This window comes from Anomalospiza imberbis, chromosome 3 (assembly GCF_031753505.1).
Source record: "Anomalospiza imberbis isolate Cuckoo-Finch-1a 21T00152 chromosome 3, ASM3175350v1, whole genome shotgun sequence".
NCBI classification, from domain to species: domain Eukaryota; kingdom Metazoa; phylum Chordata; class Aves; order Passeriformes; family Viduidae; genus Anomalospiza; species Anomalospiza imberbis.
The window spans coordinates 4,579,166-4,647,760 of record NC_089683.1 but is presented as its reverse complement, the minus strand read 5'-3'; the positions used below and the strand labels follow the sequence as shown (position 1 = coordinate 4,647,760).

At 39.1% G+C, this 68,595-nt stretch overlaps 1 long non-coding RNA gene across 1 annotated transcript; it reads left to right on the top strand.

Annotated features, from left to right (window-relative positions):
• Positions 1 to 27,674: 27,674 nt before the first annotated feature.
• LOC137470165 (uncharacterized) lies at positions 27,675 to 39,484 on the top strand. The gene is made up of 3 exons (XR_010996922.1): positions 27,675 to 28,167; positions 36,046 to 36,106; positions 39,345 to 39,484. It is a non-coding gene; the product is annotated as an uncharacterized lncRNA (long non-coding RNA).
• Positions 39,485 to 68,595: the final 29,111 nt, after the last annotated feature.

The window sequence follows — 68,595 nt, the reverse complement described above, 5'->3', positions numbered from 1 at the left end:
AGAAGTTTAATATCAAATCTGAAACTTGGACCCTAGAAGAGAAACAGAGTAGTTTTGCAGTTCGACTTCTGTCCTCACTGTTAAGAAGGATAAGATCTTTTTGGAGAAATTTATCATAAGACCATAAGTATTTTTTAAGTAAAAATGGACATGGGAACTAAAGGATCCTTTATGAAAGTATCTTTCTATCTCTGTGCAGCTGTGTGCCAACTTTTAGCCCCATTCCCTCTTTTCAATATGATTTAGCTGGAATTTTCTGAGTTGATAAGGTGAATATGGGACTCATTTCAGCTAGAGCTGGACTCCTAAAGGTGTTTCATATAAGCTGCTCTCAGGCTACCTTTATTTGAAAAACGTATCTACAGACCAACTTCTCCCATTTTAAGTGAGATAAGAAGTTTTTTGATGAAGCTTAGCTAGTGAAAAAAGCAGACTAGGTCATGTACTTCTAGATGGTAATAACTATGTGAGATCAATTCCAGTTATATGTTTACCACCATGGAATGCTGGGCTCACCAGGAGCCTGTAAGTGTGATTGCAATGTAATTTACTTCCCAGCACAAATGTTGTTTTGCTTTTCATGTTCAAAAAATATAAATATTCTAAATAATGAAACCATTTCTGATGTGAAAAACAGTTTTACATTGTTTTTGTAATCTATAATCCAGACAGTTATAAATAGATTCTGTTGCATAGCAAGTTCTTTGCTAGATCATGTTGACATCAAACTTATATTTTTCCCTCTAGTAAAGCTGATTCAAACTGTAACAAAGATATGTGAAGCCAAGCCACCAGCTGAGGCAAAGGGGCTTGATTGTTTAAAGTGAAGGAGTCAAGTTGATTTGCACCACCTAAGGTTTAGACTTTTGTGGTATAATGTTTGATTCTTCTCTTCTATGGTTCATAGGAAAAATCAAGCAATGTCAAAATGATTAACTGTAAATGGTCTTTCATTTGATCATTTTTGTGCTTCATTATAATTACAGAGTCAAGCCTAACAATAGTCTCTCTATAATTTCTTTATTGGCATGCAAAGTTTGCACAGTAAATATTTCTTCTCATCACATTTTTCCCCCTTTTCCAACAAGCTCTCAAAGCAACCATTCCAAACTAAATAGCAATTGAACTGGACTATTATTATGCTGTACATACTAATTCTGCTCCCAGCTATTTTTTTTTTTCTTTTTTTTAAAGCATGAAATTCCCAGATTACAAAGCCTGCTGCATCATGTGAGCTCATCTTTGAAATAAGTCCGAACTGTAGATTTCAAAGCCCAAACTGACTTGAAACTGCACTTCCTCATCAAAGATAAATGTTTAGGGCTAGTGTTCTTGTTTGATCCAAGAAATAAGTCCTAGGTCTTAGTCTTCTAGAGTAAAATCTTGATTTAATTCAAGCCAGTAGCAAAATTCCTGTTGTTTGTTAACAAGGTCAGGACTCCAGCACCAGATTTCAGCTCCCTGAAGTTCAGGTGCAGAGGGAGTTCTGAATCCACATTCGGAATTCTGATTGCTGTGTTTGTCAAAAAAAAAAAAAAAAAAAAAAAAAAAAAAAAAAAAAAAAAAAAAAAGAAAAGAAAAGAAAAAAAAGAATAAAGCAAGTTCATAAAAAACACTTTTCCAAGTAGGGCTTGCACAACCTTTGGTGCCAAATGATATGTCTGAAAATTGGAGCTACTGGAAAGAGCCCTGTGGAATGCAAGAGGCTTTGGATTAGATCCTGTTACTACAGAGCTACAAATTGCAAAAGAAAATTAATCACACACAACACATTCAATTCCATCATTTAGACCATCCTTTTGCAGCTTTAATTTAATAATTAATTTTTTTCTTAATATAGTTTCCTGTGTGCATCAGCAAACTCTTTTTCTAGCCCTGTTGAAGAGACTCACATCCACAGAGAAGTAGAAATCTGTCTGCTACTTTGAGATCTGTCACTGAACATGTTTTTCAATCATTCTTTCCCTGGAGAGTCTGGAATTCTAAACCTAACCTAGAAGTCTCAAGAATATTGAGATTTTATTTCTTTTGTAGGAAAAAAAAAATAAAAGCAAAAAAGCAGAGGGAGATTTGTTTCCTCACCATCCCCAAAGTTTTTGAAATTACTGATATGACAGCAATTGCTAATTTATTTTTCTTTTGAGGCTTCAAACTTGGGAAGACCTTTTTTTCCATGTAGTTTTCCATGTAGTTATTAGAAACAAATGATGATGATGATGATGAATATTATTATTTCTCTTTTCTTAAATCCCTTTATCCTATCACATGGAAGTTCTTAGATATTGCCACAATGAGTTTTGAAATGTTGTTGATGAGATCTGAAGGAAATGATAATGATAAAATGTCACCAGCATGGTTTCACAGAACTTTCACCTATTTGATAATGCATAAAAGGTCATGTAAAGAGAAATCCCTGATGATCAGCTTTAATTATTCTTTCTTTGGTAAAGTCAAAAATTATACAGTAAAATTCACAAGTGTACTAGGCCAAAAGGGAAAAAAAAATAGAACTAACCACAGAAAGTGTGATGTGGCAGATGTGGAATGACCTGTTACAGTCTCAAAATACAATCCATTCTTTATATCTCATTTAATGTTACAGAGCACTGTGCCAAGGAAGTCATGGAAGAGTTGTGGTTTCAGGTCTGTGCTCTACTGATTGATTCATTGAGTCTCCTTCTTCAAATGCCAGTTGCTACATCACTCAGATCAAGGCAACTATACTTTGAAGAGAAAAGGTAATAAACATACCTGTGGAACACATGGCATTCAAATTGGTGGGTAAAATACATCTAGCTTTATGTATTAAAGGAACTTCCTCCAATGAAATGGGAAAACTAGTCTGACACTCCAATGAAAGCAATGGCAGCAAATTTGATACTCAAAGAGAAATGGTAACTGTAAGGTGTGTGTGTTTTCTTCCCTTTCTCATCTATCCAAAATAGCTAATAAAAGATGCAAAGTCTGATTTTCATCATGGCTCAGCCTCACAACCAAAATATTACACAGTAGTAGGCTGTGTAATATTTTCTTCTGCAGTTAGTGAAAAGAAATAGGTAAGTAATCCCATAATTTTAGCTATTTCTCTCATGAGGCTGTGCAGTGGAAAAGGGACTTGGGAACAGAGGTGCTTTTAATAATTATTTCCACAAAGAATTCTTTCATTTTGTCTTGCAGACACAGAGTTCCTATAGACACAACCAGTAAGGCGAGGAAAAGATATTAAACTATTACAGACTGGACAGGGTTATGGGTCATCCTATTAAATATCACCTTTTATATCAAAGAAATCTTCAGAGAACAAAATAAAACTGCCCAAGATAGTGTTTGGAGCTGGCGACCTGTGTGTCTCAAGTGAAATTGCTTGTTCAGTTATGCAGCTAAACAGTGGACTTAAATTAAGAAGAATTTAACAATCACAGGAGTTGCCTGTAAGGTAAGGACTATTAGAGGTAGTTTCCATAACAAGGTGAGAACTGTGTGCCCCAACTCCGGAATCTGAGTGAATTGGCCCGGTTTTGTCAATAAACACAAAGCCTGAGAAGAGGAAAGCAAACACCTTGAATCCAGCCTAGAGGAGCTTTGGGGGTCCCTTCCATCTCAGGACAGTCTCTGATCCTCTTTAGTCTAAAATATAAACTCTCACTGATATATGGGAAATGCTAAAGCAATTGGGGTTGGGATAAAATCATGCTCTGTAGGGATTTAGATACAACAGACGTAGAAATCTTTACTGTTTTTAAGGGTTTCTTTTCTTATTTTGCTCTTATGCTGTGGTTTTATTTTGTGTTAAAATAAGAAATGAATTTCTTCTAAGGGCATTGCTTTTGAACCAGTCATCTTTTAGATTATAAACTCAAACTCAATGACTACAATTTCAGTGGATGCATTAGCTGAGGTAATTCTTTGTCTTTCTGTCTAAATCAGGTGGGATAAATCTCCTTTCAGATTTGTCTGCCTGTTTCTCAGGACACCCTTGTAGATGGTACTAAAATGATTGAATGTTAGACACCTAAACCAAGAAAAGATAAATCCCAATCCAAAATACTCTAACATGAGTCAGAGATAAATTCTGCTTCCTTTCCCATATCAGCCTTAATAAATGTGGAAAAATTTGCTCCTTCTCAAAACAAGGAAAGCTTTGAATCACATGTCATGAATTACACATGAATTATTGCTTGAATCTGGGAGGAGAGAAGTTTGGAGCAACACAGGCATGAATTGATGTCCATGGAGAGTCCTTGGCGGATGAAGGCTACATAATTTTTGGTGATCAATAAGAAACTACAATTTTGTCTCAGGTATTCTTTAAAACTGTGTTTTCATGACCATGTTCACCCGTTTTCTCTTATTTTTTGCTAGTGTGGATAAGGACCAAATTGCATTTTTCCTGTATTGCATTTGTGCAGCCTCAATCTGAGTCCTTTCCCTTAAAATCCTATGTGACACCATGGTAGAAATTAAGAAATAACATAAACAAAAAAAACCCCATGAAATTTCTGTGTCTAAGCTGGATTCTCTTCTGTCCGTAAGGACAAAACCACTGATATAAGGATTTGCAAGGTTTGGCCACTATACATATATAGATATATATAACATCTAGAAAACAGAGTTTAATGTAAATATCTCTTAATGCACATGGTTACATTGCCCTTGGCTTTACATATAATCAATATAATTTGACAGGTATATCTAGGTCCTATTCCATTCTAAGATAAAATACTAAAGATAAATGAATCAGACTTACAGACAACTATTTCTTTTAATTGAATAATAAGAGAGATCCAGGTGAATTTAGGCTTCATATGAAGACCATCATATCTTCATTTGACCAGAAAAATTCCACTTTTCTCTTTAGAGGAATATTTCTAATCATCTAAAGTTTAAGCTTTGGAAACACCTCTTACTAAGAATAATACTTTATGAATAACATAATATCATATAGAAGTCATGCAGTAGAAGGCATATAATTTCAATGGTCTTTCATAAACATATTCATAAATCATCAACAGATGTATAAGAATAACTTTACTAAAGATTTCTGCCATTGATTTATTTTTCCTTTATGTGTTTTTGAAGAGTTTTAGCACAGCTGAAAATTGTGTCTCTTTCTTTTGGATCCACTCTATTTAGAACACACTAACAATGGTTCAAGTTGCACCTTGATAATAGTTTGAGACAACCCATTTTAAGCTGAGAATGCTCTTGGAAATTCTGCATGAAACCTATTTATTCTAGACTGAGAATTAGGAAACACTTTTTTTTCAGAGTGTGTTCTTGCACAGAATGGGGAGTCCAAGGGCTGAACAAACCTAAACCTTCACAATGAAATTAAATTAAAAGCATAGTCCCACCAGGTTTCAAATCAAGATGATGCTAATTCACATGTTCTGGAGAACTTCCATGAACTGTTATGTCTTTAATAATGATTTGATTCAAAGATCTGTCCAGAATGGTTCTAAAAAGCCCTCCCCACAACAACAGCAACAAAACAAACAAAAAAACCCCAACAATAAATACACCATCAAAAAAATCTAACCAATGAACCAGAAAACCTCCCCAAAAAACTCCAACAAAAACCCACATATTTTTGATTTTTATCTGACTTAGAAGTGGTAGCAGTTCTGAAATAGTTGGGGAAAGACTGGTAAAGTACGCTAAGGCTGTAAAGTATAATGACATTCAAAATCTTTAAGATGGAGTTTTATGTTTTGAGGGTTAGAGCACCACATTAACTATGGATGAAGTAACAAGAAAACTTCCCCTTCCAGTTTTCAGAATGAAGGCACGTGTTCAGTTGGATGACAAGAGGACTAAGGTTAGCATTTGTTCTAGAAACACATTGCTAAACACTAACAACAATGGACCTAAAATTAATCTCTTTATTTTGTTTTGTTCATATTCTTTATTTTAGTCATATTAGAATCATAGAATGATAAACTATCCTCTGTTCAAAGGGATTGCTAGCACTAACAATAATAGCAATAAAGACAAAACAGAACTCCAAATTTCATAGAAACTTGACCATGTAATCCATGATCCATCCTATACAGAGGCTGCATAATAAGGTATTTGTATGCAGTTCCTCTAAGTGAGAGTTTCTACTAGATTCAGTAAATCAGTTTGTAGGAGAGATGTAAATTGACAAAGTTGATGTTAACTCTACTCATTCAGTGCAACCTTGGTGTAGAAAAGAGCAGTGTGGTGTAAGCTCAGACATAGATGAGTGCTCAGCAACAAGACCTCAAAAGGTGTTTCCATCCTAGTCTTGGATCTATGTGAAAGACGGGCATGAAATAAACTTTTACACTGGACTAAATCACAGGGACTTAGTGGAATAACACCTGGGTGTAGTCTCATGATCCAAGAACAGAGAGAAAATACTTTTGCTGAAATTATTCCAGAAGACAGTTTGATTCACACAGAAATTAAATATAAGATGTAAAACCAAATAAACATTTTATTATTGCCATCTATAGAAATCATTGGATAAAGGACACTGCATCAACTCAAAATAAAGTTTGTGCTATGACTAAAATTGCTCCCACACGGATCTTCGCATGAGCAAGAGATGAAAACATAAGTGAACACTAATGGGGGTTATTTTGATAATATCTAAATTTATACAATTATACCATGCTAGATCTTACTTATACACTTGCATGTGCAGTTGTAAATAGACATGAGTGGGTGTGTTGTTGACTACAGATGGAATAACTTAAAAACGTCCAAGGTAATTTTATTTTAAAAAACAGTAAAAAAATAAAATCACTTCCATTGCTGGTCCCAGCCTGAAGCACATTTTTACAGCTGAAAATAGGGACTTATAATAAAAATGCTGACACAACCTTAACTATCGAGGTGCTAGCAGGCAATGCTATAATAAATAATGTGGGAAATATTTTACACTTCAAGGCAATTACATGTTCAGCCATCTTTAGGATTTCTATGCCATGAAGGGTAGGGATTAGGTGTACTTGACAAGTGTAAAAGACCCATGACTCATGACTGCTGGAAGGCACAAATGAATTACAAAAGCTGAGAGAATGCTTTGTAATCAGTAAGCACAGGTAAAATATTTTTTATTTAGGGGTAGATAAGGATCAGGTAGATGTAAAGATACACAGTCCAGATTTCATTCAGTGTGTTTTTTCAAGATATGGTAAAAGTTGAATTAAATCTATTGTCCTAACTCACCTTTATGTATTTTTTGACTTGCATTTATGCATTTATGCTACACAAATATGACTCTGAAATGGAAGTTCATACCTGTAGGAGAACAGGACCAAATAGGACCAGTTAGGTCATTGAGTAGACTGTTTCAGAAAGAGCCTGGAGGAGATTTTGGTAGAGTTTAGATTCACAAAAACCTTTAACAGCCTTGTCAACCTTCACCCACCAGAAATACCCTCAACAGCCTCTTTGTACACAAAGTAAAAGATTAATGTTGCAGGTCAGAAAATAGCTGAAGTGGCAAACATAGAAGCATAGAACAATTAGGGCTGGAAAAGACCTCCAAGATCATCAAGACCAAACTTCTGCACTGGTTGGGTGCTGCATTCTCTCCAGTCCTGGACTTTAAAGAAGTTATGAGTTTCAATAGGCATACAGACTGGGAATATTGGAACTGCTAATTAAGGACACCTTAAAAGTGAACATCCAAGTCAGAGCAAGACAGAATCAATTTTTGGTCGCTGGGGAAAGGTAGCACACCATGACCTCTGAGAAATAGCTTTGACTTTAGATGTTATTTTCCAGTGAGAAGAAGTTACTTTGGGGAGGTATTTTCCTGTTTCTCTCTGCTTGTTAGGAAGGAAGGTAGAGGCCACACTTCAGACTTGTACATGCCAAGGTTCGGTGGGTGACCCACTCACCTGGTCCCTTGGTTTATCTTAATTGGCCAATTGCAGTAGAGTGATCAAATCATTTTTATGGCTTCTCTCAAACAGGCTCAGGCTCCACAGTCTAAAATCCCACACAAACAGTTCTCACCTGTGTAGCCATTGGGGTGGCAAACCCACAAGTAGGCCAGACTGTCCTGATCTGTCGCTTAGAGCACCTCTACAAACTTTCCAGAAGTCTTGAAATGCTGAATATTATGGTTTCCAAGAATCTGGCAGAGGAGTGTATTTTTTCAGAGCTGTTAAGCAAAACACAAAACAAAGCACCACCCTCCTGCCTATTTTGCCTCAAACTGGTAACAGATCTTCAAAACTTGTCTGAATCTTAGGCCAAGCATGCCTAAGGTTCTGTTTGGGTTCATGAGCTTTATTTCTTATATATACCACACCAAGTCTGGTAGAATATTAATTTTTAATAGTTTTCCCCCTCTATTTATCTGTTTCACTCTCATATTTCTGATTTTCATCAGTCTTGGCTATAAGATATGCAGTAGATCATGAGGATCAAACATGAAGCAAGCAAGAGATTTCTAAAGAAAGTTAAGTTTGGCTGTTTTTACTGCAAAAAAATAAGGAGACTAAATTAACAGCCTGTAATTTAGAGAACTCCCACAATGAAGGAGGACCAGGTGTTGGACTGGAGATTCTGGTCTGTGAAGGTCAACAGGAACTGTGTAACTGAAGATAAAGTGTTCAAAATTTTACTCAAGTGTTCAATTCTCTCAAATTTTGCTATTTAGGGAATCCTGCCACCATTCAATATTTTTGCCTTACTCCTTTTAACTCCAAGTAATTTAATGCTCCTTCACCCTCACAATAGAACAGCTACAGTGAAAAATGATGAATATTCAACTTCCAGATCAGAACTTGGTGTGAATACCAAGATAGATATACACTTTATATATATCAAGGTTGGGTAGCAGCACGATAGCTTAAGACACTTAAAATAACGTGACACCAATTTATTACCATTAGAAATAAAGCCTTCGGAAAAGACCCTAAGCATTATGTTAGCATTGATATGTCAATCCTGTATTTGAAGGATGGCAAGTCTGAATCCCAGCACAGCCTTAATTAACAGAAAATAATTAGCATCATTTTCCCAGCTGTGAATTTGAGAATTTTTCTCCAACAGAATCCATTGATTGATAATTAAGGAGGAGTTAGTTGTAATAAAACTCCCAGTATTGCAATTTCTAATTGGCCTTTAAGGACATTTTACAGTTACAGTTACTTTGTTCCAGGCATTTTCTGGCTTTTTTTTTTTTTTTCAACCAGCTTTAATAAGGGATCCTTTCTCAGCAAGGTAAAAAAGATGCAGATGAATAGAAAAAAAACACTGTACTGTTACATTTATGAATTTAAAACCTCTAATATAATACAGTCCATTTGATTTGTTTGGGTAATAATTGGTGCTAAGTGAACATAAAAAGCTTTGAAGTTTACTTTGAATAACCTAAGATTTATCCAAGCACTTGAGTCTTTGATTAAACTGCATTATCCCAGAGATTTATGTAAATACTTAACTTGATGAAGAGTGAATGCTCCTGTTGGCTTCAGTGGGATGGAGCATCATATGTATAGTTAAGCAGATATATGTATATCCTTCAAGGAATGCTGCCCTAGGCTGGAAATCTTACAGGAATGGATTCAGCTCAGGACATGTCTGCTTGTTTCATATTTCCAGCCAGTCCACAAATACTGCTCATACAGTGTCCCCCAAGGCACTCAGATTTTAATCCTACGAGTAGAATTGATTTAAAAGCATCCATTTAATGATTTTTGTAATATCTGTACATTGACATAATTTTGAATTATTTTCCTGAGCTATCTGAAAATTTCAAATGTTGGATGAAAGCAATCTGAAGCCTTTCAGTGTTTTCTCCGTTTCATTTTTCTCTCTCATTTCTGTTATTCTCCCACTTGCAAAGAAATCTTGAACAACTGACAGAGGAAAAAAAATTAAAATAAAAAAATAGATCATCTTGTATATCTAAATACAATAATAGAAAAAATATTTTAGTTAAATATCTTTATATACAAAGGCGATTTTTTAGGGACAATCTTTGTAAAGAAGAAGTGTCAGATTTTTACATAGTAGAAAATCAAGGTCATCTGAACATGCAAACACAATGTTTCCTGACCAGAAACTTTCATATGTGAAACCAAAGTGGAGATCCAAACTGGTCCTTAATGTTGTGAAAGTGGATATGAATTATCAGACTTGGATCTGCGTTGGTATAATTTGTGGCCAGTACACAATGACTTAAGCTTGCTTAATTCAGACAAATAATTAATGCTTCATTAATGCATGTTACTACTGGCAGAAAAAGAGCCATATGATAAGGTCTTTTGGTGTTGTTTCCACTGGTTATTCCTGTCTCTTTCTTGCCCTGTAATTTTTTTTAATATGTCTATGCCAGTGAAAAAACATTTCTGTATGATCAGAGTGTCCTGACTATTTTTAGAATCCAGATCAGCTCAGTTTCTCCATCTTGGGAATGCAATCAGGCTGCCTTTCTGCCTCTCTGAGGAGGATGTCAGATCACTTTGCTGTGGCTGCCTTACATCTTGGCTGGACTAATGCAGCTTTCTCTCTTTGGAGATCATCCAGCAAAGATTTACAGTGCTTACAAATTTATTCCAAGTGCATCTGCTGCATTTTGTTAACATGGGCTGGAATGTCCTCCTTCATTTCAGTCACAGAGACCACTGGGATGATTTTCAGTTTAAAGGAACCAGCAGAGCTGGACATTCTTACTGCTGCTGTTCAAGAGCCCTTGGTTCTTCCTCTCTCACAGTATATAAGCATCACTTCAGCCACCGGAAGCACAAGAGTTACGGAAAATTCATATGGTATTCATGGTACTTGAGCTGCTGGACTGGTTGACATCAGATCAGAGAGGCAAGAATGAATTTGATCAGAAGGGACCTTAAAGACCATCTGCAACCCCCCTGCCATGAACAGGGCCATGTTCAACTAGATCAAATTGCTCCAAGATCCATTCAACCTGGCCTTGAACACTTCCAGGGATGGGGCAGCCACAGCTTCTCTGGGCAATCTGTGCCAAGGCCTCCCCACCTATTCAGGGAAGAATTTTTTCCTAATATCCAATCTAAACCTGTTGTATGCCAGTTTGAAGACATTCCTCCTGTCACTGCATGCCCTTGTCAAAAATCTGTCTCAAATAATTCAAAGTGACACCACATAGAGATGTAAAAGCCCCAACTTTGATTTACAGATTATCTACACATAAAAATAGGGACAATTATTCCCACCACCTCTACTATTTCCTAAAACTAGAAGCATCATATCTGTTTGGTTTTGTCTCTTACTGACAGAAATGCTCTGTATTTGCCTAGGCCAGCAGGCTGCTGGAAACAGCAAACCCCAGACTCCACATCCCACTTTGGCCAGCCTGGAAAGCTGCTGCCACCACAGAGGTAGGGGTGAGGGAGAAGAAGGTTGCAGCTCCTGCTTATAGAGAGGGCTGACACCGGGACAGCAGTCTCCACCTTCCTTTCCCACCTCCCTGGAGGCAACTGGGGCATCAGCTGAAGGAACACGTGTGTCTGCATCCACAAGGATGCCTGGTCTGGCACACAGCTGGGACAACCCTGCATATCAGGGGCCATGCTAACAGAACGTGGCTGTCCTTTGCTGCTGAAGAGAGGGATCTGTAAACATCACACAGGGATTTCTCGTGGGTGTTTCAGGAGACAAATTATCCCAGTTCACCTCAGCCTTCTAAGAGAGGGCTGCCAGGTCCAAGTTAGCCAAAGAGGGGGCTGAGCATGCTGGAGAGCTATTTGTTGTTCTTATTTTAAAGCTATTTTAAGACAAAATCAATACTGACTGCCTTAACAATTTGAACGACACATTTTGAAACATTATCTTAATTTTCTGATGTTATTTCCCACCCTGCCCCCCATATATGGAAATAATTTGAAAATAATTTCAATCCTGACTCAGAATTGCTTTCTTCAGTGGATTTAACGTTCTATTAGAGAACTTACTGTTTCCTAAACACGTTTATCCTTTTGGAAACCTTAGCCAAAACACCATTAACCTCCCATCAAATCCTTCTTTAACTAAAAGGTCATATTAAATCCTGGGGTGTGGGAAGGTTAGACCTGCTTGCCAACAGCACTAAGAATCACATTTATCAGCTTGTCAGTGATTCCTTTCTAGTGGAGAAAGTCTTTCTTCTTAAAATATGTAATTTCAGAGAAATCAAGGTAGGAGGAAATTTCATCACCTTTCTTAGATCATTCTCTTGCCCCCAAACAGGATCAGCTACAGTTAAGTGATTCCTGTTAGATGCTTATCTGACTTGTTCTTAAAAACTTGTTAAGCTTCAACAACCCCTCAGGACAATCTGTTTCAGGTCTGCAGTCAGCATATTTTATCTGAGACCTCTCATGAATCTCCCTGGCTTGGCTTTAAGTTTCTTAATTTTTCACTCCTCAGAAAATATCATAGAATCATGGAATGGTTTGAGTTGGAATGGACGTTAAAGATCTGGTTCCAACCACCTGCTATATAAAGAACAGTTCATTTCTGTCCTTTGCAGCAATCCTTTTACCTCTTCAAAGACAGCTGTTGTGTCTCTGCATAAATATTTAGCCCATTTTAGACTAAATAAATCCAATTAAAAATTTCTTAAAGAACAGCACTGTTTGAGATGGAGATATTGATAAGGCTTGAACAAGCAGCAGCGTGTTCAAGGTGCTGCATACCAACCCAGAAGAGGCATTTGGGATCCAGAACACATGCTGGCTGGGATGACCTTACTGATTTAGAACAGCAGCTTCAGGTTTCACAGGAAGCAGCTCAGAAAAGAGGAGTAAAAACTTGGATACTTTGGATACAATGTTTGGAAAATGTCCATATAAATATATTGCATTTTCACATGTTATAAATTCCAATAGGTTTTACATTGAAGTGAACAGAGGGAGGAAATTATAAAAATATGCAACAGGAAAACTGGTATATTACCATGAGGTATAATTAAATGCTGAAGCTGTAATCTAAAGGACATTTCACAAAACATGGATCGAGGTTTTCAAGTACAGGTGCCAAAAATCCAGCTCCAATACTAATATTTAGACTATAAATATTATTAATATAAAGGAGGTCTGACTTCTGAAAGAGGCAATATTTTTGTCAGTTCCATGTAAATTGGGTGAGCATAATTTCTAAAACTGTCCATAGGTTGGGGAAGACAAATATGGATGGAAATGCTAAATTCTGCTTCTGAGAATCTTACCTTAAAGCAGTAGAACATTTGCTGCCTAGATGGAAGTATGAGATCTGTGCTGCCAGCACCCTTACAAGGGATTTAAGTACCAAGTTTTAAGAAGCATCAAGGTTTTTTTTTCTTACCTAAATTGTACTAGAAAAATGTTGTGCAAGTAGGTATATCAAGGAATTTCTTCTTTTTATTTCCATATAATATTTTCCCCATTTTTCAATGGAAACGTCAGGGTCTTACAGGTATGTGCAGTGTCCCACTCTTCCAGCATGTTCTTCAATTTCCATGCCATTGGTGGTGAACCCAGGACAAGATGTTGAGTGTGAGCTCAGAGCCATTTCACTTCACCATGAAGTGATGTAGCACATGCATTTCTACAAAAGCTGTCATTGGGAATCTCCAGGAATCTGCAAATAAGGAACTTCAGCTCTGTAGGATGAGGGAGCAATGAATCTGTCCTCAGATTATTGCTCTGCAGGAACCCAGACCAAGTTCAAACCACGACTGATCAGCATGAACCAAAGGACAGCACAGACAAGGGAAAGAGCAACAGGATTTTGCCAATTATGACTTTCTCACAGAATCAGTTGGAAACTCAAAGCTTGATTAAAAGTTGTCCATTTTCTTATTCTATGATTTTTAGTTTGTAGAGGAAAATTTACTAACTAAACCACTAAAATGAAGGATGGGCTATAAACTTCTCATCTCTTTTCCATCCATGCCTGGAGACCCTGACTGTCACAACCCTGACTGTCAAAATTAAACTTTCTGTTGACCTCACTTTCTGATTTTTTAAAATAGATTTTTTTTCCCTTACAGAAAATACTTACTGTGTACTGTCCAGCCATACAGGAGATCAGGATTTAAAATCCTACTTGGCCACAGAATCCTTTTGTAAGTCAAGGTACTTTTGTCTTTCAGATAATTTCTTCCCCTTTTAAAGGTTAATCATGAAGATATGTAGTTTGTGAACCCTTCAGCTACTGCCAAGATGAGGTCAATGCAGGAAGATCAAGCTCTTTTGACCAAGAAAAATGTTGCTGAGGAGAAAATAAGTTGATTTATTTATCTTTATTGCTGCATGGTGGCTCTGATGCAGTAATGATGCTGTGGAATGCAAAGATGGGAAGCTAAGGTTAATGGGTTATGAAAATCCATAAGAACCAAAGCACAAAATTTTGTCTTCAGCAAATAGGGTGTTTTATAACCACCAAGCAATCTTTTAAACCTAAAAAAAAAATATTCATCATGTGAACCTAAATAAATAATATTTATTAAAAAAGGCAGTAAACTTAACATGCTGGACTTATGGACACTGATTGACTATAATGATGAAATCTGACGCTATTGCCAAAGTAAAAGTGTTTAGATGTGATTTTAGAGGAGTTTAGAAGATTTTTATTAATGGTCCCCTCACTGCTTACCCTTTTGGTTTCCAACAGCAATTTCTTTTAATCACTGGACTTAATATACTCCAAGGTGCTGAATTCCATGTCAGCTGTAAACAGGCAGCAAAACATTTACATGTTGGCTTCCTTCAGTGCCTCATATTCAATTCAAGGAGTGAACAATGAAGCAGCACTGCTGTGCAAGATCCAAATTGTGCTGCTGGCAAGAAGATTCTCAAATAACTGTGGATCTCTCGGGAGAAGGAATATTATACTATGGAATAGAGAGTATTTGCCATAGAGCAAGCTGGTCTATAAGCTTTTTTTTTTCTCTTCTTTCATTGTGTTTATTTATTTGTTTGTTCTGTCATGGATGTCATGTGAAGCCAAGAAATGCAATAAGGTTAAATCCATCTCAGGGAATTATTTTGATCTGCTGATTAAATGAACCACTTCACCTTGCCTATGGTATGCCATCATACATTGGTATGAACATTTGGTGCAATCAATCTATTACACTTCAATTTTATGGCTGTATAATGAGGTTTAATTGCTGCTTTATTAGTCTGACTAATATTAAGTGCTGGTAATTGCTTTGCATTCAACTTGACTCTCTCATTTAAATTACACATCCAATATTTAACCATGAATGTAGACCACCTTTTTATCTAATGATTTTTTGCTTTCCTCCTCGTGCTACAAGAAAAGCCCATTTGGGGTGATTTTCCTCCTTTGTGCAAGTTTTCTGGCCCTGAGGAGCAGAGGCTAGAAAAGCTAAATGTTGTTCTTGGTAAATGCGCAGGCCTTTGGCATTTGAAAAGTGAACTTCAAATTGCCTTTTGACAGAAATATAATACGTTTTTTGTGCGCTAATGAGGGAACTGCTAAGGTGTGTAAACACATTTGCATTCCCACTGAAATCCATGGGACTACTCACACACTTTAAGTTATGCATGGCCTTGGGGGAATGGTAGAGCCAGTGCTTGGTGTCCTGGGGCACACATGGAAAACAAGTCCAGCAGGATGCAGGATGCATTTTGACTGACAAGCCACAGTTCCTGCCAGACAAGATGTTACTGCACTGCTACAGTCACAGGCTCAGATACTCAGACCTGGGTCTTTGGAAGGCAATGACTGAGCTTCAATAAAATCCTTGGTACAAGAGATGAGAAAATCTTTTGCAGACCCAGCCTTGTTCTGTGGCTTCCTCGCATTCACAAGGACCTCATTGAGGTGATGAATTGCTGGATTGTTCAAGTTGGCAGCAGTTTTGTTATTTCACTTGGCTTCTCCTGATTTCCTTTTTTTGTTTGAAATAAACTCCATCTGATTTTGCAGGGATGAGCTCAGCTCGCTGAATAGACATGCCAGTTGCCATTAATATCATCTGATCCTCCAGTGACAGCTGGCTGATACCACCCTGCAAGCACCTCATGAGATAAAAATCAGTCTGTATTTTGGGAAAAGAGGCCTTGTGCTGTGCAGTGCTGCAAAATTTTACATAGTTCTGGGGTGAGTCACGTGTCTGGTTTGTAAGTCTTTGGACCTGAAAATGCAGCAATTGAATCAGTAATAATTTATTGCATTTTATTGCAATTATCTTCTTGGATCCATTAAGTAGTTAATATAGGTAGAGACCTTGTGAGTGTCCAATATCCACCACTGGATATCTATAGGGTTAAATATACCAAATTGCTGAAAAAACCAAACAAATTGCTGAAAAAATCTTAGAATAACAGAATGGTTTGGGTTGGAAAGGACCTTTAAGATCGTCAGCAAACACCCGGAGTTTTCACCTCCAGCGCAGAAATTGTTTCTGTTTCTTATCCAAGAATTGATCTAAGATAAAACATTTCAGAGAGCAGGTAGTACCTTGTGTATGAGGTCTTGTAGTTGAAACAACTCCAGCCTCAGGTGGACCCAGCACTTTGGTCTTTTGCCAAGAAGAGTTTACCAAGTGCCAGGTTGTGGTGCTAAAGTGAAACTTCTAACACAATCTTTTTTCTTTTCTTTAGTTTTGTTTTAAGCAACCCATTCTTTCACATTAAACATGTTTCCAACAAGTCTGTATTGACAGCCAGGCTGGATGGGGCTTGGAGTGACCTGATGTAGAGGAAGGTGTCCCTGCCCATGACAGGGTGAGATGAACTCTAAGGTCCCCTTCAAGACAAACCATTCTATGGTTTCACAATTCTGGGATCTTGAGCAACCATTGGCACCTCTTCACTTCTACTGGCTTCCTGCAGAGTCACCCCAGACTGTCTTGAGTCACCATGGTTATCTTGAGAAGCCTTGAAGTTTTCCAAGTTTTCAGTGGCATTATCCTTTTCTCCACTGAATTAACGAGAAAGCACAGACACTTAGGCTTGCATTCCCTTCCTTCCCCTCTCCCTCCCACCCATGAGTATAAATTGAAATCTCTGCAGCCTGGATTTCATATTGTGGTCCCTGACACCAACTGCCTTGACAGCAACACCTGAGAAGCCAGGTGGGAACATCTGCTCCTTTTTGGGCTCCCCTACCTGCATTGAAAAACTTCACTGTAGTAATGAGGAACTTCAGTATACACTCGACCTGAAAGTAGAAGAATGGTATTTCAATGGGGCTGGCACAAATAAATCTCCCTTCTGGGTGCTTCTTATTGTTTCTGAATTCTGGGGCAGCAATAAGGCCCAAGGAGCTGCTATGCTGAGTGAGAAAAGGCCATTTTTACACATTGGGTCTGAACTGCATTTGTACCCAGGGCTCTCAGTCATCCACTGTCACGTTGAATCCTCACCCGTGCTGATTCCTTCTCATCCACACCAACTGTCAATGTGGAGGTCAGGAGTGAGCTCGTCCCTCCCCATAGCAAATTTGCCAGGGCCTTTCCATGTGATGGACTAACCCACCTTCTTTGGGAGCATTGATCTGAGGTTCTCAGTTAGGAGCAAAAGGCCAGAACAAAGGTCTGACATTACAGATGGACCAACATTTGCAGCCCTCTGTTGCTTCTTGTGGCTGTTTTAATTTTCTTTGACAGTCATTGCCAGACTGTTGCTACTCAGCCCAGCCCAGATCTGTTTTTGACAGGCAGGAGAGGAGCAGTAGGAATCTCTTGGGAACAGGTAGGAACCAGCATCCACCTCAGCTGTACCTTGGACTTTGTACCTTGGACCTCAATAATATTCATCAGGGTTAAGCTCTGCTCACAAATCCTCCCCAGATTACACAGAATGATTTTTCTCTTTCCCAAATACAGATGATTATCTCTTCAGAAAACCCCAGACTTCAGTAAACAAGCCCTTGATTAAGAAGAATCCATCAGCTCCCCTGGAAAGATCCCTCCCATTACAATCCTCTGCAATGAGCAACAAAAAGTTTAAAGACTTGGAAAAAGTTGTGTTAGGGTCAGCCTTCCAGATCGTGCTGGAGACTATGTCAAAACCTGAATTTTTCAGAGACTAAGGAAAATCTTTCTCAAATCTAAAACCATTCTATTTTACTTTGAGTTTGATTTTATGATTCTATTGTTCTGTTGTCTCTAAAGGCCCATTCAAAGCCAAAACATTTTATGTTTCCATGATTTAGTAGAGTTAAAGGTCCTGGTCTACTTAGACATGAAGGACCCATGCTGTCAGTATATAAATTTTTATTTCTAGATTTTAGGCAATGCCTAAATTTGGGAATTCCTAGAGCCAGAGTCAGGCCACAGAACTTGGCTTTGGAGCTCATTCTTCCAAATTTCTCCATTCATAGCCGAGCCTTTAGCCCAGACAAAGTAGTTCCCAGACATGTTCTGAGAGGTAGCAAGAGCCAGGGACCTTTCCCATGTATGAATTTGGATGTGAACAGCTTATTTTGGGAACTACGAGAACTACTTAAGTGGTAAACCAAGTCAGGTTGATTCCATGCCAGACAACAGGCCCCTGTTGTGATGATTCTGGCAACAAAGACAAGGTTATTGCATAGAGGATTTATTAATTATTTTTGAAATCCAGAAAGGAAAAGCTTCCCAGGGCCAGATATCAGGTGGTATAAATCAGTATCAGAGCTGTGCTCTGGCTTACACAAACTGAGCAGTTACCTTGCACCCTTAAAAACAAACAACTGGACAAACAGATCTTATTGTTTTCTTCAAGAGTCATTTCACCCCTCCTTTTCTTCCTTCCCTTCATGTTTGAAAGTCTTTACTGCTGCAGAGTGAAAGCAAATAAACAAGGAAGGTTAAAATCTAAAAGCACTCATCCAAGTTAATTAAGTTCAGCCAGCCTCAACTACATCATCTGGTAAGATCTGGCAAGTGTGTGTGTGTGTACATGCTTGCCTGTGTATCTGTTCCTCTCTTCAGGAAGAATCCTCCAAAAGTGCACCCACTTTAAAATACATTATTTCCATGCCTGGCTGTGAGGGATTTTGATTCTTTTTTCTATTTTTTTTTTCCCTTTTCCCCTTGTCTGTTTCAGTTCTTACAGCTGCTTTCATATTTTTCTCCAACTACCCATTATTACATTTTTCTCCTTTTATTTATGATGCCCGATTCCCAGCGTACATTATTGTTGCTCTGTTGGTACTTTATTAAATACAATACAGATACTGGAGTGAGAGTGAGGTTTTATGTCCCACACATGGTGTGTTGTAATTGTAGCATTTTTACTTTCCATTAAGAAGGATCTCCAGGAGGGGAGGATGGGGGACTCGCTTCATTACTTCTATAAACCAAAGAAGAAACCCCAGACAAGCTTGATGAGTTGTTAAGTAGTCTTTAAAGGAGTCTTTAAATCAGGATTAGATGTCTTTCCTAAAGAGACTCCCTAGTTCAGCCTCGAGTTAGAGGCCTGATAGAAGGATCACTGCTTAAATCCTGTCTCTTGCAGGAGGGGAAAACCCAAACTATACTGAAATAATGGCTCTTCTGGCCTTCAAATTTATGGGAGTGTGATAAAAAGACAGTAGTTTTAGCTAGGGAGGCAAAGACAGTATAAAGCTGTTAATATACTCATGATGAAAATATAAATTGTTGATTTGAACCTTGGTCTGAAGGAAAGGACAATGAACTAAGGACAAAGTGAGCACTGGCTGAGCATTAAAAATATGGCCCTGTAGTGCCTTTCTTCCTGGAATCTATCTCAGATATTTCCAAGAGTCCTATTTTCTATGTCACTTTTGAATATTTTGGAATTTAAATTTTTTTAATGTGATCGTTCCCCTGTCAGTGAAGGATTGTTCCTATCCCACCTCTAAATTTCATTATGGACATTTCTCTGCAGAGTTGCTCTGTTCAGCCTCTCAGAGTTCAAGCACTGAGCCGGGCTTTCAGCTGCATCAGAGCTGGAATCCTGGCATTGGCAGAGAACAGGGAATGATAATAAATTGGGGTGAATTTTGTGTATTCCTTTTTCCCTGATGAGCACCAGCCCTGATCCAAGGCAGATGGGGGCCAGGAGAGCAGACCGCTTCAGGCCATGGAATGGCCAGAGCCACGATTGTCTCATTGCCAGGGCCCTGACAAGGCAGAACTTCTGCTGGGAGCCAGGTCCTCACTGCATTTCGGCCACTGCCCCTGCTTGCCTTTGCTCAGGAACAGTTTGCATCTGAGGACTTTTCCCATGGTCTCTCCCAACTCTGTATTTCCCTCCAGCTTTGGCTTGATCACAGTTCTTGTGTTTTCTGCCTAAAATTCTGAGAAGGCTTCACTGCTGATTGCATTCACAGAGGGATCAATACTTTGGTTGTCTTGGCATGGTGGGACAAATTTCTCCCATAAGTCCAAACCACAACTCCAGAGATATATTAGATGTTAATATGAAGCTTGGCATGCACACTTAAAACCAAAATTAAATAGGCAATAAAAATACCAACTGAGCAATCAGAAGTGACTTAATACAGTGACTTGAAATGAAGCCGCAATGAGAAAAGAAGCAGTATTAATTGAAAAATTTGCTTTATTTCTCTATTTTTCTTCCACATTTATAAACCTTTCCTGGTAGAATTATTGTCTGTGTGAGCCAAAGAAGACAGGAAAGAGCAAGTAATGACAATCTTATATTTATATGCTGCCCCTTTTGTTCACACTTTGCTTTGTTGCACCTCTTCATTTAGAGAAGGACAGGTGTACATGTAAGGAATGCAATATTGGAGGAAAAAATAGCAAGAACACACAAAAAAGATCAGAAGTAAGGACTCAGAACATGGATCTCTGAGATCAGCTTAGTCTTTTGAGGAGTATCCAAAAATAGTTAAGGTTGATTGATGGGAATCTGTGTTTGTGGGTGTAGACTTGATTTGCTTGAAACAACTGAGCAGTGTTGAAGTTCTTAGTCATTATTGTTGAACAGAGTGACTTTGTACCTTGATTTCATGATGGATCAACAAGAGTGGATTTTCTACTTTCTTGGAAGAAATGGTAATTTTGATTGGTTTATAGGTGTCCTCAAATTCTCTCCACATGGAAAGAATATCCATAAAATTTTTTCCTTTCAAAGGAAAGAATGAAGGAGACATAACCTTGGTATTCCCCCCCAAAAAACTTTAGAATGATAGAGGGATGTCCACATTGCATTGACAAGGGTGAGAAACTACAAACCAATATGCAATTGCTAAGTCAAATTGATTTCAGCCCCCAAATTCCTTTGAAAATCTCCACTGGCTCCCATTTCTATGGGCTAGAATGCAATTTCAAACATTTTCAACCATAATTAGCCTATCAAATTCAGTCATTTTCTTCTGAATCATTTCAGTCATCTTCGTGTAATGTTGTACAACTGACTGGAGAATCTATCTTCTCTACTTCCTTTCCTTTTTATCTCTTTCAGTTTCCCCTCTCCCCACATATTCATTCACCTCACATGGGATTCAACATTTAAACACTTAAAGCCTCTGAGAAGGTCTATTTCTAAAAGCTGTATCCTAACAAAAGACCTCTAGGAATCAGCAGAGGGTAACTGGAGCAGAGAAGGCCAACACCACCACAATTCCAGTGAAAAAAAACATCTCCACTATTTGACAGCTCTTATCTTCTTGCATCTTGGGTGCTTTCAAGAGAGAAGCTTCTGTGTTTGATGTATTCCCGAAGTGTGGGTCTCACAACTCACTCTTTTTACCAAAGATATGAGCAGGTGTTTGCTCAAATAAGCCAAAAATCATAAAATAATAGATTAACCTGATTTGGAAGGGAGCCACAAGGATCATCCAGTCCAAATCCTGGCCCTGCACTGAACAACCTCGAGCATCCCACCATGTGCCTGAAATGTTCCAGAAATTCTTCTGGAAATCTGTCAGGCTTTGTGCTGTGACCACTTCCTGGGGAGCCTGTTCCAGTGCCCAACCACCCTCTGGGTGAAGAATCTTTTTCCTAATATTCAATCTAAATGTCCCACGATGAAACTTCAGGCCACTCCCCTGGGTCCTGTCACTGGGAACCAGAGAGGAGATCAGTTCCTGCCCCATCTCTCCCCCTTGTGAGGAAGCTGTAGATTACGAACAAAAAGGAAGTTTAACAATGCTCAAGAGTTAAGTTTTTGGTTTGTGCAAAAATCCACTGAGGAACCCAAAGCAGACAGCAATAAGAGCTCCAGATCCCACTGAAATGATGGAGAATTAATCCCAACAAACTGTACAAACTACTCAGAGGAGGAGGTAATATTCTCTGTGTTGTTGTCAGCCCCTTTCCCAGTTATCAGCAGCAGAACCGATGCTGTCTGCTGAATAACACATTTGTTTATACAGTAGATTGAGAATGTTTGTGTGCGCAGCAAACTCCTTGGGGGTATGAACAATGTGTTTCTGAAGAGTTCCAGTGCCATTAGAATAATCAAGACTTGTAGTATGATAAACAGAGCCACAAACACAAAGCACTACACAGGCTCTCGAGCGCGGCGCCGCATTTGGTGTCAAGTCCCCAGGACGATCTGTTCAAACAGCTTTTCCTGTGGTGCAGACACAGGTTGCTACACGTGTTACAGAGGAACAGAGGGTGAGACGTGGTCATGGTGCATTTTGGATGAGCCCTCATCAGCAGCATGCTGGCGTGCAGCAGAAATCTCCTTTTCATTTCAAAAGGCCCAAATCCTTTCATTTATGCAAACCGTGTGAAATCTATCAAAGTGGAAAGATGTCCATTTGGTTTATCAAGGAGGCCAGACCAAAGCCAAATTCTTATTTTCGTATTTTTATATTTTCCTTGTAGTCTGTATCAAGGATATTCTCCCCTCTCATCTAAATTACTTCAGAGAGTCAGAGAATATTCTAAGTTCGAAGGATCACAAGGATCATCAAAATCCAGCTCCTGGTCCTGCACAGGATGTCCCAGCAATCCTACCATGTGCCTGAGAGCTTTGTCCAAACATTTCTTAATCTCTGGCAGGCTTGAGGCTGTGACCACTCCTCTGTCCAGTGTCCAAGCACTCTCTGGGTTAAGAAAATCTTCCTAAAACCCACCCTAAACCTCCCCTGACACAGCTTCATTGTGTCTACAGCACTCTAAACATTTCATGTGGACCAGCATTTGGCCTGGAAATTTCAGCATCCCAAATGCTGTTTCTGTGGTCCTGTGACAGCTTTAATTTTGTGGCACTCATTTGAGCACAAAGGGTGACAAATAGCAAGAGGGATGTGCACATCTCTGGTAGTGTTCAAGGCTGGGCGGGACAGGGCTTGGAGCACCCTGGGATAGCGGGGGATGTCCCTGCTCATGGCAGAGTTTGGAACAAGATGAGCTTTAAGGGTCCTTCCAACTCAAACATTCTGTGATCCTGTGATTCTGTGAAATAAGGTACGCCTCCAGGGATGGCTAAATGTGATTTAATCCTGGCTTCCCTGTCTCATGAAAAGTAGAAAATGTATAGAAATACAAATGAAAAAATGGACTACTTTAAGGAAAGTGCATAGAACCTGAAATTGGCTCATGAGTAAAAAGAGAGAAACAATGAGACAAGGAAAGTTATATTGATGAGGAGTTAACAGAGTTCTGGTAGGAGAACAGAGACAAACAGAATCTGTACTTTGGTGACAGCCACAAAGATAAGGAGTTCACCAATTTGAGTCCTAGTCCTTTGATATTACAAAGCAAATATTGTCTCCTACTTCACAAGTTATATCAAGTGAAATTTATTGTTCCCTTACTGTCACGAAGTAGTTGCTATGAGAACAATGAACTGAAGAAGTTCATTATGACATTGTCATTTCAATATTTTTTTTGGAATAGTAAGACCCCAAGTATTCAGCATAACCAAAACTTTCCTTTTACACATACATTTCTTTGGTGCCAATAACTTGTTGAGCTGATTCATGCAGCCATAATGAGCTGGTCAAGAAAGAAGAAAGGAAGATAAGGAGACAAAATTAGTAAACACCTGCCTAAGGCTTTTGACTTCTTGACTTCAGTCTCCTTCTCACAGCACTGTGGTGAGTGACAGAAGTCCTCTGAAGCCTGTTAATTTAGTTTTCTTCCTTCTGTCCTGTTTTTCCACTTCACTTAATGCAGGTTCTTGCTCTGAAGGTTAAAGATCTCTCTTTAACTATATTGCATCTGTTCACTTGTAGAAACCCCATGTTCTCAAAATTCATGTGCAGCTAATGGAGATTTCTCAGTCTCCTGCTCCTAGTCTCTCATTCTTTTCCTTTGTCCCTCTCCCATCCTTCCCATTGTCCATCTAGAAAACAACCAAAAGGCAGCAGTCAAAAAAATTTTGTCAGGAAAGTATTCAGGTGAATGGGATAGCTGTTCTGCTATCTTCAGGAAATGTATCTCTAAAAAAAAAAAAAAAAGAAAACTTCATCTAATCCAGGGCTCTTTCTTCAACACCTTCCATGAATTAACATCTGGATAAAAGACACAAAATCCAGAGTAATTGTTCAGTTTGGTTTGGGATCTTTTTTTGTTTGGTTGTTGTTTTTTTTACCTCCAAACCTATATTGCCCAAATTGCATTTGATTTCTCTTCCATTTTTCCAATACTCAGCATACTTCATACCTGTTCTCCTTCCTTGATATCATTTAGAATCATAGAATGGTTTGGGTTGGAAAGGACTTTAAATATAATTTAATCTTTATACTCCTTATATCTGTACCATATAACCCTTGTGATTCAAACTCTTCCCACGAGTTCACCTCCCTGAGCCTTCCCATTTCACATTTCAGGAAAGTGCTTCTGCCTTCTCTGTGGCTGAAATATTGTGAGTATGTTGTCTCTCCCAGCCTTTTTGCAGTGTGTGTCTGCAAGAGCAGAGGCCAACAGGTAAAAATAATCTTGCAATTTTGAGATGTTGTCCTACCGATCTTCCTTTTCACCTGTTTGTACTTGGGCCGTGTCAGCTTTGAGCCCACACCAGCTGGATGTGGAAGCTGAGCAGAATGGAACCAGCTCCTGTCTCAACTTTAACTACAGCTGGATGCCAATATACCTCTTTAGGATGCTCTGGCTGTCATTAAAGTGAACTAAAGAAGTCCAGAGTACATTTCTGACTCTCAGTCATAGGCACTGCTAAACTACTAACACATTCCCTGCTGTGATTTTGACTTCTGCTAATTCAGATGAATGAAATTGTTTCCTGCTCTTCAAATCTTCAGGCACATGCAAACCAACAGTAACCACCTAATTTGACTTTCCCAAATATGTAGCCTGTGGGATTTCACCCAGAGGAATGCATCTTGTCAGAAGATGTTTCATTTGAATCTTTGCACTGCCTGGCTGATGCTGTTGGTCAAAATAATGGATAAAATAAGAGTTAATGTGAAGGCATGAGAGGTTTGGGATTTTTTTTTCCATATTATATATATCAGCAAGTTTTGTTCTGGACAAAATATATCATCCTATGCCTTAGATTCCACTTCTGTCAGAAAGATACAAAATTCATTGGGTGTAAAACACTCATATCCTTCCCATATTCCTGCTATTTATGTAAAGAGTAGGAAACACATGTGAGCAAACTCCTGTAAGAAATAAACAACAAAAAAGAGAGTTTCAGTGTGGAGAATGGGGAAAAGGAGGAAAGTTTGACTCCCTGATGTTCACTTTGGTGAGTGGAAAAATGACTGCACATTTCAATTAGCTGCTGAACCAGCTCCTGTGCACAAAGCTGTAGAGCCAAAGAAGTTTGTGCTGACCTAAATTCCCCCTGTGCCACCAGCTCCCTGCATTATTGACACAAGATGGTTCTTTATGCTTTCTCTGACTTCTGCCTTTCTATCCCTCCACTACTGGTAGTATGGCATTTGCTGCACAGATGTTTCTCCCAAGCCATTGCAAGGTTATTTTTCAAGTGACTTCTTCCAGCAGATGTTCCCCAGTCCCCAGGTGTGTGTTGTCCTCTCCACTGAGCCGAAACTCAGCGGTGCCCTTGACATATTGTGGTGCCTCTGCCCCTTGGAGCTGCAGGGTCCATGGCAAGGCACAGCACTGACAGCTCAGCTCCTGCCAGGCTGCTTGGTGACACTTCCCCTCAGCAACAGGCCTGCCTGCTCCTCTCCTGGCTGGTTACAAACCCACTACCTGTGCTGCACAAAGCAGCTTTCTGTGCCGCCTGAAATGAACATGTATAATTGCTGTGGAGCGTGTGCCCAAAAAGAAGAATTAATTTCACCTATTATTCAGACAGCCAGGTTCTATTTCCCTGTAGAACCAGAGAGGAAAGCCAGATGCAATAGCTAAAGGACATTTATAAACAATGCTTTGAATACAAAACCTTCTTCTTCTTGGTATCTGGGGAGTCAGGGTCATGTAACCAGGTATTGCAGGAAAGCTGGATAAACCACGGAGCTCTTTCCCTCAGAGCCCATAATCGAAGTCCACCTTAGCAGATGACTAAATACATGTATTTGTCCCTCTTCCTCTGCAATCCCTGTTTTCCTGTACAGTTTAGATGCTTTCCTAGTGTTCATCTCTTGGCATTAATTTAACTTTTTTTTTTTTTTTTTTTTTTTTTTTTTTTTTTAACATCGCAGGGGTGCAGACTGGCTTACAATGACAGCCCTGTTTGGTTCAGCTAATATCTGGGCTAGCTTTAGCCTCAGGCTATAGAACAACTCCTCGTGAGCCTTCTGTGAGATAAAATGATAAGTAGAATCTTTAATTATTATTATTTTTAAATGGATACTATATCTTGAACTTGAAGAAACAGAAGTCTGTATTTAATTAGAGAGAGAAGAAAACCTGAAAGGAAATTTCTTCCCTCCACTCCTTTCCATCATTTCTCCCATCTGAAATCAGTCTCTCATTCAAGTGGCCATAGGCAGAAAAAAGATGAAGCCAAATGCTCAAGAAAACCTCTCTGTAGATAGACAATCGTGGGCCATATTTGGAACAGGACTATAGTTAGTGGATGCTAGTGGGTTTTTTTTCCAAGCTCTCTGTCTCAGATTGGCCCCTTCATTTCTTCCCATCATGATGAAGGCACAGACCTCTCCTCCTCCTTGGATCAACAAAATTCAGTATTTTTGTTCCTCGCTGCTCAACCACAGCAGAGGAGAAAGGAACTTGTGTGTTTACTGCCAGGTGAGCCTGCAGAAGTGAGACCAAGACAAATCTCCTGCCAGACATTTTGGCTACATCTCTGCTCGTCAGCTAAGGAAGTGTCAGGATCAGCTCTCCATCCCTGAGGCCAGCTGGCACAATCCAGACATTTCCTTAGTATTAAACAACCTCGCCTCCAAAATAAAATAGTCAATTCCAACCTGCCTACTGGGGACAGTGCCTGGTGCATGCTGGCTCCTGAGCTGTGCCTGGGAATTGTCTGGGACAGCACAAGCGACCATGGATTGGCAGCGTGCCACAGACCATCTGACCAGTCCCGAAGTCTGGCAGATTCCAGCGTTTACCTCTGTGCCACGGTGCTGGTTTGTTTATTGGCACTCAGCCCATGAAGATATGCACAAATCCATGGTTGGACCTGATGGTCTTAAAGCTTTTTTCCAAACTTAAGGATTTTGTGATGCTGAACACAGGCACACACACATCAGGGGGAAGCATGTGACATTTCCTAAGCAATTCCAGCCGCAGCCTCTTCCCCTTCCCACCAGCTTGTGGAAGTCACACTGCTTGAACACGGGTGAGAAGTTGCTTTCACAGGCAAGATTTACATGTTGTTGAGTACTTGATTTTTTTTTTGAGATTTTTTTTCTTGTAATTCACAATATTGGTGCCCACTCTTTTAAAAATCCGTTCTACATCTTTACGAATCCTTATATTTGCAGCTTTCCAGTACCTGAAGGAATCCTACAGGAAGGATGGAGAGACACTATTTACAAGGCCCTGGTGTGACAGGACAAGGGGAATGGCTTCACAAAGACAGAGTAGGCTTAAATTGGATATTAGGAAGAAATTCTTCTCTGTGAGGATGGGGAGGCCCTGGCACAGATTGCCCAGAGAAGCTGTGGCTGCCCCATCCCTGGAAGTATCCAAGGCCAGGTTGGATGGGGCTTGGAGCAACCTGGGATAGTGGAAGGTGTCCCTGCCCATGGCAGGGGGTTGGAACTGGGTGATTTTTAAGGTCCTTTCCAACCCAAACCATTCTATGATTCCATGATTATGACATCTGGAGCTGAATGTTTGGAAGTTAAGCCAGCAGGAACCAGGAGAGCCTGAACACCAGTGCTCCACTGTGAACTATGACTTGACCTCCCTCAGGCACATGTAGGTGGGGAAAGGTATAACACCTGTATGGAAAGGTGCAGACAGCTGCAAACTTGCATTTTAGTCTGTCCTTACATGAGCCAGCTGCTGCCTGCAGTCTGATGGACACCAGCATGAGCTGAGCCTGCATCTCCATGGCAGCCTAAGCGAGCCTGGCTATGTCTGTGCCAAAGAAATCCACCATCAGCTGCGTACAGGGATCAGTCTCTGCCTCTTTTCACCCCTACTGATCCACTTAGCACAGCTACTGTAGTTTTGATCCAAGTCAACCAGCACCGTCTGTGCCTGGTCATAGACCAAGATTAACAGGAAAGAGGGATTTGCATCAGTTAACTATTTTATTTTTTGGTGTGGTAAGACATCAGTACAAGCAATGTTTTTTCATGTGTCTTCAGAATTACTATGGAATGGAATGGTTCTACCTCTTAATGAGTGTAGCTAATCCTGAAACATGGGCTAGTGTGGTTCTGTTTGGATCTGCCAGTCACATTTTCCCATCCACCTTGACTCAGGTAATCCAAATGTGGGACTGGGTGGTCTGACTCAAAACTAATCCAGGACAAGAAACATATGAACTTTTAACAACATTTATTCAACATTTTTTCAGCTGAAGAGGAGAGAGAAGGTCTGTCACACTGGAGTAGGGAAGAGAAGACCATGGAATCATGAAATTATTTTGGTTGGAAGGGACCTTAAAATTATTCTATTTCCAGCCCTTCTGCCATGGGCAGGGACACCTTCCACTAAGCCAGATTTCTCCAAGCCCCATCCAGCCTGGCCTTGAAGACTTCCAGGATGGCATCACTTTGGACTTGGATTAATTTAACCTCTCCAATATGTGGGGCCTAACTAGAAGAACTGAAGGGCAACAACGATGCTATGGGAAGTTGTGTTCACTGCATCAGCCAGTGGCTTTATAAAGAATAACACTTCCTTTGGACATCCTCCATCAGCCTAAATAAAATCACATGTATTTTTATGGCTAGATAAGCACAGCTCTAGGTTCTGGCTAAACTGCCTTTCTCTTTAACAGGCTTTGTAATCACAAGGTTTAACATTGCTTCAAGTGCTCAAGACCTTGAAGGGTCTGTCTTCCAATTCTGTACACACAAAGAGAGAGAAAGAAAGAGTAATTTTAAGAAATTCGAGTGCTGCTCTCACATACAAATGCATCCAAATATGCATCAGTTTTAAAACATTTTTTAAGTGTATTTATAAATGTAAATATATATCACAAGTATTTAAACACCAGGACTGAAATATTTCCTTAAGCAAACTGCCTCCCACTAAAGGGATGCTTAAGAGAATGATGGGAAAACGGGCAGCATTTGTAATGGAGAGTTTGAGTCCCTTGGTTTGTCATATTTGACTAGAAACAGCATTAAAACACAGCCAAATGAAAAGATCCAGGTGTTCCAAGAAACTCTTGTACTCACAGGAGAAGTAGGAGAAGAAAAGGGAATAGAACAGATAGCTATTAGAAGCAAAATATGTTATCATTATTATTTTACTGTTACTATTAATAATAAATGCTACTGCTTCCCACTGCTAATTTATAGCAATCATATACAAGTACAGAATTAAATCAGTGCAGCTCTATTTTTAAGCCATTACACAAATATGTCTTTGGTATCTTTGCTTTTCCCCTCCCCGAGGTGTTCTGGAAATAAATAAATAAATAGTTTCATATATTCTTTGATTTTTAAGGCCAGAAAGGATCATTACAATCATCTTTCCTAAAGACATTATAATTTTATTCTTATTCCTGGCCCATAACTTTTCTGAATTACACTGTACCTTTCAATCTGCAGATTGTTCTGATTTAAGCACTTCAAGCAATACACAGTCCCCTCTCTTCCTGGGTGAGTTGATTTGATAGCTAATTATGATCATTGATATGTGTTTTGTTGTTGTTTACAGTCTAGACCCCGCTCCATGGATTTTGGGTGGCATTTTCTGCTAGAGCCCTCAGCCCTCTATAAATAAGTCATGCCCATCTGCAAAATTTTTGGCTTTTTTTTCCTATTTCCTAAAATCACATTCATTTTGTCATTCACTGTGTTTAATCAGGCTTTTAATTTTACAACTCTCTTTACGGCACTCTTTGAGCAATGAAGGAGTCAGTTTTTTCCAGAGAGATTGTGGAGTCCCCATCCCTGAAAGTGTCCAAGGCCAGGCTGAGCAGGTCTTGGGATAGTGGGAGGTGTCCCTGCCCAGGGCAGTGTGTTGGAACTGGGTGATGTTTAAGGTCCCATCCAACTCAAATCATTCTATGATTCTCTGCTCCAACATATCTATGAATCCTTGAAAATTCACCAGGCTGCCCATGGAAGTAGTGGAGTCTCCATCCCTGGAATTGTTCCAGAAAAACCCATGTATGTGGCATTTCCTGAATCTTTGTTCAGCATACACAGACCACAGAAAGAAAATTCCTGAACAGTAAAAAAAAAAAATTTTTGAAGTGACGTTTAATGTGAGAAAGTCCCTTAATCATCAGTTCTTTCTCATTCTTCCTCTAAAACAGAAGGAAAGGAAAGGGTATATAGTAAACTTGAACTCAAGATTCAAAGATTTCATGGGGAAAATGTCTAGTTCTGTGGTTTTTTGAGACCCGCTGAGAAGAATTTAGCTTTGGAAGGATCATTAACACCACATGAATTGAAAACAACATATAAGGTTTTGCAGAATGACAACTGTTGATACAAATTTCTACATATCCATAAAATCCAGATATGAGTATGAGTAGTGTGTGAAAACAGAAGGTATTAATTGACACAGAAGGCATTAATCCTTTCTAACTTTAGCAATTAAAATTTTAGGAATTTCATTTGAGTCATTCTTTTGGAGATGAGCTGAACACCCTCACAAGGTTGTTTGCCCATCCTAAAATAAATTTCTGAAAGGGATGAGGTAAAAAAGTCTCTGGAGAAGCATTTCTTTTACCTTTTCAATAACAGGATCCTAATTAGAGAGTCTAATTTAGCCTGAATGGCTGAACTAACAGAAATTAATCTCATATCTAGCTCTGCACATTCAGTGGTGACTTAAATCTTTGTATTTAACCTCAGATCTGTCTGCAGAACAGGCTGAAGTCATCCACTCTATGGTATCAGTAGTATTAGTAATAATTAGTATTATTATGTGTTACATAGCAACAACAATAATATCAGTAGCTAAATATTAGGGATACCATCACTTGGAAAAAAAAGCTTAATACCAGAAAAACTACAAAAATTATTTTACAGAAGGGAAATCTAGTTGAAAAACAACTCAGTGCAGCTGAACAAAGAACACTTACAAGATTGAGGCTGGCCCCAGTGCAAATTCTATGATACCATCTTCTGATTACTGTGTGTCTGACACAGTTTTAGCCTAGGATACAATCTGTCATGCTGGATTGCCACTGTGTGTTCTACACCAGGGAAAAATATATATCAGTAAAATTTACCATCTGTGTCATTATGTGACTACATCAATTTCAATAAGAACATATTTGTTAGTTTTAATTCCCAGATATATATATTTTTTGTCACTAAAGCTGTTATTCATATTAGCTTTCATTGTATAAATCATACAAATTCTTTAGTGGTCTTCTTTAGATGTCAGAAAAAAACTCTGAAACCTGTATTATTTGTAAACCTGTGGTCAGGGAGTGCAATACTTTAACCTTTATGACTTCTTTTTTTTTTTTTTTTTTTAAGTCCATCCCTACAATTAAAACTGACACCAAAAGGTCAAGGATCAGGGCACTTATGGTGGGTTAAAGCTTAGCTAATCACTCCCTCCTACTCTCCCTCTCATTATGTCACGCTTTCTGATGGGTTTCCATGCCAGAAACACCATTTGATTAACCTTCCCCATGCTCCAACACCTACCTGAGAAGAGACAGGGGCTGCACCACGAGGAATGTGGAAAAGTCAGTGGAGGTTTAATCGGATTAATCTCTGTGCTCTGCATGTGTACCGGTAACTCTGGTGACAGCTCAGCGCACACGGCAATGTGCAACAAAGGGATCTGGTATTCAGCAGGGTCCCACACCTTAGCTGGGGGGGATGCACCTGGGGATGCAGCCTCGGTGTGCAACAGAGTTACAGGCAGCTGATAGCAGCCCTGCTCTGATATTGTCACAAATTGCTGGGTCTGGAGAGCGCTTTTTGATGAAGCTCATGCTCCAGTATGGTGGTTCAAAGGGATGGCTTTCAGCTGCAAGCTCCTGCCAGGCATGAACTCTGCACAGCACCTCATCTCCATTCCTGGGAAAAGCAGAGTCCTGCTGAGAGGTGGTCTGGAGGTGTTGGCACAGTTTCTGTGAGAGGAAGAGGTGGTGCAGGTCAGGAGCAATGCCCAACATGCCAGCATCATTCAGGGAAAAGCCCCTGCCCTACTAGCTCCCAGGTAGCAACACAAATGTGGCCACACTGGATGGAGAAGGCAATGCCACCCTGGACTCCAGCTGGCCCTTTGTCCCACACACTCAGACAGCAGGAAGAGCCCAGAACTTATAAATAGGGTAGACCAGTCTTCCTATAGACATGAGCTAGGGGGTGGGAAACCCTTGCCACAAGAGCAACCGTGTCCCATGGGGTGACAAAGAATGCATCTTACCTTGCTATGGACCTCTTAATCCCAGACCTTTTTCTCCTTAAAGCTGACTCTTAATGAAGATACATCTGTGCTGGTCTTCTTGACCTTTGCAAAATCCCATGACAGCAATCCTACACAGCACAGGTTTTCTGAAGTCCTCTTCTTTCCTGAGGGCATAGGACTCAACTCCAGATTAAGTCTGCCACTTCCCTGACTTTACTGGTCTGTCTCTGATGCATCTAAATGGATTGGCTTCTTTTACTTCAAAAAGTGGTGGTTCCACCTAAACATAGTGTCCAGTTTTATCCCAGTCCATTGCAGACCTACCTGAAGAGCTTGATAAAAGCAAAGCAGACTAATTCAAATGACCTGATTTCACTGTCCCAGATGTTTTATAGGTTTCAGCTTCCCAGATTCTGCTGAAGTTCATATTCCTGAGAGCTGAAAAATTTCCTACATGTCTGTCTTCTACTGGCACCCATGAAGAGCTAAAACGAAGCCCACTCATCAAATCCAGAGAGTGTGAGATTCATTCATCTCACTTTTGGAAATGGAAATAATACATATATAGAGTAATGATGGTCCTTATATGTGGTCAACACCTGTCTGAATGGTACTGGACACCTGCTGACAGCCATAGGATGGGACAAAGGAGAGTTCATGCTTCTGGACCAGGAACTGAAGGCCAGAAGAGGTATCACTTCTGGAGGCACTCATCTTCCTCCCTGGTTTATAGTCGAAGATTAATTAATCTAAGTCATAGATTAATTACTTGGACTAGTTGTTAACTTTCCTTCTCTTCCTTTACATTTTACACCTGAATAAAGCAATTTCCCCTTGATATCAATTCCTACAACCCAGAAATATTCCCACTGGTCACTACACTGAAGGTAAAGTGTTCTATTTGAGCTCCCCAAATCATCCATTCTGAGGATCAGTGATCCAGGTAGCAGCTGAAAAAGGAGTTAAAAAATTATTCCTATTGGGGCACAGCTGTGTCTTTATGCTATTGCATAAGTACTTTCAAAAGATGAAAGATGGGCAAAGCAGGTACTGAAATTAGATCCCTTCTCCCTTTCTGGATGTCAGTCCATGTTCCTCTCTGAGACTCAATGAAACTTATTGGATGCTTTAATGACAAGTTAAATGCAAGTTAACCAGTGCCAGGACAGGTTTGCTGTCTTTTACCCACATAATTTATTAGTTTCTTTTTGCCTCCAAAAGAAGCTGATCACATACATGTGCACGCTGAAAAAAAAAGGCCCTTTATTTTTTTAATTCCCAAATGGAATGGTTTAGAAGAAGGCCAGCTGTTTGTGCCAAAACCAGAACAGGCACCAAACTACCATTTAAGAGGAATAACCAAGATAATTTCCCCATGTTCATAGACTAGCACTTTTTAACAGGGTAGATGTATCTGTATATTCATTATCATATTATGATCCATTCATGTCTCCACAGCATCACTGTAATTCCCAGCTCACACAGGTCCCAACCCCATCTGAGCAGCCTTTCCTATTGTTATGGTGCTACTTAAGAGCAGGCTGTCATGTTCTCTAAGACATTCCAAATCCTCCAGCCTAGAAAAAACATCAAGCTTCTTTCAGCTCTGTGTCCCTGCTACTTTCTTAGCTTTAGTGAACCTCTCATGGTTTCTGGTCTCATGTCCTTTGGGACTTTCTTAATCTTTTCTCTAACAATTCTCCAGTTCCTGCCTCAGAGCTTTTTCTAATAACTTCCTACCTGAGAAGAAGTTTTGCTGTTGCTGTTGAACAAAAACACCCCCAACATGCTGAAACATAAATGTGTGCTATCAGCTTAATGTAAGCCATAGAATATCAACCATAAATCCATAAGATAATTTAGATTGGAAGTAACTTCTGGATGCTGCATGGTGCAATCAACCATCAACACAAGCCCAACTATTAGGTTGGTTTGGGTCATGCCCAGTTCTTGTGCCTCAGCGAGTTCGTTACCCAGACTAACTCTGATGGGTATCCACTCATGAACATGAAGGCATGCGAGGGATTTGCTCCATGACTGGAATTTATTGAAGAAGTTAGGGGATGAGTAACACAGATCAACACTGAGACAGAAGGCAGCTCTTGCTGAGCAAAGAATTGCAACCATTTTGAGACTGCATGTTAGTCTTACACATGAATTTGATTATGTGTAAACTTCAAGACTGTTTTACTGCACAGTGAACTGAGACTGGGTGCTCAATGGAAAAAAGTGGCAGTGGTGGTAGAAGGTGCTGGCAGTACGGTTCAGTATATGTGAGACAACACATTTCAGCACCTGCACTCCCAGGCTTGGATCTCCAATATCCCAAGGGTTTTGATCTTCAGACCATGACAGGAGGTGTCCATTTTCACTCCTCCCCGAAAGAAAAGTGACTTGAAAGCACTTTATAGGTTTTATAGGGTTAAACAGGGCTTGTATTTTGCTGGCTAATTTTTTTGATTAACCTTTTAACCTGTACATTAATTGCAAGAGTTGAGAGGGAGGGAGATTTCACGAAACATGGGTCTGGATAGAAGCCCTGAACCAAACTAGAGCAGTAGTAACAACTTGTGAGTTTACAGATATCCAGAAATTATGAGCACATTGCACTTTTGGAAAATATATTAGGTGAGGGATAGTTTTATCCCTCAGGTGAGTGTTCAGCTTCTTTAGTGACCCATAACTCAGGAGTGTGGCAGGCATTAGCTCTTTAAAAAACATCTTCATCCTTCATGGCCAAGACAGAACCCATAGCATGCTGAGTATCTTACTTATTCAGCAGTGATTTGAGTAATTTTATTTTAAACACTGACTTGATGTGGTCAGTATAATGGATGAAGGGGAAAAAAAGTAAGGCAGTGGAAGTGTAACTAATTTTTTATTAAATATATCACTGTTGCAATCTGGCTTGTACTGTAAGGGAAAATTACACGCCATAAAACAGTACAGAGAATGGATCTGATGCATAATAGAGGAGCCTGCCTGCAGAAGAAGTCGTGTCACATAAAACTGTAAATATATCCATACAAATTCAGACACATTGGGAAAACAGACAGATTTTTGCACCGTGTGTCTTGAATCAAGAAAAGGGAAATGCATTGGTATGTCTTTTTACCTGCCCTAATCTCTGTTTGCCAATATCAGAGGCTGTCCCCTCTCATCAGTCACTGAAACATTAGAACAGAAAAGAAGTGGCTTCTGTTGATACACAGGAACACCTGAAACTGCTCCTCTTCCCAGAAAACAAGTTAGTTGGTTTTTAGCATCTAAGGCTCCTTTCCTGACCTTTTTTGCTTTAGGCCAAGGTGTCAGGAAAACAACAGTGTTTCAAAGAAACCCCAGTAATAGTTTAAGTTCTGAGCGAAGGTAAGTAATTTTTTTGGTTAACACATCAAACAGTCTTAGAAAGATCTGTCTCTATAAAAGAATGGATTATACATGTTATAATATATTTATGATATAATAATTCTCAGGATTTTCTGAATTGGATCTTTGAAGGGAAGTTTTGAATCAAAGCTTCTTAGAAAAACCTTAATATTATCAGTGAATAATGAAATTTCTCATACTTTTTTTTTGGGAAGGTGCACATATGTAAGGAAAATCTATAAACTGAAAATATATTACCATATTAATTTTTTTTCTACTTAGACAAATCTTCAATTCAAAATAATATATAAATAATTTTACAAGTTTAAAATTAATAAAATTTGTCAGAAGTGAAATTGTAGTTTCTTCATTTAAGTAAAACAGTTCAGTTTGTTCAACTCAGTGTAAAAAACACATTTACATTTTATTTTCTTGATGTATTATTTTCCTCAGACATTTTCCTTTATACATATGTCATCAAACTCTAATAAGCCACTGCTTGGCCAGCCCTAATTTTGTGGCCAGGTCATGTTTTTCTGACTTTAAATTTTACATAGTTCGCTCACTTTTTAATATTTTTCACTTATTGAATTATTTTAATTATTGACTTGTTGAATTCTGGTTAGTTATTGAATTTAATCCTGAACACTTAAAGAACCTGTGACTTCCATTACAGGATTGGGAAATACATTTGGTGTTTTAGGTACTTAAGTGGTCCTCATGCATAGGTGCATGTAGTTTATCTATCAAATTAAGGCATGAACCATTGGTATCTGTAATTAACACGAGGGTTTCAGCAATTAAAAACAAATCCTTTTTTTTTTTTTTGTAAAAATTTTTTAAAGCATTTTTATCTCTACATGTACTCTCAAGAGTTGTCTGTTTTGAGACAGAAAACAAACCAAAGCAAAGCAAAAACAACAAAACAAGCTTGTTTTGACAGTGGAAAACAACATTTTTTTATTATTATTCAATGAGATGAATATTTTCCATAAACATTCTTGCTCTGAACAAAGAGCCAATTTCCATTCAAAGCTGTTTAAAGGAAAATGTTCAGAGCAGTCTAAGCAGCCTTAGGTGACTGCCTTTCACTGATGGGTGAAGCGAATGCTTAAGAGATGTCACTTTCAGAAAGCTTTATAGGATCCTTGGGAATGGCAGTCACTTGCTAAATATTAGGCTCAAGTGTTTAATATTATTTTATCTTTGCTCTCTTCCTTTGCTTTTTATGAGTCAGAGCTGTATAGAAGGAATGTGCACATACATGTGAAATCTGCTGGATTCAGATCATGCTGAGACTGCGCAGAAATGGAATATCTCAATTTATCTTTTAAGAGATAAACACGAGCTGGATAGATCAGTTATGACACTGTCATATCAACAAAATTCGAGGGGCAGCAGAAGATAGGAGATCTTTAATTTTAAGTGATTAATTTTAATGGCATGCAGACTTGCATTAATCTTCCTTGCACTGCCTGTCTTCCCTGGCCTTAATCCCACAAGCACTAAAGTTCATCTCTAGTTTACTCACAGAGGCAGGAGAGCTGGGACTGGGTACAGAGAGCACAGTCCTCTGCTCAGGAAAGTTTAGCACCTGAAGAAAAGTCAATCAGCCTTATCAGCCTTATCACTTTCAAGAAAATCCACTTCTTTTTTTTTTTTTTTTTTTTTTTTTTTTTTTTTTTTTTTTTTTCCTGACACAATAAGGATGAAGAATTCCTGATTTATGTGATCTACCTAACAATAATTTTCTATCCTGGCAGAACAAAATTTGCTGGGATATAGATTTTTCAGAATAATTCCCTAGTCATAATGTCAGTGTGTCATGGGTTCTACAATGGTATCACTAATCATAGAGATAATATTCTTGTAGTGAAATTAACTGTATAAAATTGTAAAAGAACAAACCACTACAAACCAGATAGAAAGTGCAAATACAGTGAAAGAAGTACAATATCAGACGTTCTTCTCACCAGTATCTAGGTGGGTGTATTTTGCTAAGCCCTATTAAAAGTCTAGTTTTCAAAACCTGAACTGAGAGAGTAAATACACATTTTTGGATCCTGTACTCTTCTTTAGCGCTGGTTTCTGGAACTGGCTTGTTTTACCAATGAACTATTTTGTCTGTCAGTTTATATTAGGTCAAATTAGTTCTCATTTCAATAACTGACAAGGATCATCTTTGACAACATCAGTGACCTCACATGTCCTGACAAGGGCACATAGTCAAAGTCTATAGAAAAGGAAGGAAAGTTTTATAAATAGTGTGCCAGAGGAATGTTAGTATTAGGGGAACACTTAGGTTCCTTGGATATGTGAAACCCTGAATGAGAGCTTTGTGGTTTTAGCTGTACTTTGTATGTGGTTTGAAGATTAATCGATTGATAGCTGGGTAGACAGACAGGCAGAAGAAGCAGGAAGAAGACAAAGATGAGATAAATGGGAAAATAATTAATAAATTAATTAACTGGTGTTGCAATTGTCCTGCATGTCAACAATTGTAACTAGTTTAATTTTTTTTTTCACCATTACTAATGCAAAATTCAGGTGTATTATTTTAATCAGAAAATCTGTATGTCAGTTTAGGCATTTCCAAAGTCAATCCCATCATATGGTGGGATGAAGCAGTCTGGAAGTTGTAAATGTATAGAGGTACTTTTCTCACTTGGAGAAATTATTATTGATATAATAGAAATATAATAGAAGTTGAGCACCTCAGTGGCTTTACTGATGCAAAATTATGGGACTGCTTCTGCAAGATGAAACCCACTCTGGTGCATATGCCCTTCTGGAAAGCTCCAAAGAAGTTTGTGCCATGTCTGTGGTACAAAAGCCTTTGTACAGGACCCATTCATGAGGGGTAAATGTCATTTCCAATAGAGTAAGTTGCTCAAGGAGGCAGAGGAATGCCTATCATTTCTGTTTCTCCTGACTAGACCTGACATTCATCTGGTGGTGTCAGGGATGGTTTAAGGATAGCAAAATGCATCTTCTGTCCTCCCATCACTCAAACAAACAGAATGCCTGATAATCCCTTAACCAAGAAGCTGCTTCATAGCAAACGTGATAAAGTCCTCAAAATAGGAGGAATTTAAGACAAAGGCTTATCTTATCCCTCAATATAAATCCATGTATTTGTCTTCTCTTCAGAAAGAATTTATATTTCCAAAATTTTTAACTATCAACACTCAATTCTTTATATTTTTTGTGCCTCTCATATCCCATGTCATTGTTTCAGGGTGTATGAAGGGATTGCTCCTTCCATCACTAAGACATAGTAATCTCAGCCTAGAAGAATTATTGTGTTTCACAGAAGACCTAGCACATTAACATCAACATTAACAGATTTGCCTAAAACAAGATGATACTATATCTAACAGAAGTTTCAGGATCTGGTATATATCCATAAATGTTAACAGTTATCTTCTCTTAGTTTTCTTTGAAATCTAGAAACTGAACAATTAAAGATTCCAAATATAACCCAAAAACGTTGTCACATTGATTAAGGGTTAATTATTTTAAAATGAGAATTAAAAATATGGGTCTAGTTGCACAAATGTATGCAAAGTTTATAGAAGTGTTATATTACGCAGTCCATAATACAGAATGGAATGAAAATCCAGCACAGCTTCATGCTGGAGAAGAGAGATTCACCTACTTTGTGCTTAAGATCAAGTTTGCATGGGTTGAGGTAGTAGTGCCTTTTTAATTTAATCATGTCACTGATTCCTGACACCCCAGACTTCTAATCTTGTGTGTCTAATTTCTAGTTCACATATAACTGTCATATATCCAAGAATGCATCTTGACAATTCCCTGCTCATGGAGCCTAGATCCTTAATATTACGAGCTTAAATATTAAGATAATATTAATATTCCAGAACTAATTGCAGAAATATTGTGTATTCTGCTCTGTATTTAGTAACTCCTACTGACAGAGATCTGATTGCTCACCACCTTTGAACAAGCATCCAAGACAAGCTTACAAACTTCCCTATCTCTGGAAGTGTCCAAGGCCAGGTTGCACAGGGCTTGGAGCAACCTGGGATAGTGGAAGATGTCCCTGCCCATGGCAGGGGCTTGGAACAGGCTGATTTCAAGGTCCTTTCCAACCCAAATCGTTCTGTGATTCCGTAGTTTACTACCTTACACACATCATTGAATATTGCAAGAACAATTCTGTAAAAACCTTAGGAAAGAGGTTGCAATACACAAAGTTTCACATTCTTTTCAACTGGTGCCTTCAATTTCTATGACTTTACCTAGTTTTTGTTTTTTATTATTTATATTCCCAAAGTGTATGTGGCACCCAGAAAAATGTTGACAGGAAAATTATTAATTAGGCTAAATCACTTATCAGATTTTGATACATTTGGAGACTCATTTCCTTTCCCCAATTAACCCATTAACCCCTCCACTACCATTTCATTAAGTAAACAGGAGGGCTGTGTAAACCAGTGAATATTTATTAACAGAATTGTGCCAATTAGTAAGGAATATATTTTTCCAAGGCAAGGGCCAAACAGCCCTCCAGTCTTTTTTTGTATATCTGTGTTTTCATTTAATTTGAATAGTGGAAGTAGCAGGTGTTGAAGGCTAAGTGTTGTGTCCAGTTTGAGGCTGTTCAAGTCTGCTGATTAGGTGATCACTTCAGATGAAATTTCTCCATGTAAGGCAGGATTCCTTCATTTTGGTCAGTCTATAAAATTAGTATTTTTGGTAGCAATATCCTTGCTGAACTTTGCTGCATTGCACATCAACAATATCTATTTATCCCAAATGGGCACATTTTGAAATTATGATCTTCACAATAAAGGCATGTACACAAAATATTGCATAAAAGGGCTCAGTGCCTCTGACAAAGATCAAATAAAACTTGGTTGGTAGATCTGTCCATGCCTATAGGGTATTAGTGATTATAATATTGCCCTTTAATGGACTATGGACCCAATTTACATAACATTTACATGTCATCTACATACTCTTTATGGAATAAAAACCCAGTGATTCAGACAGAAAAAATATCTAAGATGTACAGATGCACTCTTCGAGCTGATTTTTTTTTTGTTCTTCAGTTGAAACTGAGTTTTGACTTTACCTGCTCCCTCTGAAACCCAAAAGCAGAGCAGAAGGATCACTGCAGCCCCACTTCCAGTACTCTCAGTGGGACAATGCCCATTAAGAGCCCATCAAACCCAACCAGCATTTCATTTGCACGGGAATGACTCTTTGAATAAAAATGTGAATGTATTAAAATGTTCCCTTTTTGGAGAAAATTCTACTTTTCTGTGTTTCCTACCTGGAGAATCTTTGGCATGGTCAAATACAGAGATTTTTAAGTGTCTTCACAATGGTCCTGTACTTCTGCTCTGCACTTTGGGAAAGAGGAATGGGGATGACAGAATTGTGGCTCAGCCACAATGCAGACTTTCTGTGTGGCAATGCCAATCAGAGAGACCATTTAGGCTTTTCAGTTCAAGAAAGAAATGTCAAGAAACCCTTTATTAAATTCATGGCAAGTCTTGTTCATTTACAGCTTTGGGAAGGTGTGACCAGATGTCCTAAAATGCTGAGATGCTCAGTAATGTCCCAGTGCTGCTGCCTTGGCCCTGGAGGCCTGAAACACAGGAGGAATCCACAGAAGTCACACAGAAGCTCTCCAAGGCTACTGAGTCTCCTCTGAGCTAAAAATAAAATGGGCACCTCAGGGCAATGTTTTATGTTTTAATCAACCTGTGTATCTATAATAGCTCTGATAATAACCAGAAAGGGGAAATGTGAGGCCCAAAGTGATACCACACTAACCAGGACACATCCTGTGCCCAGTATGAAGGTCCATTTACTTATAAGATTTATAAGCACAAAACCAAAATAATTTTAGAATTCAGACAGGAACTGACAATTTTGGATCCTAGACCTTCCTGATCTGTGTTTGGGATGAGTATATTTCATGAAATACCTGAAGCATTGCAGTCCTTCTATTAGAAAAACAACAAGAAGAAAGAAGAAAGAAGAAAGAAGAAAGAAGGAAGAAGAAAGACTAAGGAAAAAGATGAAGGAAAAAGTAAAAAAAAAAAAAAAAAAAAATTAGGACCAGTGGTGAGGACCTTCTTCTAGTCATGGACAGGAAGTTAAGGAAAAAAGTCAAAAGCAGACTTTTTCTTCTCCTATTCTCATGACAAATGAAACAAAGGAAGTTAAGCCAACACCTTGGATTTGAAGTCAGAGCCAACACTGCTTGAGATCCTTGGCAAGACAGACTCTTCATAGCATTAGTTGGTACCGTCCCCAAAAGTTTGGTTTGTGTTCTTGGCTTTGCCATTCCTCACAGAAAAACCTGGCAAGAATCTGCTGACTCAAGGTCACTATAAGAGACTGCTTCAATTCATCTAAAACATCCAACCAAGGCCAGGTTAGGTGGGATATGGAGAAATCTCTTCTAGTGAAAGGGGTCCCTGCCCATGGCAGGGGGTTGGAACTGGATGAACTTTAAGGTTCCTTCCAACCCAAACCATCCTGTGATTCTGTAATAGAGCTGGTGTTGTACAGCAGGGCCTACAGATCTGTGCATGAACACACCATGCAAGTCTTTGCATGAACACAAGTCCTTCCAAGTGAAGCCTGCTGCAAGGGGCTGTATTATCTGCATTGTGTTATACATGGTGATAATTCATCTGCAGGGATAATGACCAGAGCAAAAGATCTGGTTGAATAAATAATAATTCTGAAAGTTAGTGTATTAGAATCGTGACATTGAGTATTTAACTCTCAGTGGATGGGTCAAATGAGCTGGGAGGTGCCATGTGGTAGAAGCTGTTTGAGCACAGCTAAGACACAGTTCTAACAGGATGATTTGGACCACAGACACCAAGAACAAGCAACTTTTGACTAGAGGACTTCATAAACTGAGATTCATCATAAGGTGATATAAGGGAATAAGGAGAATCTTAGTGAATACTAAGTATTTTGAGGAAAATGGCCACATATTTAGGAAGAGGAAGAGAAACTGGCGTCACTCAATACAACCCTGACCCAAACTAACACAAAGTGCCACCGACAACAGAGGCCTGAAAGCAGAATCTGAAGTCTCATTTTACATATATTTACACTGCAATTAAGGTAGGAAGTATTTTGTCCATAAAGTTCATGGAATCATAGAATAACAGAACCATTTGAACCATTTGTGTTGGAAGGGACCTGAATGATCATCTTGTTCAACTCCATGCTATAGGCAGAGACACCTCCCACTAGCCCAGACTGGTCCAAGTCCTGTCAAACCTGGCCTTGGACACTGCCAGGGATCCAGGGGCAGCCACAGCTTTTCTGGGCAACCTGTGCCAGGGCCTCACCACCCTCACAGGGAACAATTTCTTCCTAATATCCAATCTAAATCTATCCTCCTTCAGCCTAAAGTCATTGCCACCTTTCCTATCAGTGTATGCCCTTTTCCAGTGTCCCTCACCAGCTTTCTTGGAGCAGTTTTAGGCACTGGAGCTGTCTCCTCTCCAGGTTGAACACCTCCAGCTCTCTCAACCTGTGTCCAGAACAGAAGTGCTCCAGCCCTTTGAATATTCCCATGGTCCTCCTCTGCCTTTGCTGTTAGCTAAGAAGGTCTGGGCAGAAGGACACTCCTGGATACAAAGATGACTTGAGACAGGGAATGGTCTAAGAGATCAAACATTTAGGTAATTCAGGATGTTTTGATAACCATTGAAAAAGAAGAGGGCAAGAGACTGAGCAGATGACTGTAAAAGTATGAAAACAAGGCAAAATAAGAGTTTCTTTGTTGGAAGAGTGAGTTGGAAAAAAAGTTTTCTGAAGAAAAGAACTGTGAAAATAACAAGTAGAAAAACAGGTGGAAAAGAAAAAAAAATGCAGAACAATTCTGTCGTACAAAAAGAGATAAAAAGAGATTGAGAGACAGCAGCGAAAAACCTAAGAAGAAATGGTGTGCAGCTGGTTATGAGAAAACAGAAAAAGGGAAGTTCTTTGGACAGAAGGAGGAACAGAAGAGACAGATTGTGGTTCACAGAGTTCATGGTAGCTCCACAAAGCCATGTGTGGCTGTGGACTTTTGTGGGGGAGAATTACAAGACCTATCAAGTGGGTAGAGAGAACAAAAGACTGGGTCTTCTGCCAGGAAAAAGCACATAAGGGGTAAAAAATAAACTGTGCGAGAACATATATTTATCTGCTCCCCTGTGTTTCCTGGGCCTTGATGAGGAAAAAGAGACATGTGGATTAATCAATGTGTGCTTTCTAGACTAGAGACATGTATGAGGTTGTGGGGAGATATGGCGCGACCTCCAAGGTAACTCAGGATAGCACAAGGTGAAATGGTCTAAAGATGTGCCAGCAGGGGTCCAGGATGGATATCAGAAAAAATTCCCTCACTGAAAGAGTGGTCAAGCATTGGAACAGGCTGCCCAGGGAGGCATCACCAAACCTGGGAATGTCCAAAAAATGAGTAGAGTGATATAGTTTAGTGGGCATGGGGATAAATGGTCTTAAGGCTGGAATTGATGATCTTGAAAGCCATTTCCCACCTTAGTGATTCTATGTTCTCTGAGGAAAACAACTGCTGTCTAACTTTGGGCTAATAACTGTGGTCAGTGACCATGGCTCTGATCATGCTTCCTCTGGTGACAAATGTTCAAGTTCTGTCCCATTTTTAACACTGGTGTCAATACTCTACTATTGCTATTACTGTTCACTGGGGGTATTTTGACAACCCAACAAAAGCTGTTGACTTTGAAAATTTGATGAACATATTAATTTAAATCATTTGCACACCAATAAACCTTTGTACTTTTTCAGAAGGAGAATATAAATCGTCCCCTGTACTGCAAGCAGCATATCTACAATGATGTTCACCACCACCAGCACCATACTTGTGCTGCTTTACAAACCAGACCCTTGATATAGATTTCAAAGAGCTTTCATGTAAAATCCTTCTTGACCTTGTTGCATTTTCAACAGAAAACAACCTTTATGTACAGTCTCTGGTGGCTTTCTTTTTGTTTCATATTTTTTTAAACATCAATATGTAATGATACAAAAGGATTTCTGATAATATTTTTTTTTGACTAGCAGCAAAATAGCTGCCACTTCACTCCACTGCATATTATTAGTATGTGTTTATTATCTTGTCATATTTTTCTTCTTTTCTCCCTCTTTATGGAAAAGGTTGTTTCTAATATCCTTTTAACTGGAAAACATTCTCAAGCCCTTTTTGCATTTGCTTAGCCTCTACTTATTAATTTTTCTGTTAGCAGGCAAGGAAGTGAGAAATAAAAAGGCTTCTGGTTGTTCCTAGAAAGAAAGTATGTGTGTTTTTCAGTCAGAGCAGGAATGGAAAAAAGTGGGCTCTTGGGCTCCAATCCATTCTACTGCGAGTTATGGACTTAATTTCACTCACTTTAGTTTGGATTAAGGCTGTGTGTTTGTATTTCTGTGATGACTGCAGCAGCACCGACCCATTCAGGTTGGGGTCTTTCAAGTGGAATGAAATGCATGATTCAAATCCCTTGCTCCATCAGAGCTTTGTGTGTGGGTCTGTCGTGCACAGCAGCGACGTGAAGAGTCTTTGAGCTGAACAGAGCTCAGTGGAATTGTGACAGTGTGGGTCTCTGCCCAAGTGATTTACCCCACCACGTCTGATGCACATTTTCTCTATCTTGTGCTACCATTGCCGTTCCTTTCTGTCTTCTCTTTCCCCCTTCAAATCAGGACAGATTCTCATCATTCATTTGAGCATTTACCTTCCCCCAGCACTTCACTTGTGCAAGTTTGGTAATAACCCCACTGCATTTGAAGATATCTGCTCCCTCTGCCAAAAAATATACAAAGAAAACAGAAAAGGATGTCTACGTGTATCAAATTCCTCATATAGGTATTTTTATTTGTAACGGAATGTCTGTGTTAGGTGAGATTGAAGGTCCAGCCAACCCACCATTTCATAGAATCACTAAGGTTGGAAAAGACCTCCAATATTATCAAATACAACCTTTGCCCAAACTCCACCATGTTCACTAAACCATATCACAAAGTGCCAATTATGAACACATCCAAGGATGGTGAGTCTGCCACTTCCCTAGAGAGCCTGTTCCAAAGTTCAGATAAGCCCCTTTGTACCTAAAAGGAGAAATTCTGGTGCAGTTTGTGTCCCAAGGGAAGAACTCTTCTGGGAAATTTGCAGCCTTGGTTTGAGCTGCTGTCCTTCTCCAGAAGTTGCTGCACCCAGGAGCGAAAAAAAATAGAGGCAGAATTAATACTTTCAGCATATTTTTCTCATAAATTTGGTGTTTTCCCTTTGCTTCTTAGCTGTCTTATTTCCAGTCAAGTGGTTTAACTCATAGGGTGACTTGTTACCTTTCTCTTGGTGGGGACAGTTTGTTTCCCATAGTGCAAAGCAGGACTAAACTCAGTTTTCAAGCCTGTCTATACCAGTGGCTTCTATATTCCCTTGAAAAAGTGGGGGAAAATGGTTCAGATTCCTTCAGGCTATAAACAGACAAGGAATTAAACCTACACCTTGGTGTATCAGTTCCAAGGATTAAATTCTTCTAGTCACCCATTGAGTAGAAGAACCAGACCCACAAATGCAGCACTTGCAAGGATGTGGAGAGTGATTTTGACTCAAAATTAATGAGTTTTGACCAAAAAGCTTTGATTTAGCTTAGTCCAGAATGTTAGTGCAACTGCTTTTATCCCTTTCCTTTTTTTTTTATCCCCACAAAAGGAACAAACAATGCCCAGACCAAGATCCACCATTATAAGCATCTGCTGAAGGTCTGCAGCCTTTTCTTTTGTGCTGTAAATGCTATTAAACATTTCCTTTTAAGTGTTCCACATCTTCTAAAGCAACTCACTCTTAAAACAATAAAATTTGGAGGGGAGGGGACAACAGACCCCAAACAACGAATCATTCTGTGTAGAAAGGGCCACAGTCCTGTTAATTCAAATGACATTTTGACAGTAGCATGCTGTCAGCCCAATGGTTTGACCTATACAACAACCTCTAATTATTACTAATTAAAGAATTAATTATTCATGGCAGCACGCGCTATTAGCATAGCAGAGATGTGTTGGAATATGAGTTATGCGCGGTTTATGAATCTTCAGAAAATAGATTCTTTAATAAATTAATAAAGGGGCTCTGGGGTTTCATTAAAAGGTGGCTGGAGGGGTTGCAAGCCAGTTTCCAAGGAGACCACAGGTGGTTTGCTTGGATTTTTTTTTAGTTAAACTTGTTTGGACCAGATGATTTCCCTTCCCCCCTCCCCCTCTCGCTCTGTCCTCACTGCTCTTTCCTCAGGCAGCGAGGAGAACATTTTAATGAAACCCCTGTTGTCCTCATATCGCTTTGATCCCCGTGTGGTCTCCAACCTCCATGTTGGCCAGTTGGAGGATAGTGCAGTTGTTTAGGTTTTTTCTCTTTTTTTTTCTTTTCTAGTTTTTTTTTTTTTTTTTCTTTTTTTGATTGAAAGCTCCAACCAGCTCCACCATGAATAAACAACAGAAATTATAAAAGCACACGGGTAAAGGAGAATAGAACAAACAAAGGAGAAAATAAAAGAAGTCGCATAAATTCAAATGAGGCTATCAGGATGGGAGCAGAGTTAATTACCTTGTTTTCTGTCTAAAGAGCAGATTTGGTGATTGTTCTTGTTACTATTTTTATATCCATGTTTGTTTCTAACATGATATTTCTTATTCTTTGGTCTGGTTTATAGATGTTATTGTTACTATAAAAACAGAACGGAGAACATTTTTCTCTTTTTTTTTTTTTTTTTTTCATTCTGTCATGACCAATGTTTCCCAACATTTATTTCACTCTAATAATGCAGAGCATGATATTAATACCTCCCACTACTGCTAACTAAACAGTGATATAAATAGCAATAACAATGCTTCCAAGCTTTTTCTCCAACCTCCAGATCACAATAAAATTCCATCCTTGATTAAGAAAAGCCTCAAAAAAATAGCAGCTACATTAAAAGGATAAAATTAAATGGTTCTGCCTCATTTTATGAAGGCTTTTCTTCCATCTGGTAAAGGGAATAACCACCAAATGGAGTAATCCTTTCTGCTACACAGATCCCACCACAATTACCAGTACTGCTGTCAGGGGCTAAGCAAGTCTGTCATCTTGATGGTTCAGGGCTCCATAAAGATGATCGTGAGGGAGGATTAATTTCCTCTGCTGCTGCTCACCAAAATGTTAGGAAAGGACATTCTACTGGAAGTGATCCATCCCATCTATCTGAGACGCTGATGTTAGGAAAAGAGGAGTTACCTTCACAGGCCATAGGGAAAATTTGGTGTTACATGCACAACTTTTCAATAAGGTGCAAGATAAGTCTTACACCTTGTACCTTCAAGTTCTTGCAGGAAGCTCATCACTTCTCATTCAGTTGAAACACAGCTTTCAGAGACACTGCTATTTCATAGTTTCAGATTGCACTCAAACATGAATTTATTTGTATTCTTGGCAAATTGTTCCACAGACTATCTACTGTAGAGGTTATGAGTCCTAGTATTAATTTCTGTTGTACTTAGGAAGGAATTCTCACTCTGTGAGAGTGGTGAGGCCCTGTTACAGGCTGCTCAGAAAAGCTGTGGCTGCCTCATCCCTGGAAGTGTCCAAGGCCAGGTTGGATGGGGCTTGGAGCAACCTGGTCTGGTGGAACGTGTCATGGTTTAGGAATTATATTCTCCTATTTAGTGTTCCCAGTGAAACCACTCCAAACCATGTGCTACTCACTCACTTCCCTCTCCCCTTCTGCTGCAGAGGGCTGGAGAGAAGTAGAGGCACAGAAGGTGAAGATAGTGGGTTGAGGTAAGAACCATTTACTGGGAACAGCAGTGAGTAAGCAAATGAACAGTAACAACCACAATACTGTGATGACAGAGGGTACAAGAAAGGAAATATCACTTCTCAACCCTGAGGAACACCCCCAAAACCAGAAAATACCTGACCTCTCCCACACTACCCCAGCCTGGAAGGAAACCTGTGTCCCATCCCCAGAAAATGATGTGAGGAGGTATAGAACCACCTCTAAGTCCTGGTCATCACCTTCTCCTTGCTGGCTACTGCAAAAATTAACCCTATCCTGGCCAGAAGCAGGATAAAGTTGTCCCTGCCCAAGGCAGAGGGCTGGAAATAAATGGTCTTTAAGGTGCCTTCTTACCCAAAGCATTCCATGATTCTGTGATTTTTGGGGGCAGTGACCACTTATTATTGCATCTGCACACACTGTCTAAAGCAATAAAGTTTCAATCTCAGGGAAGCTGTGGCTGCTCTGAAAATCCAGCTATATATTTCTCTTGTCTTTTTGATCCTTTTCACTTTATCACAGCACTCAGAGACTCTAATAAGGAACTGAGGTTCCACTTTGCTATGTGTGGTATGTACATATAAATGGGATCACATTACAACCTTGCAGCAGTTGGATAAACTTATCTCCCTGTGTCTGTTTGGCAAATTGACAGGCAAAATCCATTCCTGTTGAAGACAGATCTTTCAAACAGTGTGGATGATCCCAAGCAATTAATCTAATATGTCATAAAATACCAATTCCAAGACCCTAGAAATTGGAATAAAACATTGTGCTTGGAAAAGACCAGTTATTTAAGACCAAGTTCCCACAGTTCCCACAGGAGTTTTGGAATAACTCCTCAAGTCTAGCAAAGTGTTCTGTGGTCAAATTTACTGGTCAAAATATATTCAGGTTATGATATCAATATCCCAGTAATAATACCAGTACCAATTATACCAATAGCTCGGTAATAATACCAGTAACCAAAGTCAGCTGGGATATCCCAGTTTACTCAAATAAAAGCAAAATTGTGCATCTGGTGCCCACTTCCCAGATAAGTGTATGAAGCATTAGAGAAAGGAAGTGCATCTTATTTTGCCCTGAGAAAAAAAGTTTAAAACTTTTGGTTTCAAATGAAAACACATGCTGAAATTTCCATGTTAAAATATGCAGGATAATTCTTGTTTTCCTATATGGATTAAGTCCCTGTCCTGAACAAGATATCTGTCTGGGATTCTTTATAATAATTTTGCTCTTGGCAAGTTTAGAAATAAGATCAGGACATAATTCAGAATTGAGTTCCTAATCCAAATTGGGATTTAAAATATAAAAAGGAAAAGTCTCAGTTTAACCCAGACATGGATGATGCTGCTACACCGATCGTCTAAAGTTTTAATGAAGTCTAAAGCAAATTGACTGAGAAGATTCTCAGAAAACCTAGCCAATTTTATTTAAATACCTTAAAAATAATTTATATGCTTAACTTCAGGCACAAAGGTTTGAAAACCTAATTGGCTCAGCCAATATTACACAGAAAATTAACATTACATTTTTCTGTCTATTGCAGTTAACAGGAGCCATAACACAGACTGAGATATTTTTCCAAAGTCTGATATAGATCGTAGTTGTTGGCTTGCTCTCTGCCAAGGTTTTGGATAAATCTTCCTGGCAGTCATCAAAAAAATGACCAGGAACGGGCTGAGTTCACACACAAAACCTCAGGATGCTGCATGTTCAAAAGAGATCCTTGTAACACCTTTACCTTGAGTAAAAAGAAAGAAGTAATTGAAACAAAAATATTTGACTGGACAGGATGGTTTGAAAATATCCCTTGGTCATTTTCCTTAGAACTGTTAGAACAGTTCTAACTTTTTTACATTAGTGAGATTTAAATTTTCCATAATTTTACAAATATTTTTTCATAGTAAGTAATCTATAGGAAATATTTCCTTTAGGAAAGGACTGAGAAAAAAAGAGTTTAATTATATAAAACAACACACACAATTCTACATTTCTCATTAAATATGCATGCTACAAATCTGTAGACAGGGGACATAGACATAAGAATATGTGCAGATTTGCTCAGATTTGATAATTTAAGGAACAATATTAACATTTTAATTTATTTTTTATATTTTGTTTTGGTCCTTCATGTGACCAGTAAAGTACTTTCAGTTTCCTCTAAACCACTTAGTAATATTAATTTCCTTCACTTTGTTCCTGTCTTTGAGATACATTAACCACCTGTCAGTGAAACACTTTCAACACCTGTGACTGAAAAATATCTCTGGATTTTTCAGGACAATATTTGGAAATTTCACAATGATGCTTACTCCTTCAATATATTTCCCTATTTTCTCCAGATTTATGTGCTGGGATTATTTATTTATGGTTTCATCAGACATTTTCAATCAGGCTTCTCCAATGGAGGAAGGAATTTCACTTGCTTCCTCATGCCTCTTGTGCTTTGCTTACCAGTTTGTGGTTACAGATTTATATACTAGAAGCCTTTTTTCTATGTATTATGAACATTTTTTCCCTGAAATGGTTCTTTTTGTTTGTCCTTTTTTTCCCCTGTTCTTTATCTATTTCTTAAATGTTATGACAGCCTAACAAAAACTATATTTTTATTTCCTGGAGAAATTCAATATTCTTAATTTTGGGTTCACTAGCCTCAAAATATAGGAATTTTAATAGATTTTTTCTCTGTCCAGCTCATCTGCCTAAAAGCAAAAGTCTGGAGTGATCTGCAAGCCCAGCTGTGGGGCAAATAGGGATCAGCTATGGCTCAGCTTTAACTGAAAAACAATTGTCCAAACAGTTCTGTCAGGGCTATTATGGTGCTGCTCATTTAACAATGATCTGGACCAGAACATGAAATCAGGAGAAATAAATGGAAACCAAAACACTGAAGTTAATTACTAACACAAATGGTTGTTTACTAATATATATTGTAGAAGCAGTTTTCACTCTAGGAAAATATTATCAGACCCCATGGGCATCCATTCCCCACTTTTTTTTTTTTTTTTTTTCTTTAATGAGCTCAGGAAAGATTAAAGCCCTAATTAAGCACATATTTTATTTCTGTATTTAGGGTTTTGTTTTGTTTTTTAAACTACATCCTTTTAATGTAAAACTGACATTCTGGCATTGCTCATATGCCCAGAAGAATTAGATAATCAACAGCAGTTTATAATAAGAGCGAATCAGAACAGAGCAAGAAGTTCAATAAAAAAGGGATATTTTTCTTCATAAGGTTTGGAGAGATCAGATTTTCTTCTGGGTTTGGAGTTTTATTCTGCAAGTCAGATTGAGAATTGGAAATGTATTACACTTAAAAACCATTTATTTTAACTGCAGTGAAAGTTGGGAGCCAATTGGTGACAGAAACAATTTAAAAAGTATATATCAAAGAAATCAAATTTTAATTAAAATGAAATTAAATCTGAGCAGGATAGTGACTCCACACACAGACAACTACATCCAATGTAATCCTTGAGCTGTGACTCAGCTTTCCTAACTCCAGACATGTATGATATTTATTCCCACTTGAGTATTTTGGATCCTAGTTTCAGTCTAAGAGTGAGTTAATTCAGTCAATAGGATGGGAAGAATGTCACAATGAATCCTGAAGGAAGACTGTGCATTCATACAGCTGAACTGCCCTCCAAAATCTGCCTCAGTGCCACTGACAAGAGGGGGGCAGTGTGGAAACACCTGCGAGTAATTAAAAATGCAATGCTTGAAACCAACATCCTCGGAGTAGAGCTGATGCTTTAAAGAAGTTAAAAGGAGATGAGGTAAATGACTGAGATTTAAAAATGCATTTCTGTGGCTGTTGGAGTTAGCTGAAGTTGATCCCACTCTTCCTGTCCCAAATACCATCATATCCTATTGGCATGTGGGTGGAATAGGCAATGCTAAAAATTCATAACATAGCAGTAAAAGGATAGGTAAATGTATTTGAGCTGTGGATAAGGAATAGAAAAGCTGCCTGTAAATAAGGAATGGGAAGGTCTAAGAACTTCTTGAATGAAAGAATTATTCTGTTACCCAAACCATGCTGTTCACTTCAGTGATGGATGAGGAAAGAGAGGAATTTTTGGGGAAATTTTATAGCACCTCCCAGTACATCAAGAGAACCTTCAATATGGCTGTAAAAGAAGTTTTTGCAAGGGCAGACTCTGCCAGGACAAGGGGGAATGGCCTTAAGCTGAAGGAGAGTACATTTAGATGGGATATTAGGAAGAAATTGCTCCCTGTGAGGGTGAGGAGGCCCTGGCACAGGTTGCCCAGAGAAGCTGTGGCTGCCCCTGGATCCCTGGAAGTGTCCAAGGCCAGGTTGGACAGGGCTTGGAGCAACCTGGGATAGTGGAAGGTGTCCCTGCCCATAGCAGGGAGTTGAAATAAAATGAGCTATAAGGTCCCTTCCAATTCAGACCATTCTGAGATTCTCAGATTTGGTGGGGCGAGATTCTAGAGCAGCCTGACCTTACAAAAACCAATGGACCATGCTCATGGTAGTACTGCCCAACAGCACCAGTGCCCATCCCAGCAGTGGATGAACAGTGAAGAACACCATGGACTCTTCTGATTGTGTGAGCCTACATAAAAGCTGGTACTAATAATGTGCCTGGGGGTGAATTGTTATTGTTTATTATACACATTATCCCTGGTGTTATGTCAAGAAGTGCTCCTTCTTGCTCCTTGTTATATGTAAGAGCCACAAAGTAACAAAAATTTCTCAAAGGTTTTGCATCCTACAAAGTTTTAACTCTCATTACCTTATTTCACACTGGGTGAGCTTTATTCCTTTAAAAAAAACCAACAAAATCTTTCTATAAAGGAATGCAAAGAGCTGTAAATATTTGAAAGAATGTCAATGCATGGAAATTATCTACCTTGCAATTCACATGTGGTAGCTGGAAGGAAATTCCCAGAATTTCTCTAAGGAATTTTAATGGTGGTAAGGCCATACCTTTTCACAACCACCACTTTTTATTGAAAGAATTCAACATTTATCCATCTACACAAATATGCAGGAGAGGTCCATGATGTTATCAAATAATTCTTCAGTGTGTTCCCACTTACTAGTGTATTACCCAGGCAATATCATAGGCAAGACATGAAAAGTATTTTTATTAAAGTCAAACACTTTATTGGAGGATCCAAATATTAAAAGTAATCAGTAATATTTTTCCTGGCTCTGAAAATAGTTTAAACTAATGCTAGTGGAAACATCTCTGTCACTGAACCAGCAGACCAGATGTATCACACAGCAACTGTCCAGGTACTAAACTTTTATGTAAAGCACTAAAACCATGGGGGATGCAGATCAAGAGGTATAAATTATGAATAATTTTATCTCCCTGTATAGATAATTAAATATAAATAGCTCTGTTGATTCCAGTGCTGTACATAGATGGCTCACACCAGATGAGCATCCAGAGTCTTCTTACACCTGATAAAAACAATCTGAGTCAGCTCTGGCTGACTTGACTGTGAGACCTCATGTCTAATTCAGGAGGTTTAAATCTAGATTAGTTCTGTGTAAAATGGGATCCAAATTGGCTGTGGCTGAGGGATTTACCTCATGTTCCAGTTGAGTTTGATTTGCCCACAATGCCTATGACTCTTAAAATATTAATTGAAATGGAAAGAACAAATTCTTGCTGCAACCACTAATGAAAACCACTGTGGAGAGAAGTTCCAAGGCTGAGGGATAAAACTTCTGGGATGTAACATGACAGTTATTATTAATCTACTTAATACTTGTGATTTATTCCTATTGCTACAGGTTCTGTGATGTTTCAGTGTTGCTCTGTGCTGCATTTCCTTAGTAAGAACATCCTTTTCCACAATAAAAGTTATTTAATTCACATGGACTCCACTTAGTGTCCTCCATAGGTGCAACACTGAATGGAAACTTGCCTGGAAGTTGACATTTTAGCTATCATTGAACTGAGGATAATATTCATACCTGAGGATTATCTGCCCATACATTCGTTTTTCTATCCAGATGCTGGTTTTCTCCTAACCAGGGATATTTTCCTCAACAACAGCATGTGCTGCTCAGTGATAGTCAAAAGTCCAAAAGATCTTGGCTTCCTGTAGTAAGATTGAAAGGTATTGGTCATGCTCAGATAAAGAAATTTTAAGTTAAATTCTTAATTATTTTTCCCTTAAATAGAATATGCAGTCTATTAGACAGCAGCTTTCTATAAGATCCTACAGGGGAGGTGCAGAGAGTTTGAACTGAACATTTAAACACCTAAAAGAAAGGGTTGAACAGCGGTGGGGGTTGGCCTCTTCTCCCAGGGTGTCAGAATGATATATGATGCCAAATACTTAGATTTGTCTCGGAATTTTAGTTACAAACACTGGTTACATATAGTAATCGCTATAAGGATGTTATTTTATCTGTCTCTGTGATCTTGATAGAATTAAGTTTTGTGTTATTTCTTTTACGTTCTGAGAAGCTTTTCCATGATCAGCATTCATAAAACCAAGTGTTCTTGTAATAACGGGAAGGGGTGGATGAGGTATTTTATAACAGAGTTGCTTGAATTCTTTAATTACTTCATGCAAAACTTCCCATTTCCTTTGAGGTAGTTGTATTAGATCCTCAAACTTGACCTTTCTGTGCATTACATTTTGCCTTCCTTCTGTTACCCTCACACTAATCCTGGTGGCTGATCCCCTCTTTTGTCACACTGTCATAGGTTTATGGAATCATCAGACATGCCCAAAACTCTCCTGTCTCCCACCTCCCAGTAACCTCAAACATTGATAGGATTTCACACAAGCTTTTCCAATAGATGTCTTCAAATGGTGATGAATTTCAGACATGCTGTGAAGGCTTTTTCCTGCCTTTCAGGGTGGAACACACTCAATCCATCCTATTTTTTACGATGTGCTGCTGTCCCTTTCAGACCCTGCTGGAGGATCTCAATGCATGGCACAGCTCCTCTGAATGAGCCTGTTGTCTGAGGGGGAGAGACAATGGGCCTTATTTAATGAGATTAGTTACAATAGGAAAAACAGCTAAAAGGAAAAAAAAAAAAAGATAAAAGAAAAAAAAAAAGCAGCAGTTATAGCAATTGGAGTGACTGTTAAACCATTCTTTTATGCAAGCTTGGCACCAGGCATACCTTTTCCTGGACATTTGCCAACATCCTTCACAGTTTAGACTCAGTCGTTGATTTTTTTTTTTTGTTACAATTTCCGCTCGACTTTACAGTTGCATGGCCTATGGTGTAATTCATTTCCGCTGTGAAAATGCTCCAGTATATTAACACTTCTGCCCGCTTGTAACTTGATCAAAGCCCACGTATCTGCTTTAATTTACTCTTAACGGTGGCTTTTTTCCTTTTTTTTTTTTTAAGTAACGTAGATTTATTTCAAGCTGTATCACCACTGAGAATGACAACCTTGTTTTCAGCAGAGAACCAACAGCAAATCCACTTAGGGAATATGTTCAGATATGGAGGAACAACTGCAAATGCAGCTGTCCCATGAAAATATCCTGGTGCTCTTGTCAAGGACACAGGCACCTTTCAGAAGGTGATTTCTGTACTGCTACCTCTAAGTAGTTGTCTGTGTCACTGAGTGGGGACAACAATATTTGTATATAACTTGATAATTGGCATTGGGAGTGGTTACAACTAATTTATTTCCTTTTCCTCAGTTTTCTTGGAGAAAGCAGGCTGCAGCTTTTAGGGCACTGTGAAAAGCCCAATAGTCAAGTGCCTCTTCTTTGAAACAGGACATGGATAGACTCAGAACTACAGGCAAAAATTAGTGGGTTCACTTGGACGGTGACAAATTTCAGCTAATAAAAAAATTAAGCAAATAAAGAATCATCCCAGAATGCTAAATATGAAAATTATGAAACTTGGCACTTCCAGGATGAAGGTTGCCAGCATACAACTACTCCTTAAGATAATTTTTAAAAGACCTGATAGCATAGAATCATAGATTCAAAGATTTGGGTTGGAAGGTATATTATCAGTATATTCTCTCATTACACTCTGCCATGGGCAGGGACATCTTCTACTAGACCACATTGCTCCAAGATCCATTCAATCTGGCCTTGGACACTTCCAGGGATCCAGGGGCAGCCACAGCTTCTCTGGGAAATCTGTGCCAGGGCCTCACCACCCTCACAGGAAAGAATTCCTTCCCACTATCCCATCTGACCCTGCCCTCTGGTAGTGGGAAGCCATTCCCTTCTCCTACCCCCACAGGCCCTTGTCCCAAGTCCCTCTCCAGCTCTCCTGGAGTCCCTTTAAGCACTGGAAGGGTCACTAAAGTGTCCCCTTGGCCTTCTTCTTTCCAGGCTGGACACCCCCAGCTCTCAGCCTGTCTCCAGGGCAGAGGGGCTCCAGCAATCAGAGCATCTTTGTGCTCTCCTCTGCACTGGCTCCAATAGCATGTTGTAGTTTGGTTTCCATAAAAAAAAACCCAGCCAGAATTATTTCTCAGTCCAGGTGATCATCTAAGGTTTAAAACCTAGAAACAACAACAAAATCAGACTCATATTTCTACATCACATAAGTTTTTAATGGACTCTGCAGTTTCTTTTTCCTTCCTCTGATCTGCACTCTGGCAGAATAAATCTACCCACAGGAATCAAACCTCAGCTCCCATTGACAGAGGTATCCAGCAGCAAGAGTTGGCTGCAGTTCTCTACCACCACATCAAAAGCCCCCTGCTAAACAGCTCGTAAGGCTTTCCCTTGTCTCCATGTACTTTACAGCCTTCCAGTCCCAGGCTGCCCAGCCCTGAAACCAAGGAGCTGGGAAAAGCAGACAAGGATCTACAGTCTTCCAGGAGACGTGAGGGGCTGAATCATGCTGAGCTCAGACTAAACCACTGGATAATTGCACTGTCTTATTACTGAGCAGTTTCCAAAAACTTATAGTTTGGCCAAATCTGGGAAGGTTTCACACAAACAACATCCCTGATCTTAAGTGATTCCTCAAGCAGGACTAATAATATCTTCATGATTCTTTCTTCTTGTTCTTTTGAATAGTATGGTCTTTTAGTAGAAGGACTTCAAAAGATTTAAAAAAAAAAAATAAAAAAAAAAATCAGTCACTACCCTTCAGGAGGAAAAATGCTAGAACCAAAATAAAAAGCAAGCAGCGGGATGTAAACGCTGGACAAATAATTTTCTAGCCAAATATCTCTTTGGAAAAATTACAAATAAATAATTGTAGATTTTTATATTTTTAATCTAATATGATTCCCATCTACTGCTATCCTAAAAAATGAAAAATAAGTCTCTGATTCTTATTCACTTACATTAAACACTACATCACTTTAAAGTATTGGTAAGATTTGGTTGGAGAAGACAGCCAGAATTAGGTCTTAATTCTCATAGGCGGTGAATCTGCTCCTAAACAGAAAAATTATCTTAAGGTACATCCTTGGGTTGATAAAAGTGGGTTATTGACTGTGGTTTATTAGAATCACAGAATCATCAAGAGCTTTAGGTTGGAAGGGACCTTAAAGCTTATCTTGTTCCAACCCCCTGCCATGGGCAGGGACACCTTCCACTAATCCCAGGTTGCTCCAAGCCCTGTCCAACCTGGCCTTGGACACTTCCAGGGATCCAGGGGCAGCCACAGCTTCCCTGGGCAACCTGTGCCTCGTCCTCACAACCAGCTGAGTTAAGAATTTCCTACTGAAATCCAATCTAAACCTACCTTCGGTCTGAAGCCATTCCCTTCTGGCCTATTACTCCATGCCCCTGAAAACAGACTGTCTTCACCTTTTCTGTCAGCTCCGTCAGGTACTGGAACAGCACAATGAGGTCACCCTGAAGCCTTCTCTTCTCCCAGCCAAAGAATCCCAATTGTCTCAGCCTTTCCTCATAGGAGAGACCATCCATCCTTGTGATAATCTTAGTGGTTGTGTCAGGTCTGTGTCCTGTGCTGGACCCCAGGGCTGGAGCAGCTCTGCAGGTGGGGGTCTCACCTGATCAGGGCAGAGGGGCAGAATTCCCCTCTTCCCTGCTGCCTACACTGAGGGATCAGCCCAGGGCATGGGGCATTTCTGGGTCCCAGAGCACACAGATGGGACATGGCCAGCTCTCCCCCACCAGCACCTCCAAACATCCCAAGCACCCCAAGTCCTCCTTCGCAGTTCAGCTCTTCATCGGTTCATTCCCCAGCCTGCAGAAAACTTACCCTGCTATTGCCTGGTGCATTTGTAAAGTTGCATCTTGGGGAATTAGTAGGTGACACCCACAAGCTGCTCATATGAATGACAACTGTATGGCTGCAAAGAAGGAGGGACACTGGGAGAAAATAAAACTTATCTGTATTTCTGTGCAGTCACCATGTAAATATGAATTGGAGCGTTAATATGATGGTACCATAAGGACATTAATTCAGCATAGTAAACTTGTTCCATTGCATTGTTATTTTTATTTTATATCTCCCTTTACTGTTTTATTGCATTTTTTTGTTGGCAGCATTAGAAAGTACCCACAGAGGGGGAGTTTGCGTTACAGACAGTGCCACTCTGGTCCTGGGTGCAAATAAAGGACATGAACACACAAAGAGGAAAGTTTAATCAGTGCATCATCATGAGAAATGTGCATTTCTCAGCTTGCCCCTGAAATCTCACTCAGCTCCAGGGGTAGCAATTTTGGTTTGCTCCAGGGAAATGGGGAGACAGTTATTTTTCCCACTGCTGTTCAGCGTCTGCCCACAGTCAGGCAAAAGGGAAGAGCGTGAATTTATGCTTCCGGTTCATTTGAACAGAAATAATGAAACTGTCAAGGAGTTATGAAAAAGGGGGAAATCTCTGCAGGGCTATTTGTGCTCATCAAACCTCATCTCTTTATTCAATCAGTGAAAGAGGAACTGATGGAAAAACGAAGGTTGTTATAAAAACCTGGAGAGAATATGAAGGTATAGGAAGTATTTGAGGGTGGTGAGGCCCTGGCACAGGTGGCACAGAGAAGCTGTGGCTGCCCCTGGATGCCTGGAGGTGTTCAGGTCAGTTTGGATGGGGCTTGGAGCAACCTGGGATAGAGGAAGGTGTCCCTGCCCATGGCAGGGTATGAAATGAAATCACCTTTAAGGTCCCTTCCAACCCAAACCATCATAAGATCCTGGCCTCAGACACTTCCAGGGATGGGCAGCCACAGCTTTTCTGGGCCTCACCACCCTCACAGGAAAGAATTTATTCCTCATCTATGATCCAACCCTGCGGTCTGTCTGTTTGAATCCATTCTCCCATGTCTTGTCACTTCCTGTCCTCGTTCAAAGTCCCTCTCCAGTTCTCTTGGAGCCCCTCTAGGCACCAGAAGGGGTTCTAAGGTCTCCCTGCAACCTTCTCTTCTCCAGGCTGAACAACTCCAATGCTCTTTTTTTCAATCAGATCTGACTAAAAACCTCAGTGTTTGTTTTGGATTTTTTTCCTAGAACTAAACCCTTACATTTTAATTCCAAAGCCCTACTCCTCAGCTTTACCTATATAATTAATTGCTTAAATTAGTTCCTTAGGAAAGCATCATGTTTTCTGGGTTTCTTGAAAAAGATCACAATTTCAAATTTATGTTTTTTAGTGACTGCAAAATAAAATAAGAGAAGATATTGAAAAAAACCCAAAAAAAACAACAAAGATCAACCCTCAACCCAAATGAAACCAGAATCATCACATTGTGGAATTAGATAGTGTGAGTCAGTGCACTTTTGTTCAGTGAATCTGTCTCAGTTTTAAAGAGCTAAAATACTGAATTTTCCATTTTCATGAAGAATGAAAACCATTTTGCAGCTAAGGCAGGACAGTGCCTGTCATGTCAGCTGCCAGTGCTGTAAGCCTGTGCCTGGAAAACCATTATGGAAATCAGTCCCAATAAATTATTTGCTTTGACTTTTCCCATCTCATACGAAGTAACTGTTCATTGTCCAACTAATAAAAGAGAGGGAGATTTAGAAAGCCCTTAATAACCAGTAATTAGCTTTCTATTTCCTGTTATAAAAATTGAACACAGGAAAGAACTGAGTCATTCGTACCATTTTCAAGGAAGGAATTGTCATTTCTCTTATAGATCCTCCCACAAAGTTGTAATTAATTTTAGCATCCAGATTCTAAATGATGGCCAGAATTGTCATCATCATGGAAGCCAAGAGGATGTAGGAAATGGGAGAAGGAAATAGAAATGCCTCTTGGTTTTGCTTGAGATTATGAATTCTACAGACCAAAAAGCCAGTGAACCAAATAACTTTAAAAACCCAAAAAGAAAGAAAGAAAAAAAAAAACTCAAAAAAGAAGAAAAAAGCGAGGGGGAATAGGAAAAAGAAAAATTAAGAAAAAGAAGAAAAATCTAAGAAAATGTAGAAGCAAGATAGTTCCTCCAAGAGGCAGCTATCCACCCTCAACTTCGGCAGGCAAGGAGATCATTAATAGCAACAACAAGGGAGCATTCATTGTTGTACAGCCATGTAGCTTAGTGGCTCTGTGCTGCATGGAGAGAGAGACTAATGCTGAAAAAAAAACCCTCAAAACACTTCTAATATTTCCTTCCTCCATAGTAGAAACCATCTGAAATTAATGAGTCTTATTAATGTAAATTGCACCACGCTGTCAGACATAAATATCCCAATACCAAAGGGGCCCATTACCATTAACATCAGAAATGATCAACAAATAAAACTGTTAATGCCACAATATTTACTGGACAAATTGACTACACTCCAAGATAGGCTTATGATCGTGTCTTGCTGTTCGATTTCATTTCCCTGCAAGATGCACTAATGCATGTTGTTATGTGCAGCTGTGGCCGCTTTCCATAAAAAATATCTGTTTTCTATTGAGAGGTGTAGAGCTCGACTTAATCACAGCTATTTTCTACCCCTCGTGAAAATGGAGCGTTTTAGTCTCTTCAAAAGTGATAGAGGAAAATCTGAGATTTTTATTAGAAAGGATAGAAACAAGATTGAAGATTGGTTCTCAAGAGAAAAAAAAAAAAAAAAAGAAGCAAAACAAAAACACCAGACTAATGACTTAAGTCAATCACAAACAGATGTTCTCCTAAAGAGCTAATAAATTTTTTTTTCCTGATTTTTTTTCCATCAGAAATGCAAAACACGGCAGCCTTTGAGTAAAATATCAGATTTTTCTGCTGGCATTTTCTCAAACTTGAATTTTTAAAAGACATCAGATTTTTAACAAGCAATGTCTAGTTTATCACCAGTAAATAAAAAAAAACCAGAATTCTTCAAATATAACATTAATATGAAAAAAATCACATAAATATATTTAAAAGTCTATGAAAAAAATAAAGACATCAATTTTTAACTCTTTTGGGCTTTGCATAACTTTTGTTCTGGTTTCCAAACAACTGAATTTCAACTTTTAAGATATCCTTCAAAAGTTCAAGATGTAGTTCTACCTAACCAGAATGTCATGTGGAGTGAGTCTCACTGGAAAAAAAAATCAGGGAAAAAAAAAATGTATTTCTCTAGGAGAACCAGCCCTGTTCTGTGCAAATTTTGACTTTTAACACCTAATTCCCATTAACTTTCATAGAGTTTTGGAAGTTCTATCCTCCTTTAACAAACCTCAGGTCTGTGAATGTGATTAATTCCTTAATTTTATCATTAAAACACCAGACATGCATTCCAAGCAACTCATCTGGGCTCCCTTAATGGTTGATAGAGGGGGATGTGCACATCCAGAAGGAAATTTGTCCCATCTGGAGAGACACGTCTAAGAGATGTGGGGCAAATTTTCTTCTGTAGAAGTCTGTCTCTGCTTCCACTGTAGCAGCTGGTGAGTCAATGCCACATGCCTAAATTTTAGATTGAATGTAATCAATCTTTAATAAAACATAAATAATGAAGCATCACTATGGGCCCCAAAGTTTTGGCATTCTAATTATTTAAAATATAATAAGTCCAGCCAAAACAATCCTAAGATCCATACCTGTAGAGCAGCCAAGCAAGCAGAATGCCTGTGTTTTGCTGGTCTTTACATAATTTTTGTCCTCCATAAATTCAGGAACCTCAGTTTTCAATAGAAGATATCTGAGTATAGAGTAAACAGACACCACAGAGCTACACTGGATTGTCTTCAGCTTCATATGTTTCAACAGAGCCAGGGATCATTCTGAGAGTCAGAGCACCTGGCACAGCAGTGTTTATATCCACACACACAGTCACTATCACCCTCAAATCCAAATTGCTGATGGGGAGTGCTCCAGTGCTGTTGCCCAAATGATTTGTGTGAGTTTTTCTACAAAAATATAGCTAAACACAATCCAGTGGCTGTGCTAAGGATTTAATGGGAGGAGATACACTGTGCCACTGACCTGCTGCTGCAGGTTTGCTAATTCAAACACAGCCTCAGTCTAAAAACCTGCATCAAACGACTCATCTGTAGCAGCACAATCAAGGAAGCCTTGACACAGTTATTAACACAGTGATCCACAGCCAGGGGTGAAAGGATTGCTTGACAGAGCCTTGCTGGTGGAACAGAGTGTTCCCAGGCATCATCCTATCCATGTTTGATTGCACACTACAAATATTGCCTTTCCCAGCCTATGGGCCTTACTGCAATTCATACTAATAACAATCATTGTATTTTTTTTCTTCTCTTTTATCCACCTCATTTTAAACAACTTAGTCTCTCCACTTGTGTGCCTGCTGCATGGTGTAATTACTGAAGGTCACAGCAAAAGCCTGAAGCAGAAGGAAGAGATAACTCAACTGGTGGGGCCCCCAATTGACATCAGTTGACCTAATTTTCTTGAAGTCAATGAAGCTGGCAACAGTTGAGGGTTTAGCTCATTTTTCCTAATTGTTTGTGCTTTAATCACAACTGCCTCCTTCCTTAAGGACCATCACAACTGGAAGCTCAGAAAAAAAATAACAATAACCTTTTCAAACAATGATTGTAATAAAGCAGTTGGTACCTGTTCTCTGGTTAATGGGAGAAGTTTAAACATACACTGAGTTGACTCGACCTGGTGGGGTTGGGCAGTAGCCAGGTGAAATGTATGTGCTGTCCTGGATTTAGCCAGTGTAAGAATACAGCACTTTTCTCCAAATCATACTGCCAGACAATCTTGATAGCCTGAAAGAATATCAGTACATGGGGCAGATAATTTAGGAATGGAAGTTCATGAAAATATGGTAATTGAGGCAAAAAATTAAAGTTATTTCATAAAGCAGCTAGCAAAAAATCATGAATGACAAGTTAATTCAGACTTTAGAAATCATAGAAGATAGCACAGTTTGGGTGGAAGGGATCCTAAAATTAATTCCATTTGATCCTCTGCTGTGGGCAGAGACAGCTTCACTAGACCAGTTTGCTCCAAGCCCTGTCCAGCCTGGCCTTGGACACTTCCAAGGACGGGAATAAATAAAGACACAGGTAGTACCTCTGGCTTATAAACTCTTTTAAGACTAATGTTCCTGGAGGATGGGAATATATATGCAGGGAATAAATAGAATTTAACCTTTTTCATGTTTTGCAGTCTTCACATGAGGATCCATTGCAAATCCCTCCCAAAATGAAAGTGCTGTTAATGAACTTTCAGCTCCAACAGAACTCAATATAATCATTCTCAGTGAACCCCCTTAACACTCAGATCACTGTCTCTGCTTTCTGGCTGACTTCCATATCTTCTGTTGAACATGCTCTTTCTTGGTTTTGTGGGATTATTTTTTGCTTTACATTATTTTCTTTTTTCTTTTCCTCCAGAAATACTCATATTCCCCTCATCTTTATTTTTGTTAGAGCCTCTTTCCTAGTAAGATCCTAGATATGGAATGTGATGTATATGAACATAAATTTAAATGTATGTAGTATAGTTATATACATATATATGCTGTGCTTAATCCTTTGCAATTAAGCTTGGTGATAATTGTTTTTGTGCATTAGTCATAATCACTTTTTAAGCAGCAAAGCCTATTATTGCTGTAGTGTGTGTTTCAGATGCCCTGCAGATTTGAGTCATTTTGGGTAATGCAGCTGTGTGTGGTAAAAAGATTTTACAATGCCTATAAAATTTTGCCTCATGACATGTTCAGCAAGTGAATCTGTGGCACTGTGAAAGAGTTTCAGTGCTTTTATTAAATACTGGGTGCCATCACATTATGATTTGTTTAAACAAAACCCATCCTTAGAGTTTAGAAAGTGTGTACTTTGGGGTGAGAGTTCATGAGGAGAAAATGGTTTCTGTTGGGTGAGTTCACTTTGCCTTTTTCCTGGGTTTTGGATGTGTCAAGCTGACTTTCCTTAAATGTTGCTGAGTACAAAACCCCCCTCCTTAGAGGCAAACACTCTTGTTTCTGTTGCTGAAATACCTGCTGGTTGAAACAGCAAGTGAAAATAGTGGTCCACACACACAATGTCTCTGAGGAAAAGAAGAAGTTCAATTACCTGAGCGCATTGCTTGGGATGATTTCCTCCATGCCTCTGAAATGCCACGATGCAAAGCACCACACTGTGAGTGTACAGCACTTCATGGAAGCCTGGAATCGTTTGGGTTGGAAGGGACCTCAAAGACAAACAAGTTCCAACCTTCCTTCCATGGCCAGGAACTCCTTCCATCAGATCAGATTCCTCCAAGCTCTGTCCAACCTGGCCTTGAACACTTCCAGAGATGGGGCAGCCACAGCTTCTCTGGACAACTTGTGCCAGGGCCTCACCACCCTCACAAGGAAAATTTTCTTCCTAATATCTCATCTAAATATTTCTTTTTGCATTCTGAAGCCAAATGATCCTTGCCCTATCAAAGGAACTTTCCTTCTGTTCCCTCCCTATTTGCAACTCACAGTCAAGACAGGAGTATGTGAAAAAGGGTTTTAATAATAGCCAGAGTTTCAAGTAATTTAGAAGTTACTGAAATGAGATGATTGTGTGGTTCTTATTAAACCCCCCAGCCCTTGGTGGACACAAGAGGTGGCTGACACAAACACGCTGCAATCATATCAGGTGTCACAAGGACTGTGCCTTTAGAGATCATTCAACATCATGTCCTAAATAAATCCACGGCACAATTATTGAAAAGAAATAGGTTGCAATCACACTTAATTAGTTTCAGTTGAGCTGGGACAGAGACACTTTCTAAGTGAAATTTAACCTTCACCAGCCATTTCCACTTCTTCAGATCACATTCCCTTTGAATATCCTTGTCCAGCACTCATCCCTGATGATGATTCTCTTTCTGAAAAAGGATCTTTCAGAAAAGGATTCTCTTTTCTGAAAAAACACTCTCTTCCATTGTATCCCTGCAAACATTTGGGAGGGCATGGATCACAGTATCAGAAAACTCTTAATTTTGCTCTTTCCTTAGTTCATCATGCCTTGCTGACTGCTGCAAAAGAGTGAAAACTGATTAAACACCTCTTCCTCCTCCTAAATTAGGAAGAAAAAGTAACCAAAAATAAGTAACCAATTTTCAAAATAGACACACCTTGAAATAAATTCTCGTGGAATATTTGATAAAAAGTAAGCATATTTCCTTTGGATAACTCCACTTTTATTTTTCCATTTGACTTGGCTATTCTCAGTCTTTTTCTCCTCCATGGCATACTTGACAGGTATAGAGAAATGTCTCTGAACACTCTACCTCCATCTACAGTATCCTGCGTGGAAATTTAATCTTCCCAAGAAGAAGAAATCTTGCAAAAAATCCATCTGGATTTTCTTGCTTTGGTTTGGTTTGGTTTGGTTTTTGTGTTTGTTGTTGTTTTTGTTTTTGTTTCTTTAAATTAAAAAAAAAATAATCCTGCCTGGTTTCATAAATATTTGCACAGCTTGAGGTCCTTTCCTCTCCTCCTGTCCCTGTTCTCTGGGAGCAGAGCCTGACCCCCCCTGGCTGTCCCCTCCTGTCAGGGAGTTGTGCAGAGCCAGAAGGTCCCCCGAGCCTCCTTTTCTCCAGGCTGAGCCCCTTTCCCAGCTCCCTCAGCCCCTCCTGGTGCTCCAGCCCCTTCCCCAGCTCTGTTCCCTTCCCTGGACATGCTCCATCTCCTCCAGGTCTTTCCTGAGTAGAGAGGCCCTGAACTGGACACAGGACTCAAGGTGTGGCCTCACCCATGCCCAGCAGAGAAGGACAATCCCTGCCCTGGACCTGCTGGCCACACTGGTTTTTCCACATGTAGACAATGCAGTTCACAAGTGGATTATAATCAAGGCACTAGATTTTTTCATCCTTGCCAATGACAAAACCAGACTCTTGAATAATTTCAAATCATTTTTCATAACTTTCACAGGTGAAAAGAGGGTTCAAAATACATTTTTCCCCCTTCTGATAGTTCAAGCTTTGATTAATCTACACTCTCCAATGAAACAGATTGCATTAAAAAGTTTCCATTCACCAACCATTTTTACTTTACCCTATTTTAGGTCCCCTAGAGTTTTATGAAATATGACATCCACTGACTACAAGCTCTGTTTCTTCCTGCTCTCAACAGAGCCTTTTCTGACTCTGTGCTGTTACTGATGCTATAACCTCTGAAATCCAAACAGGATTAATAGCATAACTAATATCCAGGTCTCATGGACCCATCCATTCTTCATCCCATGCTTCCTTTCTGCTGTCCGTGAAGGTGGTGACACAAACTGAAAACAATTTCCATTCCTCACCTCAGTCCTGGGACACCAGGACATGTTTTAAGTCTCTACCAGCCAGCAGTGATGTTCAGCAAAGTTTGCAGACCACTGCCTTGCCAGGGAATTAAAAGAAAAAAAAAAAAACCACCATGTGCACTGCTGTCAACACCTTGGCAATATCAGCTTTTCCTCAATTACTTTTGCTTACAAATTACTCCTAATTTTGTTCTTTAAAGCTAGTTAAGAACAAGTGCTTGTAGGATTGATGGGGAACTAACTGCATGATTAAGTAATTACATTTTTAAAGCTTGCCTTACACTACGACTAATGATTTGTCACACAGTAGCAGAAACTCAAGATAATGAATGGGAAATGTTTACAGGTAGTTTGTTTCTTCCAAGTCTTTTATCATATTATGGCCTCTGCCATATCTGCTCATGATTCTCAAAGAAAGAAAATCTATCACATAATCTCAACATTTCTGAACAACTTGTTAGACCTTTGATCACATGTACCATTTATTATGTGATTTGTTCTATGATCAGAATTAATAGATGTTAGAAAAGGCTCAATTGGTTTTGGATAAAATCGTTTTCTATCAGAAAATGGGGGGGTTTCACTGAATTCTAACATACTGTTGATGCACAGTAATTCAACAAAATCCAGCACATCAAGAATAATTTGACACTGTTTCAAGAGTTTCAAATTTAATAATTTTGTCTGGTTTGCTTCAAAATGTTATACACCTGATAAAAAAGACATTTCAAACTGTGTATATATATATAATTTTAATTAGGTTGTATTACTTTTCTGAAAGAAAATGCTTCAGCAATACCACTTTCTAAGACATTTCTGAATTTTTGGCTTTTTTCCCTCCTTAACTGGAACAAATGAAAATAAAGACAGTGCTTCTAAACAAATGTTTCAGGCTCTGATCAGCTGCAACCATGATCTGATTTGATAGCCAGCTGAATTAATTTGATGAAATGTTGACTATTATTTACAATGTAGAAGCATTTGGAGTCTTCAAATGCAATTTTTCCACATCTGAACAAGGCATGGCACAATTCCTGATGGGCTGGTCCAGGG